The sequence below is a fragment of the Protopterus annectens genome, chromosome 5.part0 (genome assembly GCF_019279795.1).
Source record: "Protopterus annectens isolate FY-2018-M chromosome 5.part0, PAN1.0, whole genome shotgun sequence".
Taxonomy (NCBI): domain Eukaryota; kingdom Metazoa; phylum Chordata; order Ceratodontiformes; family Protopteridae; genus Protopterus; species Protopterus annectens.
The window spans coordinates 1,953,456,672-1,953,525,596 of record NC_056735.1 but is presented as its reverse complement, the minus strand read 5'-3'; the positions used below and the strand labels follow the sequence as shown (position 1 = coordinate 1,953,525,596).

Here is a 68,925-nt window from a genome sequence, read left to right as displayed (position 1 = left end):
AAAATATTTTTGTTTGTACAATAATTTATTTATTCTTTCTTTCACCAAAAGGGCTATTTTTCTGTAGTTAATATAATCTTATTATGGACTGATAATAAAAAGTCCATCTATATATATATATATATATATATATATATATATATATATATATATATATATATATATATATGTGTGTGTGTGTGTGTATATATATATATATATTTAAAGCTAAATAATATTCCATTTTGTTTTCTTCTTCCACATCATTTTCTTTTACATATTTTTTATATTTTCTCTTACAAGTAATCCACCATTCCATCCAACTTTTATAAAAAGCAATTGCAGATAAATCCTGGCAGTACAGTAATGTACTCTGTATTTTCAATGCAGTTGTATCTAAGACCCAGCCAGTTAATGTTTTATACCCCTGTCTTCAGTAAAAGCATTCATTTCATTGCTCACCTGAAAGTATAAAGCAACAATGTATGATATAAAAAAACTTCTGTCATCCTATAATTTTATAGTATTAATGTCTGCAACTGCACAATACTCAATTTCTGTTTTCAGGTTTCCTCTTTTTTAGATCCAGAAGACCAGCAGAGGCCAATTTGACCTTCCCAAAATGTAATTCTTCATGAAATAGTCTTACATCTCTATTCATTTTTGCTTTTACCTCATGTAAATGACAATTTCATCTCCAACTAATACAACAGTTAATGATACTAATACAAAACTTTTTGTAATGAGTCAAATAGCTCTCCTCTATCTTTCAACTTGTTAGTAGCATATATAACTATATAGTGTGCAATTCCAAGTATACATTGCAAGTTAGCTATCACCAGATAGCAATAACATATAATTATTTATATAATATTTCTCTCCTACTACATTTTTTGTCTCCCTATTGAAGTGTCAGCACTCAAAATGCCGAGTGTCAACAAGCTGAAAAAAAAAAAAAAACACCAAAAAAAGGAGAAGAGAGAATCGTGAAAATTGTTCTTCTCCATTAAACTTTTTTTTTGCCATGGGGGGAAGCCCTACACACCACCAAAGTTATATATACCAACTCCAACCTCACCATACCTCAGAGAAAAGGGACTATTCTGAGAAATGCATCTTTGACTTGGCATATATTAACCCATTCTTATGGTCATTTAGTCTCTCTCTAGTGGGTCCTGACATTTCAACTGGTTAACACATTTTTTACCCTAAAGTCCAGACCACATTTTGTCCCTACCCTACCTCTACTATTTTAAAAATAACTTTAGAACTTTTTATAGCCACTAAACATCTATTTTGGATAATAATGCTATTCACTCTTAAACTACATATGGTTAAATGATCCCCAATATTTTGCAGTATTTTCTTACCTTGCTTTGCTTTTCTTTTTCTTACCCTTTTCCATATTTTTCTAAATTTATTGATACTGTCTTTACTAATACATGCATGTATGCATTAACTGCCCTTGTTATCATCCTTCATTACTTCAGATTCTGAATCATAATTATTTTTCAGAGGCTGCTCACTCATCTCACTTTCCAAACAATGTGATTCAAAACAAATCTTTTTGCAATGAAACTGTATTCCCCACCCCTATACTAAGTCCTATATACCCCTGTTATAAGTCTTGTTTTTCATTATTATCTATTTTTATCACAACTGTGATAAATCTATCTTTTCTACAGTGCATTCATATCTTTGTGTGTCTGGAGGAATACAGGTGTTTTCTCTGTACTGTTCCCTGTAACCTCTTGTTGTGTTTCTTCCAGTTCAATACTGTAGATTTGGGGGCAATCAACCAAAAACTTACCTTTACATTTGCATTTTCTAGAAAATCTTTTACACGAAGAAGCAGAATGTCCCACTTCCCATGTTTCATACATTGTGTATATTTCTGAATTAGATGTTCCAAAGATGTTTTAAAGAACCCCAAAAAATAAATAAATAAATACAAATAATAATAACACATTAAGTATGTACTAACATACCATTATTAGACTTTAAAGATACCTAAATTTCAGATGCTCCATTCCTTTCCCAAATATAGCTAATAAATTGCTAAGAAATAAGTATTAACATTTTCTAATTCTATTTCTGCTGGGCAAAACTACACAATGAAGCATCTTTATGTCACAGTGTTCAAGCCAACAAAGTCGTATAATGCCTATGTTTGACAAAGTGTTTTAACATCTCATTTCAAAAGAAAATATGTAGAATTTTCAAAATGAATGTCACAAAAAGTCTTTGGCAAGACATACATATGCATGTATCTCATTAAAAGAAAATCCAAGAGGTAGTATTAAAGTGTCCCAGACATCATGCCTATTTATAAACTGCCCATTTGCAGAGAAAATCCTCAGTACCAGTAGCTTATTTGGATGATATGCTGTCTTTTTATGCAGATTTATTCTATCCTGGGCAATTTGTGCATATACTTTTGATTTTACAATTTTAAATATCATGTCCTTGTCTCCCAATGTCTAAAGAGTATTCCTTTCAGCTAACATAAGGCACGCACACATCAAGACCTTTAACTTCTGATGTTGTTGTCATAGCAACTAACAGCTTCTCTCTTTCCTTGAGCTTACACTGCTCCATTATCTGACTGTAAAGAACTGCTTCAGAATCAGATGGTTCACTAATGTTTAATAAATGAACCAAGTTCTCATTAGGGAAGCCTCATTTTGTAAACTGAAGAACATTAACTTCTCTTTTATTCAAACTCTGTGGATTTGCTGCTATGGCTTGTGTTTTGTGACCACCATATGACTAGTCACATGAGATAACAGAACATAAAATGAGTAGGGGAAGTTCCTCTGGGACCTAGCCAAATTTACTTTGAGGCATTATATTCTCAGTAGCTAAGGTATTTTTTTTTGGGTGGAGGGTGTATGGGCAGGCCCAATGAGGAGATAGAGTGTCAAGAAATGCAGTTATTTTCTGTTATTGTCAAAAGTGGGTTTAAGGACTAAAGAGGTCTACAGGAGTGTAAGCATGTTAAAAGGATATTCTATGACTGTATGACTGAAAGAACATCATAATACCTGAGAAGAACAGTACAGCAAGCCTGAACACAAGCTGAAAGGTCAAGTAAACTGCTTGCAAATAGGCTGAAGAAATGGTAGAACAAGGTAAGAATAGGTTGTGTATACGTGGCAGTATCCTACTCCTGGAGCCTGTGGAAATGAATAAAGCCTTCCAAAAGTTCTACACTTCCCTATATACATCACTCTTACCCCTGCTCTTGGCATGAAGTGGGTCTATATATTCCTCCTACTTAGAGTGACATGTCCTGCTTTAATAGTATGTCAGTGGACAGGACAGGCTTAAAGTGGACAATGGATTCAGTAAAGTTTGGAGGGGTTTAGAAGACAGCCCAAAAGGGAAAGGGCTGGTTCCAGATGGATAAATATATATATATATATATATATATATATATATATATATACACACACACACAAATGCAGGTTACACAAATCCAAATGGACACCAGCTTTGGAGGAATTGTTTAATAAAATTAAGAACTCTGGGACTTTATTGATTTCTGTGAGGGAAACATGTATAATGGTCTGGCTTAAACCACATAACAACTCTTTATTAGTGGAGAAGTAGAAGACCATTTATCTACAAGTTTAAAAGCCAAGTTGTATGAGTGACTTATGTAGCTATTAGGTAAATATGCAAAGCCATCAGTCAGGGTTTTCCTTTGGGTAACATCCAGACAAAATGAAGTGACCATGTCATTTACAGATGCAAACTCCATAACTACAGCAACCAGAAAAGAGTTTAGAAGTATTCCTGTGGTTGCCTGGGGTCCCTTGTGATGAGAAATTCAAGAGTAGGAGAGATATCATGTAAGAAGTGCAGTTGTAGAACTTACCTCTTGTGTGTAGATAAAGCCAAATATTTTTCAGGTAACTTTCAAACTCCTCCATAGCTCTGGTCCCTTTGTATCTACTAAGGTGGCATTTTAAATATAAAGAGACAGTTTTTGTTACCAGGGTCTATCCTGTCTTATTTTCTCCTGCTTCTGATTGCCATATGGATGTTGTGGCAACTGACCCTTTTGCTTCACCTTAAAGATGATAAGCCTACATGATTGTTGCATGCAACATTTTTGGTAGGTTGTGCCTTATGGGACTATATGACCTACATGGATTCCAGGAACTCTCTGTTGAACTCAATTCCCTGGCCTACCACAAAGGGAAGAACAAAATATCCCGTTGCCATTGAGGATGACAATTTCCTTAAATGAACATGTGTTATAGAAGTAAAATTTCTGGATTGATGTTTTTCTATTTTCCTTATTTTAGTTCACTTTATCAAGGACACCTCTCACCAACACCAACAGCATTAAGCTCTTGACTTCATAGCCCAAGGATCGAGCCTATATCACTTCATTGAATGCTTAATTCATTGAATTGCTATCTGTCAAACCTTTTCAGTGAAAGCTCAATTAAGTGAATGATCATTTCAGTGAAAAATTTCCTAGGGAAAGGACGTGGTTGGCCATCATTGGGGATTTATCCTTTTCTCCACTGTAATGTGATCTCAGAGTTGGTATATATATGTATATATATGTATATATATATATATATATATATATATATATATATATATATATATATATATTGTGGGGTATGGGGGGGGTCAAAGTCCCCCACTTTGTGGGGTTTCAAATTTTGTTGTATTCATTGTAGTCAGTAGCTGGACTACTAGTTTTTTCCCCTAGGTAGTGTTTGGCCGGAATGGTTGTTTGCTTAATTAAGCTTTCACTGATTTTAGTTTGATGATTAGTGATTCACTCAAATAAACATTTGATGAAGTAATATAGGCTCCCAAGGATCATATGACAATTAAAGCTTCTCTTCAGGGACAAAGCTACAATTGCAGAAAGGATCAGTTTATTCATTATTATACAATGGAAGATTGTGAAAAAAAAATGTGCACACTGATTGCTCAATTCAACCAGCAGGCTGATTATAAATCCAGCATAAATTAATGGGAAAGGTCCGGCCGCTAATGTATAATGGAGCACATTTTTCATGTTTCGAGATCTTACATTGTATAATATGAGTATTTAAGACAATGGATATGAGTTAAAAAATGTTAATGATGAATGTGTGATGGTTCAGTTTAGTGTGGTATTGTGAGGAATATGGACTTTTGTTTAGCAGTCATAATGACTTGTATTTTTTATTGGTAGTTCATGTTTTGCTTTTTGTGGGGGATGTTTAACATTGCTAATTTACAAAGAAGCTATATGCTGGGACTTCCAAAAGATTCCTATTTATTAGTTAAACCTCAGAAGACTTTATGAGGTTAGGAACCCAATTTCATGGTGTGTCAACCAAATTCACATTGCGTTTTACATTTAGTGGCACCTGATAAACCAGTTGGCTGGAGGGTTTTGTACTTTAAACTCAAAAGAACATTTCTGTTTAACTGGCCTGTGTAACATTTCTAACTGGGAGAGTGCCTCTCCCTTTGTACTCTTCTCCAAGATCCACAAAATTCTAAACAAACATTTCAGGTTCAGCTCATTTAGAATGATCTACATGTGAAGATAATGTAGACTAATCCACTCCCACTTCTTTTGGCTGTCTTATAGCATAACATACTTCCCAAATGTCCCTAGTTTTATGACTTATTTTTATCATCACTTGTAACAGTATTGATTGGAAAATGTGAACAGTCCAACATAGTTTATTGTATATAATTTCAAATTTCAGAGTAAATAATTTAAAATAGCACAATGTTCCCCTAACTCAAATTCATAATTTGTTAACTTGACATCATAAGTATGATATTGAAAGGTATATCTAAAAAACAATAAACTTGATCAAAAAGTCTGGGATTATTTTATGGCAGAAAAAATGGAAGAATACAAAATAAAACAAACAGAAACCTAAATAATAATAACAAAAATAACACAACGCAAAACTAAACCCATTGTACAATAGCAACAACCCACAACTGGGTGTGGGTAATGCTGGATTTCCCCACAGCTGGGTTTGTTTGGTCAACCAAGCTTTACCCTTGTGAACAAACAATGACAACTGTGGGTAAATCCTTCATTACCCACACTCATCTTTGGGTTATTGCTATATTATCTGGCTTATAATAAATTCTAGTAATGCATTGTGTTGCTACTTTCCATGGCAAGTTTATGACCACCAGTGTTTGTTTGTTAGTGGCAGAATGTTTTTGAAAAATTACATCTGTTTCAATAAAGACATATCTGTCTTTCATTATTTGCTGATTAAATAAATATATGCATTGTCTAAGAAAAGGCAGCCTCTAAATATTTTTGAATAAAACCATATCTATCCTTTATTAGTTTTTAGTAAAAGAAGAGTGAAGTATTGTTTTTTTGTAGATTCAATACTCAGGCATACAACAAAAGTGTTGTGTGACTTGGATTAGAATAGCTTCACAGTTTCTTCCCTTCCTGTTCTGAAATTAATTACTCTTTCTGAATAATTCTGCAAATAATTAATGTTTAAGTCCACAGTATAGTTGTATGTTGATTCATGCTCGTTGACTGATTTTTTTATACACACACATAAATTGTATAAAAAATGCAGTATTACAACTGATTGAGAATTTAGAAAGTGCTGAGATAAATATTACATTAAGTGAAATCTTCCCTGCTTTTTGATGGAAAGATTATTTATATACTAAGGCTCATGTATTTCCCACTTGGCTGAGACAAATTTGTGCTGTGTATGGCATCAATCTATTAAAATATTGAGATTAATTTGTCCTGGCTGCTGACTATTTTCAGATGACTTTTTACACATTGGTTATCTTGAGCCATCAATAATAGCAAGAATACTTTCTAACTGTATAAACATTTTTAGAACTAGCAGCAGACCCAAGGAAAACCTTAGTAAAGATAGCAGACTTGAAAGAACTATAGCTTGCCAGCTCACTAATATATTAGATCTAGGGTCCAAGGGGAATGACGTAAAGAACACTATTATTGTTAATGAGGGTTACAAAATTAATGCAATCCCAAAAAACATGGAACAGTGAAAAGTTAAGTATCCCTGATTATGTTAAATATGAGAAGCTCAATAAGGGATGGAGTTTCTTTAAGGATAAATATCTCCATCATCCTCAGTTTAATGAAAATTGATGAAATAAAACTCACTAAACAAAACCAAAGCACTTAGAAGAAGCCCACGATCCTCTTGGTGTAATAAAATATTTAATCTTCACTCCACTTGTTTAAAAATAAAAAAAGCACATAAAAATACCCCTTCGGGCCTCAGTAAATACACATACTTAATCGATAGAAACTTCTCATTGGCAGAACACCACCTAGCACTATATTCATATAAAATGCATAAAATAAAAAGTGTAGTCTGCGCTAAAATAATAAAACACTCAATAAATAAATAGTATACTAAAAACATTTCTAATAAATCCTATACGGATGTTAAATATATAAGTAAAAACAATTATCTTAGATAATACTCTCTACAATAAAATGTGTATGTATAAATGAATCAACAAAAGGTATCAAATGGAACAATCTAGTGGCTATAAACTATAACTCATGCACAAAATCACACAATAAATAACACAGTAAAACTCATTAACATATAGATATCCTAATATTTCTGCAAATCTAAAAGTTATCTACAAATGTCTAAAATGTATAAATAATTAAAAATATAAGATACATACAAATATAAAGGAGGGGTAAAACCTAGACTGGAAGATGACCTTAATTTTAAAACTGGCTTGAGGGAAACTGAATCATTAAGCCCAGAAGACTTTGTGGCTTCCAAAGACAGTTGCCAGTAAAGCTCTATATACTCAAGTCAGGCTTCCCATGGATCACCCCTAATGTCCTTAAGTACTATTTCCAAGACAAAAAAGAAAAGCTTAGCTTCTTGACAATGTTGAGTATGCCTATACAGGGCATCATTTTTACGGTTATTCCTAATATCATAATAATGTTCATACATTCTACTTTTTAACTTTCTCTCTGATTTCCCTACATAGAATGAGTCACATTTATTACAGGTAGCTAAGTAAACTATCCCATTTGTTTCACAATTTGCAAAACATTTACTTACTATCAACCTATCCCTGCTTTTAAGGTATACTGTGTCTGTTTTATTAATCCATGCACATTGGGAACAGAATCCACATTTAAAGATATCAACTTTACATTTTTTGTAAGATATACATCATTTATGTTATGCTCAAAAATATTTTTAACACTCCTTCCCTTACGGTAGGTGCATTTAAAAGGTTTGTTAAAAATAATCCCCAAGTCTGATGTGGCAGTAAACCTGGCCCATTCTTTCTCTTATATTGTCTTAATTACATTTGAGTCACCATTAAAGTCAGTTACAAAATTATTAACCAATTGTCTATTGTCCTTTCTTTAACAAATCTTGTTCATTCAGTTCACTAATAGGAAAACCCTCGCCCAAAATGGGCTAGTGTTTCTCTTTTCTTCCCTCTCTTACTTCCTGTTCAACATTCTTAATCAAATCCATAGGGTAGCCTTTTCAAAAGGAACCTTAATGATTGGATGGGAGATAGGAAATTCATCCCGGGGATCACGTCAGTCACCTTGTAGACAGGGGTCCAGGGAAGTAAATATTGTGGGAAGAAATAGCCAGGGAATTGCACTCTCTACCCAACAATGTGCAATATTAAACAGAAGAAACATAGATCCAAACTGGTAAAAAAGAGTAAAATAAGTAATTTATTAGAAAATCAACATAAAGTTAAATGCTTTTGATCCCACTAAGTTGTGGGACTTCTTCAGACAAGATACAACTCTTAACTGCTGCTTAAAAGCTTATCTCAGCATAATTTAATATTGTTATGATGCCTTAAAGTAGAATCATTATGAAAAGATACAAATTAGTTTTAATTATTATTCTCTTGTATTTATAATAAAGAATACTGATTGTTATAAATTGAAATTTGAAAAAGATCTTGGTTATGACATATTGCAACAGACACTTTTGAAGAAGCTCTAGTATATAAACTAGTTAAACTTACAATTACTTTTTCCTTCTGGTGAAGTTCCACCCTAAAATAAAATACATAATTAAAAGTAAAGAAAATATTTTCATTTGGGTATAAGAAATATCCTAATAAAAGTAATAAAAGACAAATAAATGACTATCAGATAGTAAAAAAAATATGATTAAATATGAAAACAATCATTATGAAAACAAGTTAGCCTCTGATTCCAATAATATATTTTTTAAGGATATTAATTATATTAATAGCAAGGATCAACATGTGAACATTATTCAAATAAATGGCATTAAGGTTATTGCACATACAGCCAACAAATATTTTATAAATAATTGATACATGTGACCAGAATTAATATATCTTTTAAAGACTTTGAATTTAATGATTCCATATTATGTCCGACGACAATTCATGTAATGCTGAGGTCAGTGGTTAGTAGAATTAATAAATCCACATTTATTGACCCTGTTAACATGCAAGCATTGATATTTATGTATATTAAGCATATACTCAAACCAGTTCTTTATTCTGTCAATTAGGATTTATTAAAATTAGGCACAATTCCAAAAGTGTGGAAAGAATTAAATGGTGACTCCTGTTTTTTAAAAGAATGATAAGAAGGATATTAGGAATTATAAATGAGTGAGTCTTAATATCCACTGTGGGAAATGTTTGAAAGCTCTTTTATTGACATCCTATATTAAGAGAATAATTTGGCTTTATAGGATATTTACCGACATAGCCTTATTAAGGTTGAACAACTCTTACAAACCTTCATGGCTTCTATGATGAAATAATTAGTCTATGATATAGGATTCAGTTGTGCTGCCATCTATTTGGACCTAACTAATGCCTTTGATTTAGTATCACACTCTTTAATTTATAAAAAATTAAAGGATATAAAAATGATTCCTTATTTAATTAGATGGATTATGGAGTGGCTGGCAGGAAGATCCCAAGTGGTACTAATTCAAGGCACAAGGTCTGCATCTGCAGGAATCATACCAGAGGTATATCAGGGTTCTGTACTGGGGCCTGTACTGTTTTATAATGTGCTCAGAACTATATTAAGATGCACATTGTTGGATTTTTCAATATGCAGATGATTGTAAATTTGTTTCTATTAGTAATCATGATGATTATGCACTTATAAACTCCTGTATTTTGCAAATTGGAAATCAGGCAGGTAATACAAACAGCCTCATAGAAATAAAATTAAATGATTTATTGAGCCAGAGGCACAGAAAAAAACAGAGAACAAAGCACATAGTTAGTGCAATCAAACATTTAAAATATAATATTCTCTCGACACAGATTTTAAAGAAACATAATTCACATTATAATGCACTTTCCCATTGGACCAGAAGCATACTTCATGCCATGCTATAAAATCTACTATCAGTGAAGGAGGTTTGTACCATATTCAGTCTACAGTTAGTACTTGTAATGATTTAGGTAGAATAATGACTCCTAGTTTATTTTCATTTGAGACACCTTCTTAAATGTTCAGGAATAAACCATTTAAGCATATAGGGCTCATGCTCAGGAATGTTGCATCTATGGAAGACAACTTCTTCTTTCAGCTTTTCCCGGTCACCACAGTAGATCACCTTATCTGCACAAGATTGGCAGTGGAGTTTTTTACAGTGTCGAGTTGCCAGCATGGTGCCCAACCTTCCACAGAAGGCACACACACTCACACCTAGGGCCAATTCAGAGTGTCCAATCCACCTGCAGCTTGTCTTTGGGATGTGGGAGGAAACCGGAGCACCCAGAGGAAACCCACACGACCACAGGGAGGATATGCAGACTCCGCACAGAAGGCATCCCAGACGAGGATCGAACCGAAGAACCTCTTGCTGTGAGGTGGCAATGCTAACCACTCTACCACCATGGCCGCCCCATCTATGGAAGACAACTATTTAATTATATTATATAAAGCAAATATAAAGCCTATACTTAAGTATAATAATGCTTTATGTATGTACAGAGCCACTCAGCTAAATAGTATTAAGCAGGTAAAAAGAAAGTTTACAAAGGCAATATCTACTGTTGAAGACCAAGATTACATGAGTATATACAAAGGCTCATAGGTTCAAAGGTTCATAGGTTGGTACTAGGCTATTGGCCCTACGGCCTATACAAGCCTAGCCATAACAATTCCCTGGATATTTCTTCCCACAATATTTACTTTTCTGGACCCCTGTCTAGCAGGGCGACTGGCATAATCCCTGGGGTGAATTTCCTATCTCCCATCCAATCATCAAGGTTCCTTTTGAAGAGGGCCAATGAGGCGCTCTGCTTGATGTGTATGGGCAGTCTATTCCAGAGTATGGGGAGTCTCTAGGTCAGGAACCTACCCCTCCAGCATGTTTTGTTCATTGTGATGACAAGGTTTAGATCCCTGGAGCGTATGGCTCTGAGGGATTGGGATTTCTTTAAGTAGAGCATGTCCAACAGCTCAAGGTTTGACATGGCCTTGTATGTTAAGCAGAGATCACCTCTGAGTAGACGATATGCCACAGAGTATAGCTGGAGTTTTTTTAGATGGTCAGCATATGGCACCTGCTTTAGGCCTTTGATTCTAGGTGTGTACTAGGCTAATGGCCCTGGAGCCTTTACAAGACTAGATACAACAACTAGAAACTAGTACAAGGTTACAAATTGGTATGGGAATGCAGAGATGCTGAAATATGCACTAAGGAGACAAGAATCCATTCTCATAATGAAATACAATACTTTGCAACCCAATGGGTTGAATAAGGAATGTAACTGGCAAAGTTTTATGTAATGGTGTTTTTACTTTAAGTATAAATTGAATAGTATTTTATTAATTTGTATGTAATTGGTTAATTGAAAGAGATTGTGTTAAGATGAGATATATAATGAGTGTTTTTTAGTTTGAAAAGTTTTTTACTCTGTAAAGGCTGTGGCTGTGGCGCTAGAGAATTCTGTTTCAATAATAAAGTGTGTATGCTGGAAAGTAGAGCTGTTATTCACTGGTATTTATTTGTTTTTTGTCGTATAAACCTTTACAAGACTAGCTCATAGGATTACCCTAGCATCATGCCACCGACCTTACTTTCTAGTGCCTCTGTCGAGTAGAGCCAGTGGAGTGATCCCTGGGGTAAATTTTCTATTTCCCATTCACTCATCAAGATTTCTCTTCAAGAGGGCCAGTGAGGTGCTCTGCTTAACATGTATAGGAAGTCTATTTCATAGCATGGGCAGTCTCTGGGTTATGAACCTATCCCTCCAGCATGTCCTGTTGATTGTAGTAATGAGGTTGAGGTCTCTGAAGCGTGTGGTGTGGAGGGATTGTGATTTCTTTAAATGTAGCATTTCTAATAGAGCTGGGTCAGACATGGCTTTGTAAGTCAAGCAGAGATCGCCTCTAAGTAGGCGATATGAGACAGAGAATAGTTGGAGTGTTTTGAGTCTGTCCATACAGGGCAAGTGTTTAAGGCCTATGTGAGGTACTTTTGTGGCCTCTCCAGTTATTGCAGGTGTCTAGTGAGGTGCATGTAAAATGGGGCATTGTACATGATTACTGGCCTGATGAGGGATGAGTAGAGGGAGATAACGACCTCTTTCTTCCTGGATGCAAAACCCTTAGTAATGCGATGTGCCACACAGAAGGACTTTCTGACCACAGTGGCAAAATGGTGGTCAAAAGAGAGGTTGCTGTCAACCTGTGTTCCCAGATCTCTTATAACGCCTTCTGTGTTCAGTGGACTTCCATCAATGTGGTAATTCAAGGGAACCGGGTTTTTCCCAAGGGGGATAATGACATTTTTTGGCATTGAGTTAAGGCCATGGTACTAACACCAGTCATTGGTGTCATTGAGGCCTTTCTGTAGGATGTCAAAATCACTTGGGGAGTTAATAATAGCTCGCAACTTGCAATCATCTGTGAACTTTGTCAGCCAGAGTCCCTTCATGTTGGCCTGGACTTCAGAGAAGTAGATACCAAACAGGAGAGGACCCAGGACCAAACGCTGTGGGACTCCACTGGTGACTGGTTAGCAGTCTGACTTGGAATCAGCTACTTTCACACTGTGGGTTCTATCTGTGAGCCAGTTTGCAACCCACCTAGTGATATAGGGGTTGATGCCTAGCTTGGTGAATTTTTCTATGATTCCTGAGTGGGGAATGGCACCAAAGGCCTTGACCAGATCACGGTAGCCTTTATGAACCACCTTGCCTTCATCCACAGCTCCCATGGCTGACTCAAAGTCATTGACCATGTTGAGCAGGCATGATCTTCCCCTCACAAAACCAAACTGTGTAGGATCCAGAGTTTGGAGATTCCCTATATCCTTGTTTATTAGGTCCATGAGGATGCATTCCATAACTTTGCATATCAGACTCATCAGGCTAATTGGGTGATAATTCCCAGGGTCTGTAGTCACTCCTCCTTTGTGGAGAGGGATGTCTGTAGCAGTGCACCATTCAGTAGGGACAAAGCCTGAGTTGAGGCTGTGATTGAACAGGGCACACAGATGAGGTGCCAGTTCACTCTGTAGTTCATGCAGAACACAGCCAGGGATATTGTCAGGTCCTGTAGAAACTGTATTCTTGGCCTTGGACAGTGCTGTTTTAACCTGTGCAGCAGTAATACTGGGTACGTGACAATCTACTGGTATTGTGATTGGTCCTTTGGGGGGGGGGGCAAAGTTAGCCCTGAATCTGTTGGCCAGTATACTGGCAATATCTGCTGGCTCGGTATAATAGGTACCATTGTGCAGTAGTTCAGAGCAAATCTGGGTATTGCTGTGGAGATTCTTTACATAACTATAGAAGGCCTTGTAGCTGTCTTTACAATCTGCTGCAATTCTGTTTTCATAGCTAGCTTTAGAGGATTTCATGAGGGTTCTCAGCCTTTTGTTGTGGCTGATAAGGGAGTTTTTCCAATCTTGGGACTTCACCTTATTCCGCATCAATTTCCTCCTTCTGTTGTAGAGTTTGTTTCTGGCAGGGGACTACCAGATCGGCTTCGTTTTTTTTTTTTTTTTTGAGGAGAGCATCTTGGTTCTATTGGGTATGGCGAGATCTATGTATTTGTGTACATGTTAGTACAGTGCATTGGTGTATGATTCGGCAGTCATGCAACTATTCTCCATTTGCATGGGTGCCGTGAAGTTAGCCACATCTGTTTTTAGGAGCCCAAAGTTAGCTTTGGAGAAGATTTTCATGGTGGTTACCATTGCGGGTGGGCTGGGGTGGGAGGGATGTAGATTTCCAAGGTGATTAGTTTGTGGTTGGCTCTAACCAGGGAGGAGTTGACTATTGGTGTGGCGTAACGGTCGTCCATATTAGTAATGACCAGATCAAGGATGTTGCTACTTCTAGTGTGGGTAAGAACGAGCTGGTCCATGGCATTGGAATTAATGAATTGCAGAAAGCATTGGGCAAGTGTATTGGTACATGAGTAGTGTTCCCAGTTAATGGAGGGGTAGTTGAAGTTGCCCACTATAAGATTGTTAGGTCAGACCATAACATTCTCCAGGGTGCTTAGGAACATGGAGTGTGAGTCTTGGGACATGTCTGAGGACCTATAGCAGGCTACAACCTGAATCGCTGTCTTATCCAATGTGAGCTGCACCTGAAGTATCTCAGATACTTTATCTTGGGCTACAATCTGGAGGTGTGTGCATCCTTTATGAATATGGAAACACCACCGCCTTTAGAGCTTCGGTCCATGTTTTGAGGCCAAAAGGTGTGGAATTAGTTATAGCCTGATAGTGCAGGGGTCCTTTTTGTTGCCTTGAACCAGGTCTCTATTACAGCACAAATGTCGATGTTCTCCATTTTAAGGAGTGCTTCAAGTGAGTGCATTTTGAGATTTAGACTTCTAGCTTGAGCAGCATGACTCTCAGATTGCATTTGTTTGTAGCTGTTACAGTGGTAATTTGCTCTTTGGAAAACTGTCTAAAAAAGGCACTATAGGGGTGGCAAGAGTCTTGGCCAGTATCCGGAAGCCCAGGGGTGAGAGATGCAGGCCATCCCTGGTAAAGCATCGAGGTCTGTCAGTCATGTCATCCCAGGCAGACAGATACTGGATCCTTTTTGAATGACACCAGAAACTTAATTGTTGACTCAATCGTTTTCTGCTTGTACTATGGTATCATTCTGGGTGATGGTAGGATGCTGCTCGGGGCTACAGTCATACCCACCTAGGCTACATAATCTAAGAGCTCCTCCATGTCTCTTTTCATGTAGTCCAGGGAGGTACGTCTCAGGTCATTCACACCCACATGTACAATGACAGAGTCATATTTGTATCTGTTGTTGAAGGACCTGAGTACGTGCATTACGTGGTGGATCCTGGTGCCTGACAAGCAGCTGGCTGTTACTTTCTCCTTATTCAACCTAGTGAATGGGACATCAGTGTGCCTCACTATCGAGTCACCTATGAATAGTGTGTTGGGCTTGCTGTTTTGCCTTAGGGGATTTGGTTAAGTGACACACTGTTTAGGAGAGTTATGTGTCTCATGATTAGTGTTGTGTTGTGGTGATCGGGTGTGTTTCTGCCTTGGAGGTGTCTGTTGTTTGGGTAGATTTTTGAGAGCCTCTATGAAGGTGGGTGTGTGGTCTGTGCTTTTATGTGAAGGCAGTGCTGCTGTGTGTCCTAGAGGGCTGTGTGTTCCATGCGGTGTGGTGCATGTGTTGACCTTCTTCTCTTGACCAGGTATTCCAGTCTTTGCTGGAGAGTGCGTGGCTTCCAATTTGGATATATAAGTGCATCTCTCACAAGTCTGAGTGTTGGGAGATAAGAGGAGAGGGTTGTCACTGTACATGAGGCAGTTGCTACATTGCTTCAGGTTGCCCAAGTTCACCAGGTTAATAGGAGAAAGCACAGGAAACTGACCTTTAGACATGGCTGGAGGGGTGGGCATTAATAAATACTGGAGCTGTTTCCTTGTAGAACATTTAGTGCTGGTAGCACTTTTGTGTGCTACAATAATTGCTACAAGAAGTCTGGTAAGGTGCTAAACTAATAAGCTATTAAAAGTGCAGGAGAGGAGAGAACTAGCAGATCTAAGGGAAAAATTAAAGAGCAGACTTTGGCACCACTCAGAAGCTTACAAACAGTCCGGGATACAGCAAATCAGTATCTGGACTAGATTAGTTACAGGAAAGGTGGGAAACAAGTGCAGATGTGGACTTTTAAACTAGAAAGTTAAAAAAGATGGAAATAGCTGCCCAAACAGCCAATAAGCTGCAATTTCTGGGCTAGAAACAACTCCTCTTGTGGTAGATAGGCAACCTAGTACTTATCACTCCCACTGATAAGCTAGAAGGCTTCCCTCCAACACAGAAAGGGATGGTGGGCTCAGAAGCTTACAAACAGTCCTGGATACAGCAAATCTGTATCTGGACTACACCAGCTAGAGGGAAGGCAGGGAACAAGCACAAACTCGGGCTTTTAAACCAGAAAGTTGAAAGCGATGGAAAAAATGCCCAAACAGCCAATAACTACAATTTTTGAATCTGTATTTATTTCATTTTAGATGCATTAAATAATGCACTTCAGGTATTACCAGGCATTGAAATCAATGGGAATATTAATATTTATAAACATAGTATTATTTAATTTCCTATCCTATAAGACAGTCTGTGTGCATAAGAGGACATGGTACATGTGGTGTTACCTCCTGCCTGCCTAGCTGCAAGAAGGTCTGTCTTATATTTTATTTTTGCTCAAATTCCCAATGTGACCATTTTTATTCTCACCATCCAAGACAACTGCAAAGCATGATTATTTTTCAAATCAAGGATAAAATATTTTAGATTCAGGTGTTTTTTTTCTGTACCTTTGTGTGTTAAGTGCAAAGGGTAAAGCAACAGTCCCAAGGTTTATTACAGAGTGCATTCTCACTTCAAATGCAATATTTCTAGTATGGCTGCTTTACTTAAAAATGGCATTTAAAATGCATTTACTAATTATGCACGCTAATTACTTTGTTTTCTAGAAAATAAAAAAGAAGTATTTTCACTTCTTTATTGCTTCTCATGTAAATGACTGTGACAGTAAATAATTATGCATTCAGGCAAATGGATTTTTTAAACTATATTAAGGATGTCTGGAAGAACAAACATGCATTTAAATTCTAAGGAAATTCAAGAAACATAAATCAGGTAAAACAGTTTTAAAACTGAAGGTCACTTGTGAGTATTTTGTCTGTGATATTGCATTAATTTTTCACGTTTGCTAACTGTTTCTCATTGACTTCTTTAAACCTCATTTATATTCTTTGATGAAATGTATACTATATCTCTCACTATTCCATTTTTATATATTTTATAACTGGTTGTATATATTATCTGTCATACAAAAATATAAAGCACAAACTTTAAACATGGGAAGAATAAACTGTTTGGGCTCTTTTTTCCACATTACATTTATGCTAATTTATTCAAAGTATAAAATATGTGGTTTGACCCACTCAGATAAAGCTGAGATCAAATGCTGTTGGAATCTATTGTTTTGTAGGTCATGAATGAGCACTTTTGCTGTACTATATTCAAGGAAGTTATTTGTTAAATAAGAATGTTTACTGTTCATGATAGAATACACACAGTGCATGCAGAGGTATAGCTCAGGGTATGAAAATCAAAACACCAGCTGTTTATTTTTCAACATTTGATTCCAGAGTTCTCTCTGCATTGCTTCATTTCATCTTTCAGCCATACTGCACTTCCATGTGGGCCTGCTATGTTCACACCTTAGGCAGATGCGTCTCAGCATGTAGTCTAGAATGAAAACAAAACAGCATTTAGATATGCTGTAAATAGAAAATCAAGGATAAGACTGGTGTTTCAGCTTAAAGTCTTCAGAAAGGACATTAAAAATAAAAGAAATGCATTAATACAGAGACAAAGAAGAATGATAATATCTGTATATTTCTATCTCTATAAATATATATTTAGGTCTATGTCTATCTGTATCTCTACCAATATCTATATATGTATACGTGCCTCACTGCAAACTTTCTACCTCTCATTTTCAGGATATTAAATGTTAAGAAACTAACACTCATTTCAAGACTGTGATTTGTTTCACACAGCTTTCTCTTCCAAAGCTTTTACTTTCCTAAACATCTAAGAAATTGTAATACTCACATTTCCTTTAACTCTTCTGTTAAATGATGAAGAGGATTACTTTATTTTGCAGGATTAACCATTAACTACATTTGTTTATCAAAAATGTTTACCTACAAACCAGAGGACCAGCAACATGGCTCACATCCTTAAGCAGTTCTTCTCCACTACAAGAAAGGTGTAACACTTGTGTTACCATTTAACCACAGATTAGTATGTTTATATAGCCCCATAATGACTTTCATCTGCAAATGTCTGATACCATCCTAAATTTTTTTTCTGAAACCCACATCTTTTGTACTGCAGTCAACCACACAGTCTATCGAAACTTCTAGCAAGAAGTTGTCTATATAATTGTAGAAATTCATCCTGGCTTGGTGTGAAACACTGCCAGGGAATTTGATGCATATTGTCTAATTTACTTCCACTATTACCAGATTAATGGAATCAGAAGTGTCTTTCATATCCAAAATGAGCTATCATGCATACCTAAGAATGTCACAGCCATGATGAATAAAATGGGATACACCTTGCTTAATAATTCAGGTTACACAACAAAACAGAATCAAATGCTGAGAAAAGTATTATACTTGATTAATCACCATTGTTCACTGCTCCATTGATCTAGCTGTCTGTATTCGCCATCAGGGATTCAATGCTACTAACCAGTGAAAAAATTCTGAAGGCAAATATAGCAGTCCCGTACTCTGAATGTAGGAATCATTTGTCACTAACATGCTTTAGTCATATGTGTTTCCCTGCAGATGATTGCATTTCTATGCATTGGCTTTACTTTATTTTGGCTTTTTTCTTGTATTTTATTTGACTTCCTTCATTTTATTAATTCATAGTTCTCGCAAGCCTATCTTCACACCCTACTATTTTAATTAAGATAGTGTGCAAAGTTATTATTCATTTGGTGTCTTTCATTCTCTCCTTATTCTCATCTGATCTTCTTTTGCCTTTTTCTACAGCAATTCCCACACACATATATTGTTTATTTATACATTTGTTATTTACCTTTGCCTCTGTACTATCTCAATTTTTTTTTCTTTTCGGTTCTTTCTGAAGAAGATTTTCTATTTATGGAATACATTCATAGCCATCTTTTGCTCTGTTTCTATGACTAATTTTAAGTATTAACCATGGCTGTCATCTGCTGATAAATTTGCAGCACACCATTGATTTTGATACATATTGTTTCACAGTTCCTTGTAAAAGTTTACAGTCAGTCAGCAACACAAAATGATAGAGTTCTATAAATTGTATTCTTCAGAAAATGCATTTTGTTGAACACCCTATCGTTTGACTAATTTTCTAAGTTAAATACAAAAATATTTAATATTTGTCCCTGATTTGGGGTCTTTGTCCCTGATTCTTGACCAAAGAAGTTGAGAGCTGTATTATCACCTGCCATGTGTTTTTACCCCATAATGATCTATTTTTTGTTATCCACTATGCTTTCACTGAAAACTTCTCAAAGATTGCTTGGATGCTGTGTTTTTTCATGTATGTTTCTTCCATCACTATTTTACTAAATGCCTGTTTGGGGTTATGTCTTGCTATTTGCCTCAAAACTGACCGTTCTGGTGACTTAGAACTTCTTAATGTACAGTGTTACCAGGAATTAATCCCAAAATGTTGAGATGCACATTTTTATCCATGCAAGAGGATTTCCAAAATATTTCCAAGAAAAAAAACTCCAAAATCTATTGACAGCAACAACCCATTGCTGGGTGTAGATAAATCCAGCTACTCATACCCAGCCATGGATCCGCAGTGGTGCAGCGGTAGCGTTGTTGCCTCACAGCAAGAGGTTCTCCCTTTCGATTCTTGGCTATAGTGCGGGGAGTGCCTTCTGTGTGGAGTCTGCATGTCCTCCCCGCAATTGTGTGGGCGTTCGAGAGACATGTGTAAATGGGTGTGCCTTCATTGAAGGTTGAACGTCGAGCTGGCACCTCGGCGTTCATGAAAATCTACTGCCAATCATTAGCAGACCGAAGTTCCGCTGTGGCGACCCCTAACCGGGAAAAGCCGAAAGACAAACAACTCACACCCAGCCATGGGTTATTGCTACTATACAATGACATTATTTAAGGAAAAAAATACTTATTTTTCCTAAATAATGTTCTTGTATAATAGCTCCATGGTGTTTTTCTACTTTCTTTTGGTAGCCTGCTACTTTCCAGATGTACTGTGCACGTGTATGGGACTAATGTTCCCATGCTAATGCAGTACATCAGTGCTTTGGAAAGGAAGCAGTAGAGAAAGGAAGATCTCCATTGCTACTTTTTTTTAACACAGGTAAGAAGTACAAGGAAAATCAGGTATGTTTCTTTAGTTTTGCATAACATACCTCGTTTTCACTGTATTTCTGCTCATGATTGGTCCCTAAATTGTAAAAGCTGATCACTGACTGGTTACTTTTATCCTCAGAACATATTCTCCCATGGTTACCAATACCATCCTCTTTAAAGACTTCAGAAAACCTAGCCTTTTACAACTATACAATGAAATCAGAAAATTCACCCATGTTAACCCTGCAATAGAACCATGATATGCAGCCACCTATGCCAAGAAAGTCTGTGCTCATTTAGATAAATGCATTGTCCCCACCAGGAACAAATTTAGTGGCAAAATCAATTATACCCTCCCCCTCCACTGGTGGTCAGTAGATATAAATAAACTTTACAACAGAATGAAGAAATCCATCAAGGCATTAAAAATACAAAACACTTCAGCTAGAATGGCTATTAAGACAAAACAATGTAGACTTGCATCTGAAGATAAGGTTAATTATATGTTCTTCTACAGCTATGTTGGACAAGTTTGCATCACTGCTCAGAATGTCTTGTACTCAAATTGTAGCTTCATTACCAACACATTGGCCACCAAGTTTGCTGCAAATATCTACTATTATCCCCACACTCAACATACCAGAGTCACTTCCCCCTCAACCATCTCCAATGGCCATATCCTAAAGTTCACTCCAAGACCAAAACTAATGCTTCAGTTAAACCCTTCAATATTCTGGGTTGTCTTATAAGCAGTGTCAAGCAGGCCCTTGCTGATTCCCTCCTTAATTTGTTCAGTCTATGCCTTGCCACAGGCTCATCTCCCAAATCAGTGGTGTACTGCTATGGTTATCCTCCATCATAAGGATGGACCCAGCCTCCATACCTAAGCAACTACAGGGTCACCATCCTCGCTAGTCTTGTCTGCAAAGCCATGGGATGTATCATCACTAAGTTCATAAATCAGGACATTAAGAATTTAATCAGGCTTGATCCACAACAATTCAGTTTTGCTAATGGCACTTCATGCCTCCTTGACTTCATGAGCATTTTGAATAGGTCTTGCAGGTCTTTTACAATGGGCACAAAGTTCATGTTGCCTACTTCTATTGAGCAAAAGCATTTGATACCATATCACATGATGGAATTGTATGCCAGTTACTATCCTTAAACTTAGATCCATATGAGATACGATGGATTGCAAGCTGGATCAAGGACAGAATGCTTGAAGTCAAGTTTAATGACATCTCCAGAGTTAAGGAAAATGTGAAGAGTTGTGTTCCCCAGTGGGGGATCTATATTCATATCCCTACTTCTTGACATTTACTTCTCTGATCTGATGACTGACTTCAATGATCTCTGGATGAAAAAAAAATACCTGATGATTGCATGCTGTGTATAGTTGTCATCAAATCTCTACTCTACTCTATGCATGTCCCATCTACACCAACCTGTCAAAAAGAAACCTAAATAAACTAGTTACATCCTACAACAACATAGCTAGATTTGCAACCGGATCTCCTTTTAGGACCCATCACTGCACTAACCTAAAACAACTTGGCTGGCTTGAACTTCCTAATCAGATCAAACTACAACAACTTATTATAACCCACAAAACTCTGTACCAACCTACCAAAACTCCTATACTCACTAGCCTCATTACCCCTTACTACAACCTGAAACATCTACGCTCCTCTAATAAACTACTGATAAAAAGAACTATACCCAGTAACTCTGCTGGAGATTGCTTATTCTCCAACTCAGTTGGGAAACACTGGAACAATCTACCTGCTGATATTACATCCCTGACTTCTCTTCCTCTCTTCAAGAAGAATATCAAACTGTACCTTAATAATAAATGGCTCTGCCCATGTATAAACCCAGACTAGCCTGCTCATCTGTCTCCAATCTCTCTTTTCCTCTCCCCTTCTCTACCCAACTACCTCAATAATAATTGGCTCTACCCCTGTAGAAACCCAAACTAGCCTGCTCACCTATCTCTTATCTCACCTTCCCTCTCCCCTTCTCTACCCAACTCCCCAATAGCTTGTTTTCCTAAGTTCCACGACTATAAATTAAGACATGGAACTTACCCTGTGAACAGCACTCATTCATCTTAACTTTCTCTCCTCTCTTCTTAGGTATTTTTCTCTCACCACTCCTCCTTAAAACAACTTTTAAAGCTGTTAGATAATTATGTACTCCTCTACTCATCCTATTCTATCTCTGATATCTGTCCTATCTTTACTTCACAGCTATCTCTCTTTATCCTTTCCTTTATATTTTGCCACCTTCATAATATTGTACTTTACACAAAAAAAAAAAAATGTTGGGACTATTTTGTTTTTTCATAATTGCTACTCATGCTTATTGTTTCTTTGCTTATCATAACCTTATACAGCCTGTTATTATGAACTATGTATGTTCTATGTATTATAACCTGGAGCTTTTCTCCCCGGGCCTCTACTGAAAATGGACATATATCTAGTTAGACAAGCCCGATCAACAAATGTAAAATAAAATAAAAATAAAATAAAATCAACAAATTATATAAATTCCATTCGAGGAGAATAATCACACATTAGGACATGCTGTACCAAGAAAGGACTCAAATTAATGCTATGGAATGCAGTACCATCTCCTTCAGTAGACAGCAAATTGTTCCCATCTACTGCACACCCTATTGTCCAATAAGTCTTTCATCAGGTACCTGGGTATCAAGGTAGATGGCGCTTTCTCCTTTCATCACCATGTAATAGTCGTAGTCAGGAAATCCTTTTTTATATAACAACATTGTTTAGGGCATCTCTTCCAAAATCAATGAAGTTATTCCCCTGTACTCTAACATACTTACGTCCATTATACAGCATGATATAACGCACCCTGTGACATTTGTCTCAGTAAGCATATATAAAATAAAAAGAAACTACAGAGGTTTCTGATGAACAGAGTCATCATCATCATCATCATCAACCACCTTTCCCCCATTTTCTGCATGGGGTCAGGGTATTGAGTCCACTGTCACAATCTCTTTCAGTCCAGTGACACTCTACTATTTTATTTTGTGGTCATGCCTAACTGTCACAGGTCTTCTCTCACACAATCCATTCATCTCTTTGCTTCATGCCCTCATTTCATCTTTTCTTCCTTTTACCTGTCCCAAATCTTCTTCACCAGTTTATCTTCTGCTCATCTGTGCATGTGCCTGAACCATTTTAATCTATTTTCATTGACCTTCTGTGCAGTTGGAGCAACTTTGACTCCTTTCCTTATGTCCACATTTCTTTGTCTATCCCAAAGTGTCATACTACCACCTGTCACAGTCACTTCATCTCCATCACTTCCAGCTTCTTGAACTGCTCTGCCTTAACTGTTCCGGTTTTAGTACTATAGAGTAGTTCTCTTTCTACCACTGCCTGTATACCTTACTTTTTAGCTTCTTTGACATCATTTTATCATACACTACCCCTAACACTCTGTTCCAATTGGCTGCAGCCACCCCCCTCAATTCTAACTTTGACCTCCTCATTCAGACTTCCCTTCTTATCAACCACAACAAACAGATAGCTGAAAGTGTTAACCTATTCCACTATTTTCATTTCTATCTTAATTCTTTTTAGCTTCTTATGATTAGCCCCATGAACTGCAATTACAAGTATATATCTTTACTCAGTTTTATCTCACATGCCTTCAGTTTTGCATTCTGCTCCCCTATCCTTTGCTAAAGTTCTTGCTCAGAGTCTGCCCGGAATGCTACATTGTCTGCATACAGCAACTTACTTGATCTGTCATCGACAACCAGTTTGCTAATGTAGTCCATCAGCAGTATGAACAGTAGTGGGCTCATAGCTGAACCCTGATGCATAACAACTCCCACTGGGAACCTCTCCGTGCGACCAAACACTTTTTGTACTTGAGTCATTGTGTCTTTGTGCATAGCCTGCATTACTCCTACTAATGTTTCTGGGGCTTTGGACCACAGCTGGTCTGCCCAAATCAGCATCTTTGGATGTCATATGCTTTCTCCAAGTCTGGTATGCCCAGTTGGACTCTTTCCTCATCTCTAGCTTCTTCTCATCTATCTGTCTCACTGCAAACATTGGGTCAGTTATTGAATCCAAACTGCACATTTCTCATCTTACTTTCTGCTACTCTGAGTATTCATTTATTAATCACCATCTCCAGAACTTTAATGCAGTATGACAGGAGTTTGATACCTCTGTACTACCCACATGAGTGGATGTCCCCTTTGTTCTTGTAAACTGGCAATAATGAAAAGGGTCTCAGACATCAAAAATCTTACCTACCAGGAAAGGCTGAAGTAACTCTCCCTGTATTTTGTCTTATTCAAGGGGAGGCCTATGCATTGTTTTCTGCACCCTCCAGGATCCCATTATCTGAGACTTATTTTTTATCAGCATATCAAACTGTATAGCCAAGACTAAAACAAAAGATCTGAGTCTTCATCAGGGAAAAAATAAAAGTAAACGGAGAAATACAGTCATCACCTGGTGTCTTCCATTGCCCTGGAATGCACTCCCCTTGCATGTCAAGCAATGCATTTCCCTGTAGCCCTTTAAACATACTTTAGACAATTGGATGGGTAAAATAAAATATACTCTGGATCTTACAAGTCTTATCGTCCTTGCAAAAGCTGGTATTGCCTGAGGGAGGTTATTGGCAAACCTTACATTCCCTTTGAGTCCTATGATAATGGTTGCATCCAGCACAAACATTTCTCTTTCTTTACTGTGCTAAGGCACAGCTCATCCAAAAAGTTCCACTTCTTTTTCAGCTGAACCATAGCTAAGAGGAAACTTCAACTTCCAGTGCAACTGAGCAATGTGGTAGCATGTATCACTTCAAAGATCCCTCTCAAGAAAGTAGAACAGCTACCGCTTGTATCCATAATCAGTAATTTTGATGTGCCCTAAATTTAGCTTGAACTACATAGTTTAACAGACGATTACACACACAGAGCACAGCTAGAATTTTTGTAATGATATACCAATTTCTGAAAGGCATCTATCCTACAATTATAGCCCTCCCAACTATGCTAGGTATGCTTCTGGATATCTTATTTTCATTGTTTTCAATACTGAAAAACATCTCTTGGATATAAGCTTTAAGCAAGTAAAAAAAGTAAAGTAAAGTTGTCTTTCGGCTTTTCCCGGTTAGGGGTCGCCACAGCGGAACTCTGGACCGCTAATGATTGGCAGTAGATTTTCACGAACGCGGAGGTGCCAGCTCAACGTTCAATGTTCAACGAAGGCACGCCCATTTATGTATGTCTTTTGAATGCCCACCCAACCATAGGGAGGACATGCAGACTCCACACAGAAGGCACTCCTCGCACTCCAGCCGAGAATCGAACGGGAGAACCTCTTGCTGTGAGGCAACAACGCTACTGCTGCACCGCCGCATAAAGTAAAGTAAAAAAAAAAATGTGATTATGACCTATGTTTTCAAATGGATCATCAAGAAACTGAGCAATCAGGCACTTTGTCCATTTTCCTGGTTTTCTAAAAGTTTAGCCTGAAAGTTCTGTTTCTAGTCTGAGAATTTATGTGTGAGTTCCACAGCACATCTCCTATGGTTTCAAGGATGCCATGAACTGACAATGAGTTCTGCCTGCTTACATATATCTTCTGCTTTAACTAATTGCTTTAACCAATTATTTTGCTTGAGTGTCAGCCAATCTTAGAAATGGAATTAAAAATGGCTTCTGAAAATGGACCCATTATGCATTTTTTGCACTCGAGAAAATATCTATGGTTTGTGTGCTTTTCAGGATCATGAAATCATTGTAGAAATGATTCAAAAGGGTTTTAAATGTTGGTTTAACTTCAGGTTTGGTGATGAAATGCTGCTGATTGTTGATGTTTGTTACAAGTGCCTTTGATGTTTGAAAAAGATTTGGGATGGAGAGTTTCTCACACAATCTTCTTATTCTTCAGTCTCGGTCACAGGTTGACCAGCTACTAGAAAGGCATCAATTTCCCATATTTGGGGGGAAAGGCAGAAGACAAGAAGTACTCATCCTTGGGATTTCAGATTGAGAAGGAAGTACCAGGAAGAGGAGCCAGACAGCTGAACATAGAATGGGGCCACTATTAGTCAGGTACACCGTACAGCACATCAGATGCTGCAAGATAATATTGCTTTTCTGATAGGAACCAGTTGCTTATCACAAGAAGCATGATGAGTGGCACATGGTATAAGGGACACTGCAGATTCTTTTTTTCTTATTTTTTTTCTATCCGTGTCTCAATATTAAAGAGTAAGGCTATGAGATTCATCCTGTAGTCTAAAGTTTGATTCCCTCGGACTCCATATACCTACTGAACCAGACAGTGCTCACAGACTGTGAATGAAACATATCCATATGGATTAATTCACTACCTTACCAAAAATAAAATAAAACAAGATCCACAAGGATCAGTCCACTACTTAACCTAAAAGAAATAAAATGAAACAAAGATCCATGAGGATCAGTCCACTTTGAAACCTAAACAATATAAAAATAAAACAAACAAACAAATGAAAAAAATAAATAAAATTGTCAGCAAAACTGTTTGGTTCTAGTTGCATTGTTTTTAAGTCACAAGCATTGTGAAATATTTTTATTTATTAGTTGTACAGGTTAGAGTTGTTAGGGGAATCAGGGATGTAGCCATCTTTCCATTTAGTTAGTGCTTGATACTTTTGGTTAGATTGGCTTTATACATTAGGATCAGTGTGTAATTTTCAGTTGTGAAACATTTGATCATTATGGTTAGACTTTCTTGGAAGTCAGGAACATCGAGACATATATTATGTGTCACTGGTCAAAGGACATAGTTAGAGTGGCTTTGTGAATCAGGGCTATTGTCATCTTTTCATTTGTTAGTGCTTAATGCTTATGTTTCAAGTGGCTTTGAGAATTAAGGTCATTATGTCTAATTTGTGTGATGTTTACAGTTAAAGTAGATCATTTAAAGTACTTGTGTGTGTGTGTGTGTGTGTGTGTGTGTGTGTGTGTGTGTGTGTGTGTGTGTGTATGTCATGAGCTTTAATGGATACATATTCTTACACGTCATGGATACATATTGCCCTTTAGTGTAATCAGTTCAGTTCCATGTTTAAAGAAAGACTGCAAACAGAGCAGACTGTAAACAAGCTATCACCTTGAACTGTGTACATCTGAGAAGTTTGTTTAAGCAGCCCCTTCATGTTTGTATATAATGATAAACTTTTCTGTATCTTAATCTTCTTCTGCTTTAATTTAAGGGGCAGAGATTATTTTGTCCATGACAGAGAGATGAAAATAGCCTATATTTATCCTTTAGGTAAGGAAATTATTCGGAAAAAGAAATTTAAATACATCATAAATAAATTGTTATGGTAAAGTGACAAACAGATGCTACATCTTTGCACAGATAGTGGCTTTCACTGGGTACAAATTACTCTCAATGTTGTAGCACTCTTTGAGAAAACATCCCCATGAAATTGGCTGTCTGTGCAAACAAGCTGCATCTGTCAGTAATGAGGGGTTAAACTTACATAAAGTATGAACTGTTTATTTAAGTGAAGCTGGTTAAAATTTCAGGCCATACTTCTAGAAGAAAAGTTGTGGATGTAGTTTAATAATCTGGAAACAAAGTTAGAAAAAAAAAGCACAAAAACAAAAAATAAATAAATAAAAACAAGACCTCTTTTGAAACAAGAAACACCGTTTGATTAGATACTGAGTGCTTTGTCTTAATGTAGGTTAAAAAGATTTCATCAGAGTAAACAGATGAAAACAAATTTAAAAAGGTATGCAGCCAATAAAAAGCTGCCACATAAGATTATATTAACTAGTCATACATATTCAACAGCTGACTCAACATCAGTATTTAAATGTGTACAATTATTAAAAAATAAATTTTTTATAAACTTTTTTCTGATAAGCAACCCCCCAATATATCTCATTTGATTTCAGATGATACCATGTTCAATGATGAGATGGACTATCTTATTTGTCTTTTTTTGGATAGGGGATCCTATGTAGCTTCTCAGGAAAATTAGGATGGAAGTCCTTTTTAAATTTTTTTGTGGTTTGGTTTCATCTGTTTAGCCTGATGAAGTCTTTTTAACCTATGTTGAGATGAAAGCACTCAGTATCTAATTAAGATGTGTTTTTGTTTCAAAGGAGGTCGCAGTTTTTTGTTTGTGTGCCTGTTTTGTACTAGTTTTGACTGGTTTTAAAGTTAGAAAAAGTTGTTTTCCGAAAGTAAAGCTTGTACCAGCAGATAATATGCTTTTCATAAAACAAGACAATCAGCTTCATGAGGTATTTTACTGAAAAGCCATATTTTACTAATAACATCCCTGATCACTATCAGCAAGAAACTACAATCCCTCATAAAATCATCCAAGGCTAGCTTCGAAAGAAAAACTGCCAAGGACTCCAAAGATAACCACAAAGCATTCTTTAGCTATGTCAAGAATCTAAGTAGCAATTCTCAGATCTGCTCGGAGTTAGTGCAGAATGGCACAAAATACACTGAACCGACCGATATCGCCAACATCCTGGCAGACAGGTTCAGTGCAAACTTCACCCCCAAAAAGGCCCATAACCATATCAGAAGAATGTAGTGCCCCTGAAATCACAGACACCCAGGTTAAAACAGCCCTCTCCAAAGCCAAAAACACAGCATCAATGGGACCAGATGGTGTTGCAGGCTGCATCCTACACAAGCTCAAAGATGAACTAACCCCTCACCTAAACACACTGTTCAAACTCAGCCTCTCCACAGGCTATGTGCTCACAGAGTGGTGCACAGCAATGGTTATTCCGTTCCACAAAGGTGGAGCCACAACAGACCCTGGGAACTATCACCCTATAAGCTCAACTAGTTTGGTCTGCAAAGCTATGGAGCGCATCATCATGGATCTCATTAACAGAGACACTGGGAACCTCCAAACACTGGACCCTACCCAGTTCGGCTTTGTTAAGGGCAGATCATGCCTCCTAAACCTGGTGGACTTCTTTGAGACAGTTACCAAGGCTATAGACGAGGGAGAGGTGGTCCACACAGCCTACCTAGACCTCGCAAAGACCTTCGACACCATTCCCTATTCTGGTATTATAGACAAGCTCACCAGCCTGAACATAAACCCCTACATCATGAGATGGGTTGCCAAGTGGCTCATGGACAGAAACCACATGGTAAGAGTTGCGGGAGCTAGGTCTGACTCTAAACCGGTTACAAGTGGCATTCCCCAGGGCTCAGTCCTAGGACTCCTCCTGTTCAGCATATATTTCTCAGAGGTACAGGCAAATACAGGAGGTCTATGGCTGACCAAGTTCACAGACAACTGCAAATTAGGGGCTATAATTGACTCTCACGCTGACAAAGACATCCTCTGAAAGGGTCTCACTAAGACAGATACCTGGTGTCAAAACCATGGCCTCAAGCTAAATGCCAAAAAGTGCATAGTCATCCCCTTTTGAAAAAAAAAAAGTACCCACAAACTACCACATAGGTGGTAGCCCCCTAAATACAGAAGACATAATAAGGGATCTGGGGACCCAAGTAGATAGTAATCTCTCCTTTGATAATCACATTGCCAATGTGGTTAGAAAATCCTTCCATGTGGCCCACCTAATCACAAATGGGTTTGCATCCATATCAAAAGAGGTCATTGTGCCCCTCTACGCATCACTCATCAGACCCATCATAGAGTACAATGCCCCATTTGGGATGTACCTTACAAGACACCTGCAACAGCTGGAAAGACCATAGAAGTACCTCACCAAGAGGATCATTGGCATCAAACAGATGCCCTATGCAGCTTGAATGAAGAAACTCCAGCTGTACTCGGTTGCATACCGCCTACTCAGAGATGATCTCTGCCTGACATACAAGACCATGTTCAACCCAGACTTGATGGATATGCTCCACCTAAAGAAAACCATATCCCTTCAAGCCACAAGCTCTAGGGATCTAAACCTAACCACAACAATAAGTAGGACGTGCTGAATGGATAGATTCCTGTCCCAGAGACTTGCCATGTTCTGGACCAAGATTCCAATCTACATTAGGCAGAGCTCCTTGCTAACACTCTTCAAGAGAAACCTTGTCGAGTGGATGGGAAATAGAAGGTTTACCCAAGGGATCACTTCAATGGATCTGTTGGACAGAGGCACAGGGAACTAATCTAAGGGGGCAGCGAAAGCCAACACAATTCAGACTAGGCTTATAAATACCTTCAGCCAGATAGCCTAGTACCTACCTATGAACCTATGAATCTATCTGAGGGCTGTCTAATGACTCTGATGTTTTGGGCGCCAGTAGAGTGGGAAAGTAAGAATGGATGATGTCTCTGTTTCCTGACTAGAGCCTAAGGTACTTTAGCAAAAAAGTGAAGAGATACACTTTTGATATAATGTAGGCATAATGCTATGACTTTTATACTCAGGATTGCTCTTGACCTACATACTTTTTCTACTAATCTAACCAACATTATATATATTTATGGAAACTTTATTTACCCAACCAATAAACAAAGATTATATAAAGATTCTTAATAACTTAGGTTATGGCGTGCAATGTATGTAACCATTTCTGATAGCATAGTGAGATAATGTCCGACCACAGTCCAGCTGACCTTCGTTCAACTACTAGCTCACTGGCAAGGAAAATGGGTGAGATTATTCTGAAGGGGAGGGGCAGAGTAGATCAGATACATGCACACACACACACACACACACACACACACACACACACACACACACACACACACACACACACACACACATATGTATGTGCACACACGCACATGCACACACGCACACTCACACACACACACACACACACACACACACACACACACACACACACACACACACACACACACACACACACACACACACACACACACACACACACACACACACACACACACACACACACACACACACACACACACACAGACCACACACACAATCACAAACACACACTGTCACTACCCAATGAAATATGGACAATGAAGCTGAAGGGTACCTCAGGTTGAACGTTAGGGTCACCAAGCCACTGATGAGTGGTAGCCCATAGACTAGGTGTGCAAAGGCGTACATTTGAAAAGGAAGTCTACTGTGGAACACTATGGTGACATGGTTTTCCTGTCCTCTAACTAGTGTGTGGATTTAGGTTATTCTAAAAAGGATGCTCTCATTGCCATGTGTGAGGTTAGAGCACAAAGCAAAATCATGGCTCCCTGAATGACAGACCCTTCTTAAAGCTTTTGTATCAACTTTGTGTGGGAAACTCAGAATGAAGGAATAAATGGGCAGTGTTCACTAAAGTAAGCTTTAATAGTCAGCAAACAGCTTGGCAAAGCACATCCAATACATTGGGAATGTAGAAAGTGATCCTATTCTCAGACTCTTCAACGACTTTTGATGTCCAGTGTCTTGATTTGTGAGGTAGTGGTGAAGGAAAATATTGTGCTGAGAAGGAATGTAAATGGTCAGTGTGTGAGCTGCTGTTGTTATTGATTCCTATCAATACTCTTATTTGTATTTTAATTTACTTACATTCTTATGTTAAGTTCAACATATTGTGTTAAATACTGCTGTGATATTTGTACTTAAAATTAAATAACAAATATTTTGTGCATTTCAGGTGCATTCCATTTTTTAGGGACAGTACACTGCTTCTTCCTTTATTGCTATTTATAGTGCTTACGGACAAAATGTGTACATCAGTGCTATTTGAAATACTTGCATAAGGACAAATAATGTATTTAAAATGTTCCTGCTATCATCATCAGTACAGTTGCTTGCTCTTTTTCAATGAAGAAAAAAAATCTGGCTAGTGAACCTGCTGAACCATGGTCTGGATTCCATAAACTTTGTGGAATTTGACTAATAGCAATGAGTTCCTTGGAAGATTTCTGGCAAGCCAAGTTATATGCAAATGTGCTCCGGTTTACTGATCACAGCTCATGGCAATGAAGATACAGCATATAACCAGCAATGTCACTGCAACTACATTCAGGTATTGCAAGATCATAATACAAGAAAAACTCATATGTACCAATGTGCATATGTGGAAGGTAGACAAACAAAACGTGACATGTCAATAACATGTTTAAAAACATGTCTGAAGAAAATCTTCATAAAACAATAGTCCCGAAAAGTGAGAGATATCTGCAATATGTTATGGATACTGTCATAAATCACAGATGGACATATGTGGTCACAACCTTTATCATTTGCAGAATCTGTCCTAAACTGCAACAATTCTAATAAAAAATAATCCATTAAGACAAAGTGGCAATCACAACCTAATCATCAATGCTAAACTAGCTAACAATGGGTGCAGAAGATTTGTGGGAAACAAATAATGCACACACCCAAGGAAATAGAGTTATAGCAAAGCAGATGTGAGGTGAGGGTGAAAAAGTGGGGCACATGTGACAGATTGTGGAAAGGGAAGTTCATAGGGGGAGTCAGAGGGGCATGGGCAATGTCTTTGGTGGGAATAGGCCCCATGTTTTGGAGATTAGAAGTTATAGAAAAGACATGGAAAGATGAGATGGGGAATAGTGTGGGTGCACCTCAATAACACATTGTCTACAATACACAAAGCAGTGCTGTGATGTTGCAAACTGTGCAATGGTCATACCAAAGAGAGTACACCTTATGTAGGTGTGTGATAGAGAACACTTAATGGGAAATGTCAGCATTGCAGTACACAATGGATATCAAATATTATCATCCATTAGGTTGATATCAGTTTTGGAGTAAACTATGCAAGGCCAGTCTAATCAAGTCAAGGAAATGTAGGATCAGAAAAGCAGAGGCAGATTAGGACCTCCAACCTTGCATGCTATAGGCAAACAACTAAGCACAGTGTGAAGCAGCAGTACTGCAGCAAATGAGTACTGTGGCTGTGACAGGAGAAAGGAGATCCAGATGGTAAATAAAGGCATCCCATGCCATAGGTAACACAGATTGTGTTCAGGTAGCAACATAGATGTCTACCATGTAATGATATGATACAAGCTAAACATGAAGAAAGTTCATCACATGTACCCACCGCAATGACATGAAATGTGAAATGCATGGTGATGCATAAACATTAAGAAATAGTCTATAAATAATATAAAATAAGGAATGTAAGCCTGTGCATACATAGCTAAGTATGAAGCATATAGATGTCTGGGTAATGCACAATACACAAGTAAAACATAACACTGAGCAAATATACTCAATTACTACCCCTTGTGTGCATATGTCTTTAATGTGTATGATACCCTAACATGGTGGCATAATGTCATATTGTCTTAGTACATTTACATTGCGATGATAATAAATTACACAAAGGTGCACATAACATATGCATATACATACCATTGTATATGTGAAACATATAGGCCAAAGCTATAAGAGAGGAGGAAGATGGTTAACTTATGTTCCCAGGAGTAAGGAAATGCAAGCATGATGAAGCTGGCACAGAAAAAAAACAAGCATAGCTTAGTAAATTGCACATGCATGTATCCGCAACACAAGATGGACTGCAATTCACCTGAAGATATACTGAAGTAAATGGCCAACATCTGACACATGCAGTGTGCATTGGTAATGGCTATAAACATGTTTGTGTTCAAATGACACAACCAACACAGTGATGTGCTACATTTAAAAAGCAACTAGCACAGATACATGTCAAAAGTAGGGTTCAATATCATATACCCATATATACTGACATACTTAAGCAAGACAGCAGCTGGCACACTCAGAGAAAGGGATATGAATGTGTATGACTAACCGAAGGACAGTTGTTTTTATACAACTATGTTACACCATCTTTGGATGAATTATACATTAAGACTATAGCCTTACATTGGGTGACTAATATGTTTGTGATGTTAGGGACGTTGTACAGCTATAAGAAGGAAGGCTGCAATATTACATACAGTATAATGCCAATTGGACAGATATGTTGACGTGTAATACACACTGAAGGTGTACACATTTTGTAATATAAGCTACATGACACACAGCACTGTTGTTTGCTAAAATAAGTAGGCCACATTATATGGTTGCTCAGTACTTGTGATATTCATAAGATAACAACATGGAATTCCCAAAGGTAATGAGGAGTCACAATCCATAATAATAACACCGTCTGGAAATGTGGCAGGCTATGGAAATGGTACAGTCAGAGGCATATATTCTGTCAGTGGACTAAAACAGTGTAATACACAATACACAATACACAAGTAAAGCATAACACTGATTACAGTGTAATTCTTGCTTAAATGTAACAGGAATACAAAGGCTGCAGACTGTTTGTATGTATGTCATTATAGCACCCAGTAAATAAAACAGTCAGGGCACAGAAACTGGAACCAAGGAGTCCAATCAAGTGTGATAAAAACAGATTCAAAATAGTATCACAAGTTTGATTATGGGGTTATATTATCTGACTCACACAAATAGGAAATCTTTAAGAAATTCTCCAACCCACATCCATCAGATAATGTCTGAATGGATAACTGCATACATTTTCTTTATGACTAAGAGAAGACAACCCCTAAAGTTAAATTGCTGTTATAAAATAATCAAATGAAAATTACCAGTAAGAAGTCAAACTGAGTATCACAAAGTGTGGAATGGTATAAGCAGTGCTCTTATGTTTTAGAAGGCGAAAGTTTAAGTTGGGACAACAACTACAAGGTAGCATTTGTTTTACTGCAGGGGTAATCTATGTTTCTAAATGTGTAAGGTGCCCAATGTTCTGTACAGGCAAAACAGAACAACCCCTCAGAAAAAGGCTATTTGAGCACTGCTATGACATTTTAAAGAGGAATAAAAGTAATGCATTATCCAAGCACTTTGAAGTTTGTCCATTTGTTAAACAAAAATTCTTATAATAGAAAGAATACCTGTGAATCCAAGGGGGGTTGAGAGGGAGAAAAATTAGCACATAAAGAACTACTATGGAAACTTACGCTTAATGACACCACCCCAAAGAATAAATGTTAAAATTTCTATTTTACCAGTGTTTATGTGCAGCTAAATTCTAAAACGTTATTTATCTATTAATCTGTACACTGAACATTCATACACATTTATAGTTTTAGTAAAACCAATCAAGTTTTTATGATATGGATAGCTATGGAACGCATCATCATGGACCTAATAAACAAGGATATAAGGAATCTTCAAACTCTGGATCCCACATAGTTTGGTTTTGTGAAGAGTACATCATGCCTGCTCAACTTGGTTAACTTCTTTGAGTCAGTCACCAGAGCTGTGGAAGAAGGCAAGGTGGTTCATGCAGATGGCCTTGATATGGCCGAGGCCATTGATACCATTCCCCACTCAGGAATCCTATGAAAACTCACTAAGCTAGGCATCAACCACTATATCCACTAGGTGGGTTAAAAACTGGCTCACAGGTAGAACCCACAGTGTGAAGTAACTGACTCCAAGTCAGACTGCCGACCAGTTATGAGTGAAGGCCTACAGGGTTCAGTCCTGGGTCCTCTCCTGTTTGGTATCTACTTCTCTGAAGTCCAGGCCAACACAAAGGGACTCTGGCTGACAAAGTACACAGATGATTGCAAGTTGGGAGCTGCTATGAACTCCCGAAGTGATGTTGACATCCTGCAGAAAGGTCTCACTGAGACAAATAACTGGTGTCAGAACCATAGCCTTAAGCTTAATGCCAAAAAATGTGTCGTCATCCCCTTTGGGAAAAACCCAATTCCCATGAATTACCACATCAATGGTAGTCCACTGAACACAGAAGGCGTTATGAGATATCTGGGAACACAGGTTGATAGCAACCTCTCTTTTGACCACAACATTGCCACTGTGGTTAGAATGCCCTATGTGGCACATCTCATTACTAAGGGTTTTGCATCCAAGAAGATAGAGTCATTGTCTTCCTCTACTCATTAGTTCAGTCACTGAGTACAATGCCCCATTTGGCATGTAGCTCACTAAATACCTGCAACAACTGGAGAGGCTGCAAAAGTACCTCCAAAAGAGGATGCTGGGGCTTAAACATTGGTCCTATATGGACAGACTCAAAAAAACTCTTAACTATTGTCTGTCTCATATCGCCTACTTAAAGATGATCTCTGCTTGACTTAGTAAGCTATGTCTGACCCAGCTCTGTTAGAAATGCTACATTTAAAGAAATCCCCTCCGCACCACATGGTCCAGAGACATCAACCTTATTACCACAATCAAATGGACATGCTGGAAGGACAGGTTCATAACCCAGAGACTGCCCATGCTATGGAATAAACTTCCCATACGTGTCAAGCAGAGCGCCTCACTGGCCCCCAAGAGAATGCTTGATGAGTGGATGGGAAATAGAAAATTCACCCCAGGGATCACTCTGGTGGCTTTACTCAACAGAGGCCACGGGAACTAAAATTGGGTGGCATGTTGCCAGGGTAATTCTATGGGCTAGGCTTGCAAAGGCTCCAGGGCCATTAGCCTAGTACACACGTATGAACCTATGAACATGGCAGACAAGTTAAGCATAAGACAAAAGTACATAGTGCCAATGTGACCACCTGACACACAACATTACTATTGAAGCAAATATGGTAATAGGCCATGTATGTAAACACCCATTATGAACACATATATCTCCCATTTGAATGCAGTCTTAGGAAAATAGCACTGCAATGGTATATGTGAAGTTTTACCAAGTATAACATGTGTAATGCATCATATTTCATTAAGTGAAAAACTATCCATGTATGCACATGGACAGTGACAGCAAGACAAGTGTGTCACATTGGCAGAATTCCACCTGCATCAGCCATAACTGTCACATAAAAGGGCAGACTAGATCTAAGGTGACATTGTAATGATGCATTTCATGCAGAAGAGGACAGTCAAATACAGTGTGCATGAGTACCTGTCTTGCCATCTGTAACAATGTCTTCAGGCATGTCAACATCTAATAAGCAAGTGATACCATGGTAATACTGACAGCGTCAGATTTTAACAACTGTAAGGAGTAATTAATAATATATTGCTCCACACAAACAGAAAAGGGTAGTGTGCATTATGAGGTACATCCTGCTATCGTGACTGCAGTATGAGATTTGTGCACAGATGTGTGCATAGATATTCAAAACAGATAACTAGGAACACAATGTGGTGGCCACATTACATGAATAGATCACATAAGCAGCACTTTCAATACAGATGGCCCTCCCTGATGGGGTTGAACATCCCAAAGGTGCCATCTCCTGGAAGAAATTTCACATTGCATCACTCATCTGGGTCTGGAACACATCAGTGACAGCATCAAGGACCTGTTTCCTCAGGTCATCTTGCTGATTTAATGGAGGACATCATCATTGTCAGTCCACTGGAATGATGATGCTTGCTAGTCCTGGTCCCTCATCATCATTATCATCATCATCCTGGTTATCACCCTGGTACTTGGACTCTAACTTGCCAGGAAGTGGTTTTGTGCATTATTGTCATCTATGGGTGGGTGGACTGGCATAGGTCCATGCTCTGTAACATGACAATAACTGTACATATGTACATATTCCTAAATGAACCTTAACAGTAAAAGAAGAAAAGCAATATGTACAACAATATGTATGAGTCATATACACTGTATAACAACCCAGTGTTATGAATGTGATGTATTAGTCACATGAGAATTAATCCATCTGTCATGTATCTGTGCAAATCTGCACTACACCAAACCTTAACACTTTCAAAAGATCTGCTATGCATATCAGAATGCACTGGGCAATACATATGGAACAGATCCATGTCATAAGTAATGCCTTCACACAATGGGCTGAAGATGACAAATAATATACCCATAGTCTTATGTAATAACATACATCATGTAATGTAAGTCACATGTCAGTGTATATGCTGCCAATATCAAAGTTAGGTAAGAAACCATGTCATTAATAATGGAAATGTAATGGAACAGAGGTATGACACATCTGTTTACATGTCAGAGTAGCATTTAAATTGGCCTATAAAGGAGAACACACATGAAAACATACATATTTTAAACTATCAGTATGCAATCTACGTGGCAAGGAGTATCATAGCCCAAAGTGTAACTAGTGTATTAACAAATATATGTAAATTTCAAAAGTTATGCAAATATTAAAGAGCAGTGACAGCTGCACCATCTAATGAATATAATAACAATACATGTCGACATAATGCAGCTGGATTTGAGTATGTTAAATGTGCAATTGACAACATCAACATACCTTATTCATGATAAGTGTAATGATTGTCTATCAATTGTTATGGTCATGTAAGGGCATAATGCAAGTGACACACATTACTGGATGGAAAAGAAAATGGAAAAATGCATAAGAAAACATAGAAATATTTATGTGTTACATGCTAAACAGAGTGTGTATGCTGCAATGTCACAATCACAGCATGCATGTATTAATCTACAGACACACATTAATGCCTATGTGTGCTTAGTAACATTAAATCACAAAACACTCTTGAGACACATTAATGCCTGTATGTGCTTAGCAACATCAAATGACAGCATACAGTATTGTTTATTTATTTATTTGCAGTTTGTTAACTGGGGCAGTCCACTGGGCCATAATGAGCCCATTTTCAGTGGAGGCTTGGGGTTAAAAGGTCCCCAGTAATATAAAAGTTGCCTGGTACAAAGAAGACAGCACAATCATAAAATACAGCAATACAATTAACAGTAGTGGGTGTTTAACACATTGTACATTGTAAAGTAATATCATACACTGGCAATTTACAAAGCAAGTTTTAGAGATAAGCATATAGCTTATATATATATATATATATATATATATATATATATATATATATATATATAAATGTATTTACATACACACACACACACTTATATATCTGTGTGCGTCTGTATATGTAAATACATTATATATATATATATATATATATATATATATATATATATATATATATATATATATATGTTATGTTGTTGTTGCTGTTTGTCTTTCAGCTTTTCCCGGTAAGGGGTCGCCACATGATTGGCAGTAGATTTTTATGAAATGCCGAGGTGCCAGCTCAATGCCCAACCTTCAACAAAGGCACGCCCATTTACACACGCATGTCTTTTGAATGCTACCCAACTGCGGGGAGGACATGAAGACTCCACACAGAAGGCCCTCCCAAGCCCAGCCAAGAATCAAACGGGAGAACCTCTTGCTGTGAGGTAACACGCTACTGTTGTACCACCGCGGCATCTATATATATATATATATATATATATATATATATATATATATATATATATATATATAATATATATATTTATGCATACATACACATATACATATATCTAGAGTTAATAGGCTAATAAAGAAAAAAGTTAAGAGGTTTTATGGAGGGGTTAGTATAGGATTATGAGCAAGGACAATTCTAGGTAGTAGAGAGGTACGTGTGGAGAGAGGATTTAAAATTGACAGGGATAAGGATAGTTCTCAGAGATAATGTGAGAGCATTCCATTTTTGGCTAAGCAGAAAGAGAAGATAAGATGTCTGGAGGTTGTTTAGGCTTGTGAACTGGGAATAAATTTGTGTTCTCTGATCTAAGGGGCCTGTTCATGAGGTAAGTGGTGTAGATGGAATAAAGGGATGGACAGTTGAGTTTGCGAGCAATAGTAAGTTGTAAGTAGTCGACGTAATTTGGTAGTTCCAGCCAGTTTAGAGGTCAAAGTGCCTTACAGTGGTGGGAGGAGTATTTAAAATTTGTTGCAAATTTGGAAATCTTGTTGTAGCAGGCTTCCAGCATGGCTTTTAGGGAGGCTTGGAGGGTAATAAGTAAAGGAGAGCCATACATGAGAGAGGGGAGAAGGTATGTGGATGCAAGGATTTTTCTTGTAGAGTGGGTTAGATATTGATTGTGTCTGTAAAGCAATCCTAATTTTGATGGGTTTTTTGATATTTTGTTGTATGTGGATATTGAATTTTAGTTGCTCGTCTATTACTACTCAGAGAAGTTTTGAGTGTGGGATGATTTCTATCAGGCGTTTAGTTTGGCTGTAGGTTTTGAAAGTATCTTTGCATACTATTGTGAATTAGGACGGGGCGAAAATCATGATTTAAGTTTTGCTTGGGTTCAGAGCTGAGTGGATGCAGAACATCCAGGATTCTGTGGTGGAGAGTTGCAGTTCAGAAATTGAGTTGGCAGAGGAGACTCTTGTTGAATAGTCTGTATACTGAATTACCTCAGCATTGGATATAGAGGTGTAGAGGTTATTGATAAAGATATTGAATAGTAGGGGGTCGAGTATGGAGTCTTGTGAAATTCCAGTAGGGTTACTCAGGTAGTACGATATGGACTTTTGCCATTTGATGGCTTGTTGCCTTTCAGAAAGATAGCTTGAGAACCAGTTTATAGTGATGGGGAGAGATAGAAGTGAGAGAGTTGCGATAGTAGTAAGTGGTGGGAGACAGTATTGTAGGCTTTTGAGAGGTCTAGGAGTATGATTGCAACAGTTTTCCCAGAGTCACAGGCTCTGTTAATGGTACTGTGACTTGGTCAAAAGCCATGTTGTGATGGGGATAAGAGGTAGTTTTGAATGAGATAGGGCATGATCTGTGTGTAGATACATTTTTCTATCATCTTGGAGATTGGTGAGAGGATGGCAATCAGGCAGTAATCAGATATATAATTGTTTTTGCCACCTTTGTGGAGAGAGAGGATGTAAGCCTTTTTCCACAGTTTGGGGAACATAAGATTTGGCAATTGATCTGTTAATCAGGATACTAATGGGGTAAGCTATGACTTCAGTGGTGGCTTTTAGGAAGGTGGGTGGTAAGTTATCTGGAGCATTTGAGCAAGGTTTGAGCCTTAAGAGCAGCCTTTTTATACTTGTGGTGGAGACCAGTTGGAGTGTAAAATTGGGGGTAGGGACTGAGTAGTGGCTAGGGGTGGGAGAAGAGTGTAGGCAAGTCTGGGAGGGGGATGGGGATTTGGGGATAGGAATGTTATTTATGCTGCTAGTGTTAGGAAAGTTGGCGGAGAGCTCAGCTATGCAGTTTATGAAGAAGGAGTTGAAGACTGATGCTATTTCCTGGGGAATCTTGTTGGGCAGTCGGCGGGGATTTTCTATGGTGCCTGCATTAAAGAGGGAGGAGATAGCATTCCAAAATTTCTTTTTTAGATCCAGATTGTGGCTGAACTAGAGCTTAATGCAGTATCTTTTTGAACTAGTTGATTTACTTGATTACAGAGTTTTCTAAAGAGCAAAAGAGAGTCTTGATTTTTGGTTTTTCTGTAGTGCTTTAGGGTTTTGTCTCTGCAATGCATGAGGTCTTTGGTGGATTTGGTCAGCTATGGGCAGACTTGTTTTTATCCTTTGTGAATAGGTGCTTGGTTGTTTAGTGTATCTGTGAAGGAATTATTGAAATAGTCAACGGTATTATCTAATTGGAGTGTTTTTATTATGTTCCAGTTTATACTTTTAAGGGTGTCAGAGAAGAGTATTGGGTTGAAGTTTGTTAGCTTGTGAGTTTCCTTATGGTGGTGTAGGTGTTGGAGGGTACTTGGAGACTGGTGGATGTAGGCGGGTAGGTGGTCACTTAAGGAATCAGGGAGGATGCCAGCTTCAGATATTTTGTTGGGGTGTGAGATAGGTATCCAGTCCAGGAAGGATCCAGAGGAATAATCACTGGATGGTCCAGTTGGGGAGTTGATGAGTTGGGTGACGTTGAGTAGATTATATTGTAGGTAGAAGGGTTGGAGGCCAGATTTGTCCAATTGTTGTTTACATCTCCTAGGATGATTGTTTCATTTGTTATGTTGGAAGAGATCCAAACAAGGATGTCTTCCAGTATGGGGCTCTTGTTTTGTCTTGAATAGGCAAGTTAAATACACCATCTAATAAGCTGAGAACCACTACCATATGTATAAGATGCTCACTGTATGCTGTTAACCCAGCAGAAACAGTAAAAGTTGCTTTGTATATTATTAGCAGGAATCATTAAAATAATAAAATACATATAACATACATATGTAAGACGTCAACAGTCAATGATCTGCAAGTATAACAAAGCTGAGTATTATTTTTGTTATGTCAGAAAACATTCTATAACCTCAAAATAAGACATTAATGTTAGAAGAACTTGACACATGGATTTAAAAAAATAGCAAAAGGTATACATAAAACATTAATAATTACAACATATATATACATTGTGGATGCATAACTGGAATCTTGCCATCTAATTTGCATGCATGGATGCAACTTGAATAACATTGACATTCAGGAGACACATGCTAGTGGTCTTATTGGGTAGAAATAAGACTAATGATAATAATGCATACCTCTCTCCTTTTGCTGCCTCTCCTGCCTGTCTATGCACAATGTTTTGTTTCTAGCATGTTTCTCCTCTCCTGCAGGAATAAAAAGTGATGAAAGATTGAGTTCCAAATTAGACCGTGCATTATGAGGTTAAACAGCATTTATGATTACAGTTAAAATAAGTCACGTCAAAATGTACTCTTAGTAATGTAATCATATAATCCAACATAGCAATCCTAGTTCATAGTTTGCATAGATGACTTTTTATATCAGTACTAGTAGCTGGATTCAAACCTATAATGTACAGGCTATGCTCATAAATGAGTCCAGAACCCTACCTGCCTAGCTACTTGTTCTTTGCTATATAGGATGCATTTAATGAAAGTCTAATACCTGTGATCTATGACTATGTAGCTGAAATATGTTATGTCATGTGTCTCGGTCTACACATTAATAATGATATATGAGGGGATTTATGGATAACATGTGAGACAGTCCCAATGTAGCATCTGAAGAAGGTTCTGTTCTGCACTATGCACAGTTTTCAGTGCTATTAAACAAGCACAGTGCTTTATGTATAGTAATGTTAGAAGGCTAAGCTTTACAATTTTAGCATATATCCCCCAGTAATATATGCAATGCTTATATACATACAGTCATATAGCATGCAACACATAAAGGGCAACTGCTGCGTAAGTGGGCAATAGTATACACACTCAATAGAATAACAAATCCATCAGTGTTAAGAAAGTAATCTCATTTGTACATTCTCAAAGAATTGTAGATAATGGGAAACTGTGTAGTCATCTGCAGCCTGTGCACTGTAGGTGTTAATGCACTCCAAAAATGAGATGTGTATAGATTAGTCCCTGAATCAGTACACAATCTTACAACATATTAATATTAAGTAAAGAAATATTTCTGAGATATGAACCAATGGATAACCTGCCATGATATACACTGTTTAGGCAGTTGAGCTAATGCACATCACAGTACTTTGCATGCCTGAAAAGCATCTCTGAATGGCTAGCACTTTCAGTGGTATCTTGGGAATACTTGCATTCCATCATAATATCTGATGTTACTTAAATATGCTGCACACCTGCTTGTTTGGTCCAGGTTATGTGTGGATGACCCCAGTATGCACAATTTACTGTCCAACAATTTTTAAATATAACATTTTTATTTCCATTAAGAGTTCCCTATTCATATTCATACACTTATTACATATGGAATAGCTATGGACTCTACTTCATCTAACTAAATATGGTCAGTAAATGCTAACAGTAAGTAGTAGGTGGTAAGTTGTAGACTTTGGCACTTGGCTTAAACCTAAGTGATCATGTTCTACAAGTTATTTCTGTTTCTATGGCAACGGCCATAGTAATAGTGCTGAACCTGCATGCCTGTTCTGAAGATCCCTGCTTGTCCTTGGTGCTCCTTTGTAATCTAGTTCCAAACGCTGATCTTTAAGAAATTCCTTGGGTGTGCTTGTCCCATCTGTTCATGTTCATCATAGAAGGCCCACATATGGAAATCCTTCTCCTTGGTCCAATTGGGCACTCAGACAAGCCAGATTGTCCTCTCAGTTGACATTGCCCAAATGCCCAGTAGTTATCATTCCATGAGAACATCTGTAACACGTGCCCAATTCCCATCAATTGTCTGTAACCACCCGATGTGCACCACTTTTAAAATGCAAACAATTTTCTGAAGATAATAAAACTAATAAAGTGCAAAGTATGAAACATGGCCAGATTGCAAACAATTTATTATAAAAGATAGGTGAGCGCTTTTGCGAGTATACAACCCGCTTTTTCAGACCATTAATTTTCTGAAGATACTTTGGAACAACTTTCTCAAAAGTTTCAAGCAATGTCAGCTGAGAGGACACACTGGCATGTCTGCTTGCCTGGCAGGTTTATGGTGTTATGCCAAGAGTATCATTCTCTCATCCTGGGAATGTAAGGGTAGACCACCTCCAGTGACATCCTTCTCCATCTCATAATGGTGGAGTCTGTTGTCTACCACTCACACCATTGATCATATTGGCATCATCCCTCCACACTTGCTGTATCCACACAGTATTGTCCATTCATCCTAGTGATGTATTGAGTCAGGTGAGCCAGAACGTACAGGTATGTCTGACGTTCACAAACACTGACATATGCTTCAATTATCATTCAAGAACCTTCATCTTACCTTCTTTTTATTACTGTTATAGCAGTGGAACAACATTGCATATGTTGAAACACCCCTCATGTGGTTGCACATGGTAAGTGTTATAGCATGTTATATTATCCATGCAATGCATAGATAACACTGTCAGCACCATGTGTACTGTTGTATGTTTCAATCACATTGGCTCATCAAAATCAGGAAAACAATACCATATGTCATGTAAGTGCCTTTGTATTTTGTTAGTGTGATCTATAGCCTTTGTGTGCATGTGCCTTCTGTTATGCCAGAGGTGTGTACTCTGAGATGTGTACACTCACATGACATTTGTCTTGCATTTTAACCTACAGTTATGTCCTTGAGCCAGATGGTGCATTCACTGACAATAATTTTTAAACAGACCTGGTCAGGTTGTTCATATGACTGATATAGTGCAACACTGTTTAGCACAACTGTGTACTTTGATATTAATGTCGTCCTTTTCACAGGCACCTCATCAGGGCACCGGCACAATTGATCTGTAGCTTTTTGTGCCTCCTGTTATACCAGAGCTGCATACTCACATGTCATTTGTCTTCCATTTTAACCTACAGGTTCAGCTTCACACTAGGTGCTTTAGTCTCCAACCAGGGAGAACAGGCATGTTAAGACAATGTATACAGTTGCTATAATACAATAATGCTAAATACATCAGTGACCTTCATGACTAATGTGGTCTTGTTCACCTGCATGGGTGTCTTGCAATCTGTACAACAATGCTGCCTATCCAGTATGTATATATCTTATTTACTGTGTGTTATACATCATTTTAAATACTACACAATGCTGTGTATGTGCTTACTACTGATTTGTGGTGTACATGTCTATTTTTACATGACAGTGACATTTCAACCTTCACTACCAGTGGTGTAGTCAGAGAAAGACATGTCAATTATGTCCTTCAATGTTTTTTGTTCAGACTGTCTGTAATGTTTGCTAGATATATGACTGATATCGCATAGCTCTGCACAATAGGTTTACTTATACAACCCACAACTGTTTTAAGTCCATAGTACCATGAGTATTCACTGTAGTTAAGAAGTAGTCAATTATGCCAGTCATGTCCTACCTCACTGGACTTCCATGAATGCTTATGACATGTCCTATGTCTCCATTTGCAACATATTCACTACCTGTCTCTTCCAGTAGCCCATCCACTGATCCTCATGCAGGATGTGATGTGCCTCAATATGAAAGCATGGCCAGTGGCACAGAGACCACTACACTGGTTTCATTGCAGGCTCAGAAGGGATCAGTCATGTTTGTCATGGTGTACTCTGTTTGGGAGGATAGTGTGGACAGCTCTTCTGATGATGTAGAGACAACAGATGGTAGACACAATGATGTCCATGACCCTCTGTCCCATGTTGAGTATTGTACTGATACTGAATTTTCCACCATGAAGGACTGATACAGTCCAAAAGACTACATGTGGGAGTCTAGCTGATGTGAGTGGAAATGTGTCAGAGGATTTCCACTTAATGTTACAAGGAATTAATGTTCACAGTGACAGCATGGCTTTGACCTGTGTGCACAGCTGTGTGTGTTACATGAAGGTCAGAAGCACAGACATGGACAGGTCATGGCAGCATTAACTGCACAGCATGACAGTATGACATTTGCTGCCCACTCTGGCTTGGACCCCTGTGCCTGGCTTTGACATCTATCAATACAAGACCTTGAGTTCATCTAAGAGCATTTGTAGACCTACAAAGCTAATGTTAAGTATTTTTGCAGTTACTCTATATCAGTGCTATTTAACAGTTCTGTGCTGCATTTATTTATTTTACTGAATATATCACTGTTTTCCAGCTTAAACTTGTTAAAGAAATGCCATCTATTTGTTACTGTACTGCTGAGATTGTTTTAACAATATTCTGATAGTTTCTAACCTCCTCTGAAACTGCAAAGGTTGTTTTTTCTGTGTTTGAAGAAGTTTTCCTACATTTGCATAAATGTTTCTGTATGTTAGAACTTTTCTCGTGGTTTGTGAACTTATTTCCGAGGACTCCAGATACTGTAGGTATTCTGCTTATGTTGTTAAGCATTTATTACTGCACTTGAGCTCAAAACCAGTTTGTTTTACATTAAGAGGTTTTTTTCTGTACTCTGGAGGGAGCAGAGGGCTGATTCAATCCATCAGAGGTGGGAACGGCTGATGGAACGTTTATTGTGAGCTTATTTGATTGGCCTGAGTACTTACTGTGTAAAAGTATTTCATCCTGCTGGCATTTCTATATTTGAGAACATTAGTTAGGATTCATTATACTGTAATAGTTTTGCCTTTTGTTATAAAGCATTTGTTGCTGCACTTGAGCTCAAAACCAGATTGTTTTATATTAAGAGGGTTTTTTCTGCACTATGGTGAGAGAAGAGCTGATTCAACCCATCAAAGTTGGGAACTGCTGTTGGAAGACCTATTGTGTGTTTATCTGATTGGTCTGAGGGCTTAGCTGTGGTAAGGTCTTTCATCCTGCTGGTATAAAAGCATTACATTTTTGTCAGACTTTGCTTATATATTCAGAGCTTTCCTGTGCCTGGCTTTGAAACTTATGACTGCAAGACTTTGTGTTCATCTAAAAGCATGTGTGGACCTACATAGCTGATATAAGTTTTTTTTTCTTTTCACTTGCTATAACTATACCAGTACTATTGAACAGTATTGTGCTGCATTTATTGATTTGTTTGAATATATCACTGTTTTTCAGCTTGCACTTGTAAGGAAATGACATATGATTATTACTGTGCTGCTCTGAAATTATTTTAACAGTATTCTTGTTACTGTGCTGCTCTGAGTTTGTTTTAACAGTATTCTTGTTACTGTGCTGCTCTGAGATTGTTTTAACAGTATTCTTGTTACTGTGCTGCTCTGAGTTTGTTTTAACAGTATTCTTGTTACTGTGCTGCTCTGAGTTTGTTTTAACAGTATTCTTGTTACTGTGCTGCTCTGAGTTTGTTTTAACAGTATTCTTGTTACTGTGCTGCTCTGAGATTGTTTTAACAGTATTCTTGTTACTGTGCTGCTCTGAGATTGTTTTAACAGTATTCTGATATTTCCTAACCTCCCATGATACTGCAAAAGCTGTTTTTCTGTGCTTGTAGAAGTTCTGCTACATTTGCATACATTTTTCTGTATTTCTGAACTTTTCTTAGGGTTTGTGAATTTATTTCCAAGGATTCAAGCAATTGTAGGAATTCTGTCTTATGTTGTTAAGCATTTATTACTGTACTTGAGCTCAAAACCAGTTTGATTTACATTAGGAGGGGTTTTTTTTTTTGCACTCTGGAGGGAGCAGAGGCTTATTCAACCCATCTGAGTAGGAAACTGCTGATGGAAAGCTTGTTGTGTGTTTATCTGATTGGCCTGAGTGCTTACTGTGTAAAAGTATTTCATCCTGCTGGCACATCAGTATTTGGGAACATTATTTAGGGTTCAGAATTATTTTAAAGGATTCCTTATACTGTTTGAGTTTTGCCTTTTGTTATAAAACATTTGCTGCTGTACTTGAGCTCAAAACCAGACTTTTATATTAAGAGCATTTTTTTCTGCACTATGGTGGGAGTAGAGGGCTGATTCAACCCATCCAAGTTTTGAACTGCTCTTGGAAGGCCTATTGTGTGCTTATCTGACTGGTGTGAGGACTTAATTGTGTAAAGGTCTTTCATCCTGCTGGTATAAAAGCATTACATTTTGAGACTGTGCTTATATGCTCAGAGCTTGGAAACTTATGACTACAAGATCTAGGGTTCATCTAAAAGTGTCTGTGGACCTACAAAGCTGATACATTTTTTTTCCGCACTTGCTGTAACTATCTCAGTGCTATTTAACAGTAGTTTTCTGCATTACTGATTTTGTTGAATTTATCACTATTTTTCGGCCTGCACATGTTAAAGAAATGCCATCTATTTGTTACTCTACTGCTCTTAGAGATAGTTCTAAAAGTATTCTGATATTTCCTAACCACCTCTGATACTGCAAAAGCTGTTCCGAGTTTGTCAAAGTTCTTCTGAGTTTGCCAAAATATTTCTACGTTTTGCAAAATGTTTCTGTTTTGTGGAAGGTTTCCTACACTTGCATACATTTTTCTGTACTGGGGAACTTTTCTCAGGGTTTATGAACTTATTTAGAAGGATTCCTGATACTGCAGGAATTCTGCCATTTGTTGTAAAGCATTTGTTACTGCACTTGAGCTCAAAACCAGTTTGTTTTACATTAAGAAGTTTTTTGTTCTGCACTCTGGTTGGAACAGAGGGCTGACTCAACCCATCTGAGTTGGGAACTGGTGGTGGAAGACTTATTGTGTTTATTTGTTTTAGCCCAAGGGCTTAACTGTGTAAAAGTCTTTCATCCTGCTGATATAAAAGCCTCACATTTGTGCATCATGTAGATACGTGTACCCATGCCTTGTATATTAAGCAAACCTCTCCAGTTTAAAACCCTCCAGAGGAAATGCTCTCCATAGCCTCACACTGATTTTAGCTGCTCAAAGAGCTGCCAGTTTGCACAGGGGGTCATTTAATCCTATACTACTAAATGCTCTCACGCAGACATTTAAATGACTATTCCCCAACCCTTTTATACACTAAGGATCTGGTATAATGGATAGGTGCTTCCCTGTCATCTCTATTTCTGGCCTAGTGGATATGGGAATCCTGAGGCAATGTAGTAACTGCTTTATGTTCACTGACAGCCATATAATTGTAGAGAACATTCAAACAAAGTGCGTGAGAGATGTAGATACACAATGTCATTGGAGGCAAAGCTCTCACATGCACACATGAAAAATGCAAACCACATTGTCAGCATTGCACCCAAAACATTTTCTACCAAAACAAAGGAACAAACACATAAATACACATACGTAAACATACTCACATGTAATCTACCCAAAACTCCAAGACCTCCAAAAAACATTTCACAGTGGCCCCCATGCACATTCAAAAAAGACAGCATCTCACACAACACAACTCTGAAAATCATAGTAGTCCCACTTTCAAGCCCATAAGGCAGCACACCACACATCCAATCATTCCACATACTGAGATTCCATTGTAAGACATACTGATTGCCCCCTTTCAGGCTAAACAAGGAGAAGATCTCTGTGAGTTGTCTGTCTGGACCAAGAATCTGCCAGTGCACTTATGTACTTAGGTCTTTAAAACACAAGTACCAGTATGACACGGTCATAGTACATGTGGGAGTAAATGACATAAGATGTACCTCACTGGACCACATGAGAGACATGATAGAGCTCTGGTATTATGTGTTCAAGATGGGTATAAATCTAGCCTTGAGTAGCATCCTACCTTCACCAATGAATATATCCCAGTACAAGAGAAAAATTATTGACTTCAATAATTGGCTTAGTTTTTGGTATCACAGCAAGGGTTGCAATATCTGCCAGCCTGAGAAGAAATGAATGACAAACCATGATGCTTTGCCAGAGATTGTTTGCACTTGTCAACACTTGGAATCTGGATACTGGCAAAAACTTTATATATGTTACACCCACCAATATAACAAAAACCACTCACAACTACCTAAAGATACTGCTGCTCAATGCTTGGAGTTTAAATAAAAAATGCACTCAATAAAGGCACTCCTAACCTTGTAGAATGCAGACATATGTGCTGTCATGGAAACATAGTTCAGAACTATTGAAAGCACCCCGACTATCAAAGGCTACAAAGCCTTTCATACATTTCGATCCTCCTCAGCTTAGGAGAAAACAAAGGGAGGATGTGTCTCAGTGTTCATAAAGGTCAAGTACACTGTTCAACCGGTCCATCAAAATGCCTCACTTGAGCTGCTCCATGCCCAACTAACTATAGGTGCAACCTCCTATCATATCCTTGCTAGGTACAGATTTCCTAACATGAGTCTGGGAAACAACACCTCCAGCCTAAACCTACTGGAATCTCTTAACATTCAGCTTAACACCACACTTATGAGTGACTGCAACTACCTCTCCATAAACTGGTAGACTTATTTATGCTCCAAAATTCACTTTCTCAGAGGTTTTTGGACTTTGTCAATGCAATCACCTAGGAGCAACTAGTTAGCTCCCCAACTGGCAGTACAGATATCCTAGACCTAGTACTCACAGACATAGGAGGATGCTACTTCCTCCTGTGAATTAACTTCTTCCTTGTAAGATCTGACTACAAAATTATTTCCTTTAGTACTAAGACTAACCTGGAACCCCTATCAAACTCCAAATCTGTTAAGAACTTCGCTAAGGCCAGTTACCTCAAACAAAGTGACAGCTTATTAACCTTCCCAGCCCCTCCAGTCCTGGATAATACTAAGATCTTTTCTGAGCTGTAGAAAAAACTCTTTACAATGACATTCATAACTGCATAGAGGAGGCAGTGTCTGTCCAAGTCAAACCTATGATTACTGGCAAAAATAAATCACTTTGCTGGACACCTAGCATAAATAGGCTATTCAACAAAATGAAAAAATACATGCTGTATAAAGCCTAGAAGGAAAAGATAAAACATTGCAAAAAGACACTCACTTGTCAAAGGAAACAAATTACAGAACCGGTCAAATCAGTCAAAGCCAACTATGAGGCAAAGCTAGCCTCCGAGATAAAAGACAACCATAAGGCTTTTTGAAATTATGCTCATAACCTCAAGGAAAATGCTCAGTAATCTGCTGAGTTAATCATGAATGGCAACTGTTACACACCTTCTTAAACTATAGCAAACCTGCTGGCCAACAAGTTCAGGTCAAACTTCGACACCTCATCACTTCCAGTCCTACCTCACCCAAACTAAAACACGCAACCATCCACCTACTAGTCATCACAAGGCAAAAGGTCCTTACTGCCCTCACAAAAGCCAAAAACACAGCCTCCACACGTCCCAACAACTTTCCAAGATGCTTTTTAAATAGCTTAGAATAGAATCTATCAAGGCCACTAGAAACTCTCTTCAACTACAGCTTCCAGGTGGGCTTTTTTCCAGGGGAATGGAGGACTGCATATATCATTCCTTTGCATAAGGGGGGTGGGGTCCATCATCTGACCTAGGGAACTACAAACCCACAAGAATCATCAGTCATATCTGCAAGGACATGGAGAGCACTATCATGGAAAGGATCAGTGATGACATAGGAACTCTCCAAACACTGGACCAGTCCGAATTTGGCTTTGTCAAAGGAATGTCTTGCCTGCTTAGTCTGATGGACTTCTTCAAGAATGTCCCCAGGGCCATGAAAGAGGGTAAAATGGTACACAGCTCTTATCTAGACCTGGCAAAAGCTTTCAACAGAATCTCCCACTTCGGGATCATATATAAAGTTAATGAGTTAGGCATAAACCCCTGCATCATCAGACGATTAGCAAACTGACTTACTCACAGGACATCTTGTCTGGATAGGTGAAACCACGTCCAAAAAAGGAACCTGTTATTAGCAGTGTCCCACAGACCTTAGTGTTGGGACCCCTCCTGTTTGGTATATATTTCTCTGAAGTGAAGGCCAATGTTAGGAGCCTCTGACTCACCAAGTTCGCCAATGACTGTAAGCTTGGAGCAATCATTGAATCCCCAAATGATCTTGACATGCTACAAGCAGGACTAAAAATTACAAATAACTGGTAACCAAATCATGTTCTGACACTAAATGCTAAAAGAAAAAAAACATAATTATACCCTTCAGTAAATGAGATATTCCTGCAAATTATAATACTAATAACACACTCCTAAAAATTGACCCAGTAGTGAGGAACTTAGGGACACAGATAAATAGTATCCTAACCTTTGACTACCAGGTAGCTATGGTAGTGAGGAAATCCTTCTTTGTGGCTCAACTTTTAAGTAAAGGCAAGGCATTAAGATCAAATGAAGTCATAATGCCATTGTACTCAGCCCTTATCAGGCCAATAATTGAGTATAAATCTCCCTTCTGCATGCACCTAACCAAGCACTTACACCAAATGGAACAATCCCAGAGGTTTCTCACTAAAAAAAATACAAAGCATAAGGCATATGTCTTATGCAGACCTGCAGAACAACTAAAGGCCCTATCCCATTACTTCAGCTCATATTGTTTATTGAGATTATTTATGTATGTGCTAATATATGTATGGCTTGTCGTGACTCGAAAGTGTGGATCAGATGCTAAAGTGTTGCCTGAGTTAGGACATATGTCTACAGCCTTTATTGCCCACACCTGTTTCTTCTCATCCCTGTATCCTCCTGATTATCCTGTGACAGCTCTTCTAGCTCCACATCTGACACCGGGGGTTCTTGGGGTAGATCACCAACACCTGTGGCTGGTACATCACTTTGTTTTGATATTATCATGTTGAACAGCCTACCAAACACATGCTCAATGGTGTTCGATTTCACAGAGTATGAATCCTTAGCAGATGTTGATGGGGATCTGTATGATGTCAAAAGACAAGGCTTCACTCGATAACCACAGTTGCCTGTTTTTAAATGTATGAGAAAGGATATTTGTTTATCATGCTTTCTTTTTAAATGCTTGGCTAATGATTACAGTATACTGATCATTATGTACTCATCTAGTAGGAGACCCTTTGGTATTTTACCATGTTAGAAAGCGGCTCTCAGAGCAATATCTTTCCAAATTGCTGCATCATGCACAATGCCAGGTGTATTGCCATGCTATTGGTAATGAGTCTATCTGTGGAGCACAGCCCCAGACAGCTGAGCAACAGCCATGCCTTTATATTACCATCAGGTACAACTGTGGTTTGGACTGGGACATGGGTGCAGTCAATTACACCAAGGACACAGGGAAGTTGTCAATAGGATAGATCATCTGCATAACAGTTCTGTTCTCCACTGCTGTTGTTGGAAAGTGGATGTGTTCATCCATTTTGTTACAAATTACTGCTAGAAACTGTTCAAGAATGTGCCTGACAGCTGTCTGGGATATACTACAGCTTCACCCATATGCAGCTGTTATGTCTTAGAGGCCAGTATACCCAGACTCAGACACGCTTTTTTTTTTTTTTTTTACGGGTACTGGGTTACTCCACAGACTGCGAGTGTACATGTGATTTGCACATGCCCTGCCCATGGCCTGCACCCGCTTTCTGTATTATCTGTATCTATTATTTCTTGTTCAGTTAGCTGACTTAACTATAGCCTGGCTCAACCCATCGCTGGCTGCCTACTTGTATGTATTTTCAGATTGTCTTCTATTATTCTTTGTAGTACCACAGTCTGCTGTAGTGCATTAAATGACACTATTTTTTATTATATTTTGTGGATTTTTAGGACTGCTTAGTAATTCATAGAATAAAAGAGTATTAAATTAGGTAAGCAGGTATGGCTTCTGCCAATTGCTTTCATGAAATTGTTGGCAAACCTGTTTGTTGAATTTTATTTGCCTTGCGCACAAATGTTGTCTTTTGGCATCTTGTAGACATGTGTATAGTCTACAACTATCCTATGCTGAATCACAAAGTGCTTGCTCTCATTTTACCATCCATTATACAACTGATGTGGTGACATCTTCATGCTGCACTGTCTGCAACTTTCTTTTGTAATCTGGACCCATTTTTTTCCAACCAGTGAAAAAGAATAGTTTTAGCACAAGACCATTTTTTGTCACAACTCACGTTGTGTCCATAAGAAGCCACTTTAATTCTAAACACATAGGCCACGTAACTACTAATATTAGTCGTATGGTTCCCCCATTACCCTTCCTAGCCAGTTGCTTCTTTGTTTTCTGAATTCTCATACCATTTTTCTTTTTTGCATGTGTGTGTGTGTGTGTGTGTGTGTGTGTGTGTGTGTGTGTGTGTGTGTGTGTGTGTGTGTGTGTGTTTCTGTGTGTGAGTGAGTGTGTGAGATTGTACTTTTCCTCTCATAAAAAAGGGAGGTCATCAGGCGGATATGAGCAGAGAGAATTGTGCATATTTTCACATCTAATTCTGTTAAGACTTCAAGTTATGACTCTCCCTCAAATTGCTGACATGAATGAGAGCAACATGGAGATTTTTTTCACTTCTCTTTTATTTATCATTTTATGTTTATCTGGAGTTCATTGTAGTAAAATATGCAAAAATAATTATTTTCATGTGCAGGTGAGTGTTGCACTTAATATTGGATTTACAGTTCATTTAAAACTGATACTAGCAAAACAAGTAACTATAAATGAGAAACTGCAAATTAATAATAATAAAAGGTGAAAGGCATACCTCTCAACTGTACAGATTTCCACAGTGTCTAGATTTTTGCCTCATATTTTTGTTCTGTTTCTCATAAAATTGTGGTTTTCTGGCAAATCACTGAGGGCTGAAGTCAGAAAATAATGGCAGACATTTGAGTTATAGACTTCATACACTTCAGAAAATTCTTATGAATGCAAAACATGTTCTATCAACTTTCTCTGTTTGTAAGAGCAATATTTAAAAAGTGTCCATATTTTGGGGCTTTTGTTCCCCCATTATTTATGGCTTCATCCAGATTTCTTGCTCTTAGAGGTTGAGAGATATTGTGAAAGCATAGGAGCAAAAGGTGCAACATTTTGAAGTTGCAACACTTTAATACATGCTGGCGACCACACTTCATTTTGCAATCATTGATTGCATTACACACACACACACACACACACACACACACACACACACACACACACACACACACACACACACACACACACACACACATTAAATAAGGCCTATTGAATTTAGGAATTGAAAATAATCAAGGTGATTTTTTTTTATACAATTGCCATTGCATGAATCAGAGTTACTAAATTATTAGTGTTACCGTCTTACAGTACCTGATCTCCAGTTAGGATGTCAGCTGTGTTGACTTGTATGTGGAATCTGCACAACCTACTTTGTTTTGCTTAATTTCTTCCCTCCAGCTGTGTAGAATAGGTTACGGTGTTGCTTGTCTCCCATCCTCCTTGTGATTTTCATATAGAGTAGCATGCCATCAAGATCAGAGGTCACAGTCTATTAATCATTAATCATTAATCCATTCAGAAGACATGAATTGTGGTATCTTTGCTGCAGAAGTTGGTATCTGAAACCAGTATTAAGTTGGTAGGTATTAATGTTTGTTTTAATTTTATTTTAGTGATGTGTTGTGTAATGCCTCGTGCAAGTGTTAATGGAAAGCGATAATTCAAATGAAATAATTGGTAGTTAGCTGTCCGTAAGAGAGGGATGGATCCCTGACTGTAGTGCAGAAGGTGCAGGTTCACTTAGCAGACATAGTCCATGAGAAGACATTAGGGGTGGAAAGAAGTGGTGTTTTTCAAGCTTGCTTATCTTGGGGAGGGGGGATGAGTTGAGCAGGATCACAACCCATGTTTCTTGGGGGTATTCAAAAAAATAAAAACAATGGCAAATATGTGTGAGGAAATGGATATAACATATTAAAACAATCAATTGTCTGAGAATGATGGCTGTAAACTTAGTTTAAAAAAGAAAGAAAGACAGAAAAAGAAAGAAAAAATAAACAAAAAGGGGCAGAAAAATGGAATGCATTCAATTTTGGTTTATAGGTTAATAAGCACATAGTCCAAGAGGCCATTCAAGAGCCTAGTACACTTTCCAATTGTTCGGTAGTGTTGCCAAATGCAGTAACTCTCTCAGTGACACAGTAGGAAAATGAGGTTGAGGGAATAAAGCTATGGTCTTAGAGCTCATTATCTGAATTTGCTTCCTAACAGGAAACACTATGACTTCCTTTGAAACTTGATAGATTTTCTTACTGTAGAATTAGGAAACTTGGTTTGTGATTTATTAACTTTACCACTCATTATGAAATCTGTTTGCTTTGTGCCTTCCAACTGGCTTACTTTTTTATGCTTTCAGAAGTGACTGAAGTCAAAATCTCAGTTTTAATCAATATCAGTAAGATCTGTTTTTTTCCATGCCATAATTAAAATAAAAAATCAGTTCCATAAATCAGTCACTTTATTCACTTGGTGATCAGCTGCAAAGTAATGATTATTTAAAGTCCACAAGTTATATTCAAGACACACCTAAAATTAGACCTTTACCTACCCACAACATGCAGAGCTCATCATAGTAGACTTGGGCCAGATTCCAAAACAAAGTTATGGACAGCACAGCATGCTAAAGGAAGACTTCAGTGCACTAGCTGTGTACATGGTTATAGAAGCCACATTGTAATCAGTCTGTGTAATTAAAAATTCAACATAGGGTAATTATGGACTCTGCACATGCCCGTTGGATTCCAAAGCAGAATGTGCACACCCAGAGCAACTTAAATGCGACAAAATGTTTTACTGACTATGTTTCCAAAACCTTTGGCAATTGCCATATTGAGACCCAACTAAAGGTCTGACCGCAGCCAAAGACAAAAATTTCTGGGAAAGCCAGGACTAGGAATCTTATTGTATTGTCCGTAGGAGTGAACTAACTCCTACCCTGGAAGGGGGGGGGGCATTTTTGAAATTGTTTTGTAGCTTTCAGATGCAGAAACATATCTTAGCAAAGCTCTGGGGGTGTATTGTACCAGAGTCAGGTTACCAGATGTGATGTCATTCTACAACCAGGACTGAAAGGATTTTTTTAGATATTAGTGAGAGATATTCCAGAACTCTCACAGCATCACTTCATTTTTCAGAACCCGATAGGAATGATCTCTCACAGATATCTCACACAACCAATCACCTCATCTTGCCTTTCTGTGGTAACCAACTCAGCACTCATCATCTTGCTTTGCTGTAGTAATTAACTTACCCAAGGAACAGTAATTCTTTAGTCAGTCAGGAAAATATAGTGAGATTAGTTAAGTACTGGTCTTCTGCACCTATGTGAAACTATCCAACTGTGTTCTTTTTTATATCTCCTGTGATGAAACTCTGGTGCTTATTGTAACTAGATATTCCATTTTCTCATGTTTCTATTTTATTATTTATTATTAAATATTTCTATAACTTTCATCGTAAATGGTCTTTTAGAGAATACTTTTAACATCTTAAGAGTACTTATGGTTATTTAGTGACAGTATGACCGCTCCTGAAAGCCTTGATGCCTTGGTCAAACTCTACCCTTTGTATTAGTATTACTTTTACTGAATATAATTAGGCACCCTTGTAAAGCCCTAGAGTAGCCGACTGCTGGCAGTGTAATTACCTTATAGTCTGAATAGGGGGGCACAGTTGGTAAATCTGCCCCAGCATTTTCCAGGTGTGTGTGTGTGTGTGTGTGTGTGTGTGTGTGTGTGTGTGTGTGTGTGTGTGTGTGTGTGTGTGTGTGTGTGTGTGTGTGTGTGTGTGTGAAAATCAAATATCCAATTATGTGTGTCAGCTATTTGGAACAGGGACACTGAGCTCCAAACTGGTCAGTGTGAAGTCTTGTTTAGGGGCTGGAGATAGTCCAGCCCCAAGTCTGGAGGGTGCTCCCTGTGTGCTCTTAAGGGAAATTGTGCTTGGAGCAAAGAACTGCATCTGAAAATACTGTGTGTATCCATTATTGCTGCTAGTGGTCATCCCTCATCAATGTCAGTGGTGAAGATTGAGGGATTGAGGCTCCTTGATTACTGACCAGGAGTAGGGACCCTCACAGAAGTCTGCAGAATCCATATAATTATTGAGCAATAAATACAGAATGCAAACAGCAAGGAATGAAATACAACAGGTTGTAGTACTGCAAGCCATAGAGAAAGATATGACAATGCATCCCAGAAGGCAACCAGTTAAACACCATGACAGACTACAACTAAGCCAACTGTCAGAGTTGGAAATAATCAACAAGTGCCACTTAGATAGACAGCTGGTGCAGGCTGTGTGTAACATATGCACCACAAACATGTCTGTATATACAGTACATTGCAAGGCAACCCCCATACCTATCAAAACCAAACTCTCTCAGAGTCACACAGCAGGAAAATGGAGGTTGAGGGAATACACAGATTGGTTGCAGGCCTGCTCAGCTCATTTTTTCCCCCCAAGATAAATAAGCTGAAAAAGCACCACTTCCTTATGTCCCATACTATTTTCTCATGGACTATGTCTGTCTGAGTTAAGACATTCCAAAGGCATATAAGTGAAGCTGTAGACATTTCCCAGAGAGCTGTCAGTTACATCCTTTCACAATTCTTGGTAGCAATATGCACCAGTGTAGATGGAATATATCCACTTCCCATCTATAGTCAAGGAGTAGCGAAATGTCATGCACTAGTTCTGCAACATCACCAGTTTCCTCCATTTCTTCAATACAATAGACTGAGCCCAAATCCCTATTAAAACCCTCATGAAATCTGAAGGAGAAGGGTATATAAATAAGAAGGGTTGGTCATTGATGAACTGTCAGGTGGTGCATTCAGCATTTGCAGCATAACAAGTATCATGGTGACACACCCTGGTAGTGTCCACAATGCTGCTATATGGACAGAAAATAGTCTGAGTACTTCTTTTCAACATGCAAAAATACCTGATGGACTACTACTGGGAAAGTACATTAACACAACTAAGAAGTAAGCAGAATACACTCCTGTCAGCAGTATGCATGATGTCAGCAGATGTGTTATCTTTCCCCACCAACAGGAGACTGTGGGTATCCACTCAAGCTGTAACGAAAAACATCATACAGACACCCTGTCCAACCCTTCTGAGCAGTCATACAATAGAGCATACACCACAGAAAGAAACACCACTGATCATGTGTTTAGTGTACTGAAAGCCAGATTCAGATGTCTGGACACATCTGAGGTGCATTCAATACACACCGGAAATGGCAACAAAGATTATTACTTTGTGGGTCATGCTACACAACATGTCAACAACAAAACATGATAGTTTGCTGCCACAGATGTAGGTGCTTACCCCAAGAATCCCAGATGTCTGAAGATGACATGTCACAGCTGTCAGAGGAGGCTCAGGAGGACACAGGGGGAGAAGAAGCAGGTGTAGGGGACAGAAAATGCAACCACAAGTCTTAGCTCGGACAGCATGTAAGCATCTGACACACACCTTTGAGTCATGACAAGCCACATGTACAGAAGTACAGAAAATAAATACTGATGTTCATGTGTTGCCTCACAACAGCAGCACAGAATGCATCAAATGGAAACGACCCACTAAATTTACATATTGAACATCATACCTAACATAATTATGAACATATACAAAACAATAATGAGAGGAACCATCAAACCAGGCCATAAGTGACACAGATAATCATACAGAGTCACAGTGGTGCATGTGTGAGTGGCAGACAACAAGGGAAATTGTAATTTAAACCCCATCCTTATCTGTCCACTATCAAGTCAAGCAAACATGAAAGCAAGTCATCACACATTGCACTACTATCATCAGAACCACTATTAACATATGTCAGTGTAAGACAGGGAATAATTATCAAAAAGGAAACCAACTGCAGATATGCATTCACATTACAGCACAGACACTGATGTCTGATGGATAAGTATGGGTCTAATGAAAGGGGGCCTGACCCTCCCATTTGGTAATTAGTCAAGTGATGTAACACCCAATTAGTACTGCTTAACTGCTGTAGCCCTGTCATAACTAGGCTTTCCACAGATCATGTCACAGATATCATACTGTTATGGTCTGCATCCAGTACCACCATGTCCACTCCATACCTATGCTCCTGACCTTCATGCAGCACTGCAGCTGGTTTGTAACACAATCTGTGGCAATGGCAAGTGCATGAACGTTTGATCCATGATGTCACTGAGCATATTCATTCACCTGTGGACACCCTCTGACATGTGCCCATACACACCAGCTACATGCCCACATGTACCTCTCCAAAAATTATTGCTCTGTTGTGGGAAAGAGTCAACATCACTAATAGACTCAACATGGGGCAGCGGTGCACAGGCATCATCCAGTCCAACATCTGATGTCCCAACAACATCAAAATGGCTGGACATGTTTTCCTTTACATCTGAGTCTACAGCCTGATCCACATGGTTGTCATCATGTGGGTCACACTATATCAGCAAATCTGAATCCTGTGTGATATGGGCCATGCTAGCAAAGTGAGGCACATCACATCTCACCTTGGGATCAGAGGACAGTCTACTTGAGGAGGCAGGATGTGGACATGCAACAAGAAAAGACAGATGATACAGATCAGATACACTGACATAAATTACATAATGCAGTTCAGTACTGACACATCTGACAACTATATGACTACAATATTAGTGAGACAAAAGAATTACCAGAAGTCATGTCCAAGTGTAGCTTATGGAACCCATATAATAGGAAGATGACATTTGCATTACATTTGCAATGTGTATGACATATGTGAGTAAGAAGAAAATAAGACAAACCTGATATGTCCTTGTGGAAGACAGATGCCTGGTGTCAAAGCCATGGCCTCAAGCTCAATGCCAAAAAGTGCACTGTCATCCCCTTTGGTAAAAACTCTGTACCCATGAACTACAACATAGGCGGTAGTATACTTAACACCAAAGGTGTGATAAGAGACCTTGGTACACAGGTGGAAGTAGTCTCTCCTTTGATAATCACATCGCCACAGTAGTCAGGAAATCCTTCTATGTGGCACACCTCATCACAAAAGGTTTCTCATCCAGAAAAAAAGAGGTCATTGTTCCCCTCTACTCATCACTCATTAGACCCATGACAGAGTACAATGCCCCTTTTTGTATGTACCTCACAAGACATCTACAACAACTGGAAAGGCCACAGAGATACCTCACAAAGAGGATTACTGGCCTGAAACAGATGCCCTATGCAGACTGTCTCAAAAAACTCCAGCCTTACTTCGTCACATATCACCTACTCAGAGGTGATCTCTGCCTAACATACAAAGCTATGTCAAGCCCAGAGCTGTTGGACATGCTCCACTTAAAGAAATCCCAATCCCTCTGAGCTACACACTCTAGGGACCTAAACCTTGTCACCACAATAAACAGAACATGCCGGAGGGATAGATTCCTATCCCAGAGACTTCCAATACTCTGGAATAAACTACCTATCTATATCAAACAAAGCTCCTCATTAGCAATCTTCAAGAAAAATCTTGATGATTGAATGGAAAATAGGAAATTCACCCCAGGGATCACCTCTGTGGCTCTGCTCGACAGTGGCACAGGAAAATAATTTTCTTGGGTGGCAAAAGCCCGGGTACCTTTTTTGCTGGGCTTGTATTGGCCCCAGGGCCGATAGCCTAGTACCTACCTATGAACCCATGGAATCCACCACCAGAAGTGAGGGATGAAATTCAACTGTTGCTGGGAACAAAGGCATCCAGACAGTATTTCTAAACACATACTCACCATCACTTACCCTTCCAACAGAGGTATAACACATAGTACATAATAAATACACATACCAGTTGGTCACAGTTGATGCACAGATGGCAGTTGTGTTATGCAGGTAAAGAAGTGCACAGTGTTACTGTTGGGTAGTGACAGGAGTAACAGCAATGATATGTAGGAAACAGAATAAATGTTATGCCAGTTACATCCTCCCTGTGTGATGAGTTTCTCATGTACTATAATGAAGATCTGGTAGTAGGGAAAAAACAAAGCACAACATGTGGGTATGCAATACAGTTATGAATGCAGGCAGAGGAATATGATGATGTATAGAACACAGTTACAGGATATGAAGACATTCACCTGAAATATGGTACACATGTTGTCTAGATGTACTTGCCTATGGAAAACAACAACATGATTATCATACATCACAGGTATGCTACAAAATGCTGCAGGTCTATAAGCATGCTAGAAAACCATACCTGGTCTGTCTGTAGATGCACCTGTATGGCCCATGACTTGTGATGTCCTGTATGTATGTAGCAATGGCAGGGATACATCAGCATGTCAGTATACATCACTGTCACTGCAGTTAGCAGAGACAATACCAGCCTTTGGCCACAGTAACTGTATATGGTGACATTCTCCTGACGTGTTGCTGCTGCCCAGGCATGGATGGTCTTGTGCAAATGAAAAAAGACAACCTAACACATGTCGATGGGAATGTTAAGTATGTACTGCATTTGTGCAAAGATATCCAATTACACTTAGTTGGTCACCATCAACAAGTGTGCTCCCACTTTCATGGCACAGTTTTGCTGCTGGAATACAAAAATAACAATACATGAATATGTATGAAGCAATGAAATATAATGTGGTAGTATAATTGCAACAATGTTCTGAAAAGTATGACATACATGTATGTCCTTGAAGACCTTCTTCTATATTTCTACATAGTATATGGCAGTGGCAACTGGTGCTACGCATGGATGCCAGGAATCCGGGGGAGTCAATGGCTGGCCACCACTGGTGGTATCCCTTGACCTCTTATACTGGCATATCCTGTTAGCTGCATGAAGGATAATGTTAAAGAAGTGTTGCCAACAGACTTCCTGGGACCAATTGTGGCCTCCCACAGCATTTATCATGATGTTCAGATCTGTCCTCACTTCATTCCTCCGCACAGTATTTCCTGCCCATCCAAGGAGGTTGTGTCCATGCTGGCACAAAGCAATGATGATGATGATGTCATTTTCTTGGGAAGGGAATTTGTCACCCCTACTTCTGGTTGTCATCTGGAAGACTGAAGAAAACGAAAACGGATACAAGACTCCTGGCGGACGCTTTTAATTCTTTCTTTAAGTGCGCTAGTTACAATACACTTTTTGTTGGTCAAGCCAACTTCTTCAGAAGATAAAATATTACAAATCAAACATCTGTTAATCAGTTACTCAAGCATTTTATACACACACATTTTAAAACCTGAACACACCCACTGAATTCAATTGGTAGTTGGTGTGTGCAGTAACAGTTTCATGTAAACAATTATATAAACGTTAAAATCACGCTATCTAAACGGGTTTCACTCGTGTTACCTAAAGTCCAAATATATTTTTTAATAAAAAACCTTTCATCTACACTTTTAAGTGTCTTGTTAGGGGGATTAACTAAAAAAGTAATAATGTGACTGGTAAAGATAACAATAATAAAATTGGAAAGGGTAACATTAACGAATGAAACAAATAAAAAATAAAAAATAAAAAATAAATAAATAAATAAAAGTGGGGATGAAAATAGGAATGGGGATGAAAATAAAAATAGGTATAAGTCTGTAAGAGAATATGGACCATATCGTACAGGTATCACATTATATTTGTTGTTAGTGTGTGATGACATATTATTGTCCTGTTTTTACAAGTAAAAAACTACCATTCAGTAATATCGTATCATGTCCTAAACCAAGGTAGCCAATTGAATGTTACTGTCAGTGCCAGTTCAATGGGGAATCCTACCTACATAATCACTTTGATCAATAACTTTAATCGCTCCCTATATTGATTGTTCTTTTATAACACAAGTGTGAGGATTAAACACCTATTAACATACTGTAGTCTGTTGATAGTGTATTGAATTTGATTTTACCCAAATTCTAACTTTCATAATTTTGGAAGTGATGTCAAGTCAAGCCTTCATAAAGTCAGTGGGCAGTGTGCATATATAGCACTACAATCGTGTGTAAATAAAAAATAAAAATATATGTGAAATATAACCTGTTTAACATGTGTTGATTTTAATTTTTTCAAAAATCTAACCTTGATGGTTGTGGGAAATTGGTGTCAAATCAGACCTGGATGAAATTAATAGGCTATGTACATATGTAGCACTGTGACTATAAAATCTCTAAAAGATATAAAGAAATATAAAAGGTATAGGGAATAAGGTATGAAAATTGAGACATCATCTGTCAAGATTTTTGAGTCTCAAAATACATGCTATTGAAGATGTTTCATTCAGTCCAGGCCACTGGCTGGCATTAGTTCTAAGCTGCCAAACCAGTTCTTTCCTCTCGAGTTTTAAAGAATCGTTGCCACCCCTAGGATCCTTAACTTGTTGATCTATTACCTTAAACTTAAACTCATGGTCTGGGTAATCATTGTGGTGTCTGGCTAGTGCGTTGACTAGGTTGTTGGTCCTGATACTGTATAGGTGTTCATAAACCCTGTCTTTCAACTTCCTATCGGTTTTGCCGATATAGAAAGCTGGACATTGGACACACTTAGCCAAGTAAACTACTTGTGTACTATTGCAGTTGGCCTTGAAATTAATTTGTGTGTTAAATCACCTATCTGAAAAACACCACCCTCATCAACATGTTGACAATATTTACACATGTTGCACTTGAACATACCTTTCCTAGTTCTTTGTTGTTGTCTATCATTTTCCAACAGTTGTTTTAAATTATTACCCCGTTTGTAGGTTACTAAGGGCCTGTTGGGTAGTACCAGACGGTATTTTCCGTCGCTTAGCAGTATGTCCCAGTTTTTTAACAGGATTCCATATATATTATGTGAATCCATATTGAACGTACTGCAAAATCTCCATGAGAAGTTTGTCATGGCATCCACCTTACTATTCTGTACCATACTGTCATTGGGTAACACGTTTTGCCTGTCTAAGATAGGGACGTAGACTTTCAGTGTCCTTTTGTCTATTACTTCTTCCGCTATTTCTTGTAAAAAATTCTTGTAATTATGACCGATAATGTAGAGGGCGGTCCTGATGACTGTGAAGTAACAGAGGATGCAGGAACAACAGTTCATAATAATGCACCTAAGAAAAACATTAACAATCATTATAATACTAGGAGGAATACAAGGAACAACTATTCCTCGACAAGTAATGACACTAATGGGGGTCGCCAGGTTGAGGCTAACGAAGTAACGTACCATTCAAAAAACTTCCAACAGGAAGCCCCAAACAAGACAACGCAGAACAACAGGAAGAGGGGTACCAGGCGAAAGAGATGGTGAACGAGTTACATGAAAGTAATGACTGTGACACACCTGTGGTGAATTACCCAGATTGTAAAATCCTGTCCAATAAGGACGGTGATTTTAAAGTTTACAACTACACTGATTTTAACATTGGTATGGAAATTGTGGAACTATTGGCCAAAGGTTACACATTTGTCCCTTCGTTTCATTTCGATCTAGCACAAACATTGATCGACTTGAAATTGTTCACCAGAAAATTAAACCTGCTACTATTAATGGGTAACGAGATGAACGTAAGATCAGATTTTTATGTGTCCAGCGTATTTAACCCCCCTTTGAACCCCACATTAGCCTTATTTGAAAAAGTGACAGAATTGGACCTCAGGAACCTTAAGAAAAACACGAATAGGGGTACACATATTAAAGTAAACATCAGCAAAGAAGAGAGGTTCGAACTGTCACTGCTCAGAGAGGCACCATTGCGACTAATGAAACCCGATAAGGGGGGCGGGATCACTATAATGACAAGTAGTGATTATACTCACAGAATGCAGAGGGTCTTAAGTAGTGACACATACTCAACGTCATCCCTTAATGAAATGAATATAGCCCAAACTAGGGTTAAGACATTTATTGAGGAGCTATACATCGAGGGCAGGATTGATAGGGACATATATGTATACATGCAACAGTTGGCACCTAGGACACCGAAATTATTCGGTATCCCCAAAATCCACAAGAACATCAATAACCCACCAATGCGACCATTGGTTGATGGTAGAAACAGCATTACCTATACTTGTTCCAAAGTACTAGACAGAACCCTACAAAAATACATTAAGGGTGAGAAACAAATATCAAAAGACTCATGGTCCTTTTTAGAATCCATTAACAACGTAGGATTCCATGCGGACAGCTACTTAGTGACCATTGATGTCAAAGATCTTTATTTCTCAATTCCCCACAATACAGCTATAGAATGGGTGACCGACCTATTGAGACAACTAGGGGCACCAACGGATGAAGTACTATTAGTGGGTGAATTGATTGACACAGTGCTTTCCTATAATTACATCATGTTCCAGAACATAATATACCACCAGAAAATAGGAGTAGCCATGGGCTCCCCATGTGGAGGGAGCATAGCCAATTTGGTCATGGCCTCCTGGGAAAGGTCTTGTATATTTCCCAACAGGGAATTACAAGACAAACTAATATTCTACACCAGATTCCTGGATGACATATTTTTGTTATTCAGGGGTTCCGAGGTGGAAATTGAGAACATGATGGCAGAATTTAACAATTCTACTAACTTTCTGACTTTCACTTACAAATACAATAAACAGAGAATTGACTACCTGGACGTAGATTTGTGGAAGAATTATGAGGATGGAAAATGGGAATCTAAAATCCATAGGAAAGACACCTATTCCAACTCATTTCTACACTTTTCTAGCTGCCACCCGAAACACCAAAAGAAATCGGTGGTAAAGGGCCAAATGGTCAGGGCAGCTAGAATGGTTAGTAATGAGACCGATTTTCGGACGGAATGTGACTTATTGATTCAATTCTTTCTAAAAAGAGGGTATCCGTTGAATTTTTTACAAGAAATAGCGGAAGAAGTAATAGACAAAAGGACACTCAAAGTCTACGTCCCTATCTTAGACAGGCAAAACGTGTTACCCAATGACAGTATGGTACAGAATAGTAAGGTGGATGCCATGACAAACTTCTCATGGAGATTTTGCAGTACGTTCAATATGGATTCACATAATATATATGGAATCCTGTTAAAAAACTGGGACATACTGCTAAGCGACGGAAAATACCGTCTGGTACTACCCAACAGGCCCTTAGTAACCTACAAACGGGGTAATAATTTAAAACAACTGTTGGAAAATGATAGACAACAACAAAGAACTAGGAAAGGTATGTTCAAGTGCAACATGTGTAAATATTGTCAACATGTTGATGAGGGTGGTGTTTTTCAGATAGGTGATTTAACACACAAATTAATTTCAAGGCCAACTGCAATAGTACACAAGTAGTTTACTTGGCTAAGTGTGTCCAATGTCCAGCTTTCTATATCGGCAAAACCGATAGGAAGTTGAAAGACAGGGTTTATGAACACCTATACAGTATCAGGACCAACAACCTAGTCAACGCACTAGCCAGACACCACAATGATTACCCAGACCATGAGTTTAAGTTTAAGGTAATAGATCAACAAGTTAAGGATCCTAGGGGTGGCAACGATTCTTTAAAACTCGAGAGGAAAGAACTGGTTTGGCAGCTTAGAACTAATGCCAGCCAGTGGCCTGGACTGAATGAAACATCTTCAATAGCATGTATTTTGAGACTCAAAAATCTTGACAGATGATGTCTCAATTTTCATACCTTATTCCCTATACCTTTTATATTTCTTTATATCTTTTAGAGATTTTATAGTCACAGTGCTACATATGTACATAGCCTATTAATTTCATCCAGGTCTGATTTGACACCAATTTCCCACAACCATCAAGGTTAGATTTTTGAAAAAATTAAAATCAACACATGTTAAACAGGTTATATTTCACATATATTTTTATTTTTTATTTACACACGATTGTAGTGCTATATATGCACACTGCCCACTGACTTTATGAAGGTTTGACTTGACATCACTTCCAAAATTATGAAAGTTAGAATTTGGGTAAAATCAAATTCAATACACTATCAACAGACTACAGTATGTTAATAGGTGTTTAATCCTCACACTTGTGTTATAAAAGAACAATCAATATAGGGAGCGATTAAAGTTATTGATCAAAGTGATTATGCAGGTAGGATTCCCCATTGAACTGGCACTGACAGTAACATTCAATTGGCTACCTTGGTTTAGGACATGATACGATATTACTGAATGGTAGTTTTTTACTTGTAAAAACAGGACAATAATATGTCATCACACACTAACAACAAATATAATGTGATACCTGTACGATATGGTCCATATTCTCTTACAGACTTATACCTATTTTTATTTTACCCCATTCCTATTTTCATCCCCACTTTTATTTATTTATTTATTTTTTATTTTTTATTTTTTATTTGTTTCATTCGTTAATGTTACCCTTTCCAATTTTATTATTGTTATCTTTACCAGTCACATTATTACTTTTTTAGTTAATCCCCCTAACAAGACACTTAAAAGTGTAGATGAAAGGTTTTTTATTAAAAAATATATTTGGACTTTAGGTAACACGAGTGAAACCCGTTTAGATAGCGTGATT

At 38.1% G+C, this 68,925-nt stretch overlaps 1 long non-coding RNA gene across 1 annotated transcript; it reads right to left on the bottom strand.

The window, feature by feature from the left end:
• Positions 1–16,544: 16,544 nt before the first annotated feature.
• Positions 16,545–55,938, bottom strand: LOC122802111. The gene is made up of 3 exons (XR_006364892.1): positions 55,699–55,938; positions 42,737–42,805; positions 16,545–17,751 (listed from the first exon to the last, which is right to left on the bottom strand). It is a non-coding gene; the product is annotated as an uncharacterized LOC122802111 (long non-coding RNA).
• Between the last annotated feature and the right edge of the window lie 12,987 nt (positions 55,939–68,925).